This window comes from Phaethon lepturus, unplaced genomic scaffold, assembly GCF_000687285.1.
Source record: "Phaethon lepturus isolate BGI_N335 unplaced genomic scaffold, ASM68728v1 scaffold12081, whole genome shotgun sequence".
NCBI lineage: Eukaryota > Metazoa > Chordata > Aves > Phaethontiformes > Phaethontidae > Phaethon > Phaethon lepturus.
In genome coordinates, this window is record NW_010517013.1 from 1,357 (window position 1) to 66,068 (window position 64,712).

At 36.0% G+C, this 64,712-nt stretch overlaps 1 protein-coding gene across 1 annotated transcript; it reads right to left on the reverse strand.

Moving 5' to 3' along the window:
• Positions 1 to 26,117: 26,117 nt before the first annotated feature.
• LOC104627860 (UDP-GlcNAc:betaGal beta-1,3-N-acetylglucosaminyltransferase-like protein 1) lies at positions 26,118 to 60,585 on the reverse strand (the record flags this gene model as incomplete). Its single annotated transcript, XM_010296245.1, has 5 exons — positions 60,475 to 60,585; positions 60,251 to 60,350; positions 55,106 to 55,170; positions 45,027 to 45,092; positions 26,118 to 26,213 (listed from the first exon to the last, which is right to left on the reverse strand). Coding segments are annotated over exons 1-5 (360 nt in total), but the record flags the coding sequence as incomplete, so codon positions are not given.
• Positions 60,586 to 64,712: the final 4,127 nt, after the last annotated feature.

Below are 64,712 nucleotides of genomic sequence, written 5' to 3' on the forward strand. Positions count from 1 at the left end.
GTGCAAGAATATTGTGAACTCGGAAGCATTACGACTGCCAACTGAATTTGCCCCAGCTACATCTGAAAAAGCACTGGTTTCAACATACACCATTGTTAAAATGCTTTATTAAATGACTAGCTACCTAATACAATGTTTTAGCTGTGAAAAAGCCTTAAATTCTCCTTTTGCTAAAACTCCAAGACGACATTTGCCCTGATCACGAAGTTTCTGTGTATACATTGTACCGCTTCTCTTGCTTTATGAAAGAGATACTCATATCCCCCTGGAATGCCTTTAGAGAAATGTGATTGTGAAAGTGAAGCTGGAGAAAAACAGCTGGCATTGAAGAAAAATCTCTTATCTAAGCAGAGGCTCAACTAGGATCTTTGTAAAATAACAGTCTTTGTTCACCTACAAAATATCTACAATATTTTAAATGACATTAAAAAACATTATCAGTACTGTCTATACAAGACTGGGTATACAACAGCTATTCCCTTATGTTCTTCTGAATTGCCGGTAACTTTTTGTCTGGTACTTTACTTTATAAACAGCCTGTTAGAAAACTCACCATCACCAGCAGTGCTCCTCCCCAGCTAAATACCTCTTTTGGCTTTGCCAGACTATCTTTTTAAACAGGAAGTTGAAATAGATAGGTTTTCTTTTTTGCAACCCCCCCCTTTTTTTTAATCAGAATGCTATCTTCGTTTAAACTTTTTTTTATAAATATGACTTTGAAGTCTTCATCTGAAAATACTTCAAACATTGAGATCACCCTTCACCCAACTGCTCCACCCACACACACATCAGTAATACAATGCTAAAAGAAAAGCAGAACTTTCTGTAAGTCATATTGATAAGTCTATGAATAAAATAATAAATTTTCTTTGTCATTTCTGCTTAAAAATAATGTGCATAGACTCATATAAACTGCAATGATCAAGTGCAACTGTAAGAACAACTTTTTTATTCTATTTCTTGATGTACATCTAGGGCAAGCGTAAGTTCTTCTGAAAACCATGTTAGAGGGCAAGAGTGACTGGACTGGTGACATTAGAAAGGAAGACAACATATTAAGGCAATGAAGAGGTGCTAAGACAGTTTGACTACTCATCAAGACAGAGGGGAGTGAAATTTGCATAAATAAATAACTTCTGTCAGATTGTTTCCACTCTCCCCTTTGACTGAAAGTCCTGCACAGTGAGTTCAACTGCACTGATCCACAGCCAAAGGGGAAGAGGCGGCCCCAGATTCCCCATACCCACCATTTCTTCCCAGCCCTAAACATCCAGCCCCTCCCCTGCATTGGTTTTGGCACTCCTTCAGCTGTGTGATGAACTGATACAGCTTGCTAAACTGGCAAAAAAGGATACCACCAAATGAGAAAAAAAGGAAGTGAGGGGAAGCGAGAGCGGTTGATCTTTTTGGTGGCAGCAAGCCATGAAATCAGCTCTGCTGCATTATGTAGCTGCACCAAGAAGGTAAAGCTCCGCAGGGCTGGCTGAGCTGACGTAACTGCACGCCACTGTGGTTATGAAGAGGATCTGCTGCTCTCTCCCTCCTGGCCACACATTCCCCACTATTTCCCTTGCTACAGCCTGCTGTTTGTCTGAACCCTCAGCGAGTCAATGCAGCTTGCTAACCAAGCAAAAAACTATTTATTTTTCTCTTTATTTCCTACCTGACGAGCAAGCTAAATTGGCTCACTCAGGAGCGGACAAGCACCAAAAACGGCTCAAGAGAGGGTGCAGGGCTGCCCTGCTGGCAGTCTGGTTTTTTGGGTGACAAGCTCAGCAGCTCTTAAGGAACCTTAGGCTGCAACCCTGATACCAATCTAACAACTGCCTTGCTTCTGCCTCCTCCCTCCATTGTGCCCGCACAGGTGCTCCTCCACACCTCGATGAAGTAGTTCAGTGTACTAAACAAACAGGAAAACCTTTTTTTGTTTCTTTGTGAAGAGCTGAATTGGCTCATTAAGAAGTCAGTAAAACCCTTGCACTAGCAAGGAAACGAGTGGGATCATGAAGAAAGGAGAGAGGTAGGGCAGGACTAACTAGGCAAAGAACTATGCTTAAAAATACAGTGAAGTGCGTTTAAACACAGAGGCCAAGATTTTACTGAATTCAGTCTGAAATAGGTATTTACTGCAAGACAAACTTTACGTTAAAAAATAAAACCGTGATGTCTGCTTTGTTTACACTAACAAAGGACAGAAATGAACACACACAACTTTGCTTTACAACTGTGTAAAAATACAAGAGAGTTTCTATCACTTCCAGCATCACTATTAACTAGAAATCTACACATTTACCTTTCTTATTTTCACAAATTTTGTAGGTAGTTCAACAGCGTCTACAACAATCATAAAGGATCTAATACAAAACAACCTGGAGACAGGACAATCCTGTTTCCTCTGTAGTATACACAGAGGTAACATTAAATGTTTCCTGCTGTCTGTGAGCCATGACTTCTAAGAAGATGGCTTCCACAGTAAGGACAGTTCTCAGTAGTTCTCTACAAACACAGCACTACTTAATAACATGAAAAAATATTGTATATCAAAACTGCATTTGGTTCAGCTGTAAACAGCAAAGAATAAAACTTCAGCCCAGATCAGGCTGATCATATTTCACTTTTAATCCCACATATAAAAATCAACCAAGTGAGCAAAGTGGACGTCTTCATTCTAATCCCAATTTTGCTTTTGCTATAGATCTCATCATAGTGTTCATTTCTCCTGAAAACAAGGAGACAGGACTACTCTGCTTTGCAGAAACTAGAAATTTGGAAATGCTGCAGTCATGAATGCGGGTTGAAAGATGTCACAAAAAAAACTACAGGAATGTAGCCTGTTGTGCAGACTGGGGAAGGCAATGAAAGAACAGAACACTCCCCTCTTGGACACCACCAGCAGAGTGGTATGGGAGTCCTTAAAGGATGAAAGATCTAATCTGTTCCTAATTCAGACACATTTGCTTCAACGTGGAGGTCTTTCACAGAGGCTTGACTTATTTCCATGGAAAGCCTGAAACTCAGCAGAGTCTCTGGGCTGGCAACCAAACGGGATGCATATTCAACTGCGAAGACTCCTTTACTAGACTTCCCTGGAGTCAATCCATGGCAGATGTCTTTGAAGCTAACAAGGTTGGAATTCGGTTTGCCAATGCTCATCCCATGGCTAGCTTGGCTCTAGTTTCTTGCTTGAGCAAGTGATGAATCGGGAAGATAATGCGCATTCAAAGTTCAAGAACAACGACAGTAGGACTTCTCTCTTGGCCATTTTCCAGACAGTACAAGCATCAAGAATGTAAATCTTAACGTAGAATACGATGCTCAGATTAAAGGATAAAAACAGGCAGCCTTCAAAAAAGGCATCAAAATTGACAAGGGAAAACACTACGCAGATGGAAAATAAACCAGCAGGTTTTTCTGACTCAGAGGTGGGCGAGATATTCTTCAATAGCAATAGACAAACTCACATTTAAATGAAAGTCATCCAGCAGTTACAGCTCGCCTCTACAGACGTTGCAAAATGAAAGCTTTCCAGTCCCTTAGGACACACTCACCGTGAGAGCACACGCCAGGATTCTTCACCAAAGGACCTTTCTGTCAGATTGCTGACTTACCTACCAAAATACGCTAATTACTAAAACAGTCCTTTAAGGGACATCCATAAATACATCATATTGCCTTATGTAAGACACTGTATTCACGTGCAGTGACTCTAAATTCAGGCAAATAACCCAAACATTCAGCCAAAATACGGAGTGGCACATATAAACCTTTATATAGTCTTCATTGGTATTGTGCCTGTTGCATTCCCAAAAAAACATTAAATCATGTCATGGTATCATGACAGACTTTTGTTTGTCCTGATGTTCATGGAAACCAATGAGTCAGACTTGACAATACTGACCTTTAACGTAAGTCCTTGACACAGCCACCAAAAGAAGCGTATCAAGAACACAAAGAATGGTTAATGATTACAATTTAATCAAGTTTTCACTATTTTTAGAGATCAATCCTGTGATGGTTTAAGTCATGCACTTTTGTATTACAATTCCGAGCGTATGTTCCCATTTCCAAGAGTAAGTACATTCCATTTAAGCTAAGTGCACAGTGCAGGTCAAATCTGTGAATCCACACAGAACCTAAATTTACTAGTGGGTAGAGAACAATCCAAGTATCTATTGACTGGCTGTAACTCAAATAATTATTAGAAAAAAAAATACTTGAAAAAGTAGCAGCTGAATAGAAGAAAGATGAAAATAAACAATTCAAGGCTGTGAGATGAGAAGAATAATGGGTTTTAAATGAAAACAATGAATTTTTAAAAAGTTTATGCCAGACAGGGGTTTTGACAATGAGCTGAAAACCTTTTCTCGTTTTTTTCCCCCTCAATTACACAAATACTTTACTCAAGTACCACATACATTGTTTTCTTTTCTTGGAGCTTGAAGTAGTGAAATAACAGCTACTTTACAATGTAGGAAATAAATACAATTAAATTCAATCACTTCTGTGCAAAGCTAAGCAAGCCATACAATCGTTAGCTCCCCCCTCCATGAGTCACTTAACCATTTTTCAACTGCTAGCGTTTAATTTCTGTTGGACAGTAAAGAATAGATGCTCTTCAAACAAAATTCTTGTGCACACTTCATGATTCACTGTATACTGTAAGGTAACTGGTTTGATGTCAATACCAGAAAAAAATTCTTCATCTGTTTCGTAATTAGTACTGTGGCCAAAAGGTGGCCAACATTTACTACTGATAACCATGTTCATATACTGGTTTTTTTGTTCTTTTTTTCTGAGAAGCTAGTAGAATAAGGCTGACCATTCACTTTACCAGAAAAAAAACAACCCGCAAACTAATTCTCTCTGGTGTTAAAATTCACCACATCTTCAGATTTGTTTTAAGTTTACACAGCTGACAGAATTAAGACTAAACATTACTATATAAAAAATGCTGACACAAGTACTAAACCATAGAGCAGCTGATCTTATGTTTGTGCATAATAATGAACTCCCTGATGTAGTTTTCAACTTGGAAAACCCTATGTGTCTGCTATTTTAGATTCCTTTCAACAGTTAACAACTAAAGGACTTATTCATGAGGTAAATTTATCTTGGGAAATGCCTTGAAAGCACAGACTGTACTCTTCCTATGTACAGTAGCTTACTATTTTCTGAAGATTTATCACATACATTTCTCAGTAAGAGATTACATTTCGTTATTTCCAAAACTGATTATATTATACATATTATAAAACACTTTTAGTAAAAAGTAAAGGATTGTTTCATGATCTTTCTCTTCTGAACAGACTTACCTGGTTATATAAATTTTGTAATTAAGGGATTTAAGCTCAATCATTTTATCCTTGTTTTTTATTGTCTCATGTTTATTTATTGTTACAGCAGCAGCTGAAGGAAGCATTTGGAAAGATCTCACAAGGAAAAATTCCTCTTGGCTTTTCCCACTATAAGTGTCCAGCCAGCTTCTGTATAATCACACAATAGCTAGTGAATTATAGGGTGTGGTTTTTAATTTATTGCAAGATTTTTTTTTTTTTTTTGGGCAACACAGATCTCCAGTCTTAGAACCATATCCAAAGCCTAGATAGCCCTGGATTCTGGTTTCAGTTCATTCTTTACTTTGGCCATGATGTGAAATATAAATCAACCATACAATGGAATGTAGTTGATGTTTGCTAACATTTCTTTGACACTGCAATGCAGGGATCTGACATGAAAAAGCCAAAGAACAAGAAGATAAAGACGCATGGTGACTATTTATATAACTATTGAATTGTAAGCACTATTCTTCTCTTGCCTTGCTAAAGGGTATGATTCCATCTCCTGAAAGCATCACCCCTCACTCAACTGAAGAGATGAAGAACCAAAAAATGCTGTATTTTAACAAATTATTAATTTAATTTAAAAGTTAAAATTTAAGTTATGATCTGCATAAAAGAATTTAGCTCTAGATGACAAACAACTTGATCAAATACTTACAGGTAAGGATACAAATTTCCTGTAGATTTAAACCCTTCTCTGCCAAAATGTCCTATTCCAGGCTATTTTCTACAAGGATAAAAATGCAAGTAAGCTTTACTGCAAGTATTTGAAAGATGTTCCAAAGTTTCTTTACACATGCAATAAGAAACTTGGATCCCTCTGAACACAGGTAAGCCCATTTACTTTCTGACCCACAGAACTCAAGGAAATATTCAGAGATTTAAAGGAGTAACACACACACGGAAGGTTGGTTTTGAAGCCAAGTACGCAGGTATGGTAACATAGCTATTCTGTATGAGCATAACAGTTCTGACTGATACTATGAAACGTTTGGTTCTTAACTGCTTTGATATATGTGAAATCTATGCATTCTGCTGCATCACTATTTTACCAATCAGCAAGTGACAAGCTACACAAAACACAAATAGATCCACCATTTATACTGTACTTCCTTGAATTTCTTAAAAATTCCCGAGGTAGAAGGATAGCAACAACAAAAGAAGCATTTGAAAGGGTCGTACCACCATCCAACACGTGCGCTAAGGTGGTCTAGGCTTTGTAGCTGGGCTGGACTTGCATTTTTTAATTAAACAACTTTTGTGATGCTAACAGTCTGGGCTTCAAGTTCTTTGTCATGTTTCCATTCTGCTGCAGTTCAGTAATACCTGGTAGAGGTCTGAGTTTAGTTTTCTTTTAAGCAGCATTTAGCCTCTTCTGATATCATAGTTCACAAGACTATTATATGACAGATACTCTTAAGTACCAGGCATAAAATCATACCGTTCTCATAACAATCAAAGAGTGAAATGTTGTCATTTTTAGAAGCTGTAAACCATAAAAATGTAATACAGATTTTACACTCAAGATTTTTTTTTTTTTAGACTTTTTCCAATACTTCTACTTTTCTAAATAAAAAAACAGAACCCAATTATCATTTTTCATTTGCTGGCCATATCAAACTGCTTGAGAGCAATATAAATTATTTGTGCCACCTTTTCTAGCGCAGAGTGAGGTTTCCTTTGGGCATATATACATGGCTGAATTTATTTTTTGTGATGAGGTACAATTTCCTCTTGGTAAAAAGGGTTCTTACTACATCCTCCTGTTACTCCCTCCTTTTAATACCTTTTACAAGAAAATTAAATTTTACAAGAAAAATAAAATGTAAAGCCAAAAACAGAGGAAAGAATTTGCAGGGCATCACAGGGGGGAAGAAGAGATCAAGAACACTATAGGTATTTATAGATAGAGCAAGAGACAACTGCTCACGCACACATCTGCTTCAATAAAATGCCTAGAAATGACACATCTTAAACCAAATATCAGACGACCAGGCACAACATGCACAGTACAAACTGAAATTCAACCAGAATTCCCCACCAAGGCAGAAAAATACAAACGTTTTCTATTTTTGCCATTATTCCTTAAAGATAATAGACATGACAGAAAAGCCTAGCGACAAAAAGAGAGAAGCCCATTTGCCTGTGGTTACCTCAACTTCTATTAAAGATAATAGACACAACAGAAAAGCCTAGCGACAAAAAGAGACAAGCCCATTTGCCTGTGGTTACCTCAACTTCTTGCACACTGACTCTCAATTCTTCTGGAAATACACATTGTGTTGTTTTATAAACATCATTTTCATTTCCTTTTCAGGGAGTTGTCTATCAACAGTCGTTATTACAGTGCCCTGTGTCAACTCCACATAAAAGTTCCAGCCTTCTATCCAAACATCCCTCAGCTTCTTTCTCAAAAGCTTATAAGGAAACACAATATAAAGGCACTGGAGCATATGTCTATACACCTCCACCATCAAAACAGAAAAATCACTGACCCAGAAATATCCTGAACTGTGTAAGGTTCTCTAAAGACCACAAGCAATCAAGAGAATGTATCTTGGCTCTATACAAGTCATAATAATATTTTTCTTTTCCTTTTTCTTTTTTGTCTTAAACAAGTGTGATTGTATCCTCTCATGGCATGTGATCATGTCTGTGGGCGAGAAGGCTAGTAAAATCAGGTTGCCCCAGAGTCTGTGGAAATACTGACTTGAAACTAGAACTCTACCCTGCAAGAAAAAAGGATTGACTTGAATACATTACTTGATGAAAAACCTGCTAAAAACCTCTGTTAAGTGTGGCACCCAACAGGGTGAAGAGGAACAGGTCTTTTTCTCCATAAACATAGCATGGTCTGTTTTCACAGCAGGTGAGAAGGACCAGTAGAGTGGAATTCTGCCACAGCAGTAGGTGATGGGACTGCGTGGCTTTTCTAGCAAAATTAGTTTTTTGGGGTTTTTTTTTACGTTCTCTGCTATATGTTGAATTTGTTGGACTCTTACTTACGAAGCATATGCTTGTTTGTATCACAACCTCAAGAACTCTTTGGTTTTCTCCATCAACTTAGTACTAGATTTTTTGGTAAATAAGTCAAAAAGTGATGCTTTCATTATTTTATAACTTAACACCAGGGACATAAGGACTTTTAGCTGCTGTCATATCATGACTACCTTAAATTGTGGGATGTCTTCTCTAAATTCTCTCAAACAACTGACAGAATTGTTACATCTGTCAGCATTATGCATTTTCTTTGATTTTGATGTACAAAAAGAACTGCTTTATACCCAATCCTGTAGTGGATCCAAAAGATGCAAAAAAGCATGTCTCTCTTTAAATGCTTACCTTAAAAATTCTACTGCTTGTTTAAATTAAGAATAAATTAGCAAGCAATAAGACAACACTTCCTAAAATGTCTAATATACAAAATACAATCATATTGGTACAACTGCCTTGTCAGCAAAGAATATGTCAAATAAAACCTAAACCCATTGGCTTCTAAACTGCATAAAAATCTTAAGTGTCTTGAGTAAATATACTACCTACTAAAATGCAAAAAAACCCCCCAGTTCTTACATGATATTAGTCAAAGACTGATTCTGCAATAAGGACAGAGACAACACTAATGTGTTACTTAAAGGAAGAAAAGCCTAAAAATTAGGCAAAATACTCAATAACCTTATCATAATACGTTTGCATTCATAAAAGATGCCACCAAAACTCACAAAGCTTTGGCTCAAATTAAAAAAGAAAAAAATAATCCTTTTTTAAATGTAAATAATAAGTTAATAACAATGTTGCATATACAGAATTCCAAGCTGCCTTCATACCCAAACTGCCACAGTGACAGTAAGTCAATGAATCTTTCATACACCAGTCCCTTTGATCCAACCATGCAAGAATCTCATGCGCAAACACACTCCCTGAGTCTTCATGCTTCAGTTCACAATGGAGAGAACAGCAGTTTTATTGGCGGACTTGCTAAGCAAAAGCAGGAAGATAATCCAGACACAGTCACACAGTTTTTTATTTTGCTCCAACAATAATTTTTTATTAATTATTTTTCACCATTACTACCAATTTTTAAGTGCAAATATATCTCTTGCGATTTTTTACCAAATTCACACTAAGCCACAGCAAACCAGCTCCCAGGAGATTGGAAAAGATTGGGCAATTTCAGTTTCCAAGGTAGACAAACCAGTATTGTTAATTTTGCCTTCTCTTCTCGGTCTTTCACATACTAATCACCTTTCTCAAACTCCCTTCTCTCGTTTCAGAGTCTTTCCTCCCATATCTCTCAAGACAACTTTTAAACCTACAGTCCTCAGTAAGATTCCCAATCCTTTTCTTTCTACTGATTCTCTGAAAACAAAAAACCAAAACCAACCCAACCCACACGCACAGCATTTCTTATCCCATTCCTGGCACCTAGCACTCTCGCTGCCCAGTGGACACAGCAAACCATTCTATTAAACCGTGATATGCTCGGAGGGTTTCACAGCAAGCATCTGAGAATGCTCTGCGTGTCTGCGGAAAGCACTTGTGCGTTAGATTTGAAACAACATGCTGAGTTCGGCAAAAAGATTGCTGGACCTTGCAACTGCATAAAAAAAGCTGTCAGGGTGAGAGAGGGAAAGCCATTCATGTTTGATGAGAAAGGTAGAGGTATTTAGGTTTAAAACTATTCTCTTCTGATTGAAAACAATCAAAGGCTAAGGAAAATAAAGAGGTATTTTGTTGTCTAACCATATTCCAAATTATGCCTTTATTGATGGAGCGGAGAATTCTGGCAGGGAGGGTAGTTGATGCAGAGGAGAAGTGGATGAACCCAGAAGTTACAAAGAAATCATCTGCCAGAAGAGGAAAAACAACAGACAAAATGGACTGCAAATGTTACAGAGGCAGCAGCAGAGGCCTGCATGTCAAGAAAATGAAGGGGACTGAACAATAGCAGGATATCTCCGGGTATCCAAGGACTAAAAAGCCAATGACATCATACGTGCAGAAGCGGTGCATATTACTCAAGTTGTTTGTGTTGGTAGGTGTGAAGGTCAGCTACTTACGGGCACTTGACATCAAGTGACTGTCTCAAGGACAAAACAGGACCCTACTTTAAAATTGATGCTTTGTTTTTACTGACTTCTGAGGTATAGTCTGAAGCGCTTTAAGAGAGACTGGCAGCCAAAAGAATTATTTATTAATCTGAGGATAAATAGCTAAACAAATGCAAGTAGGAGTGGAGAAAAAGGGTTAAAACAGTTTGCCAAAAGCAAACAAACAAAATCTTTCATGAATTCAGGCTTAAAGGTTCTCACTTCTGCCTTAACAGAATACAGATGATTCACGCAGTTTGGCATCTGTTGCACTTGTACCTAGCGGATGCATTCTCTTCCTCATTAGGTATCTCCAAAACACATGAACGGGAGTACCCACATGCACTTCACTGGAGTATGAGCGCCCCGTATGTTACTGAATGTTCCTTACACATTTCTGACGGTGGAAATCAAGAATTAGAAACCTACAGGCACGGTAATATGAAAGCAGCATCTGCTTACCTATGCCTAAGAAAATACATTTTTACTTAGTACGGCTATTTAATTTGTGAAAGAATCTAAAAGCATCACTCTTTAATTCAAAGTAAGGCTTTTGTTACGTACATTGTTAGCAAACAATAAAAACTTCTTGCAGTTAGGAAGGCAGAAAAGCGTCAGTTCTGATTTATGATCAGAGAAGTCTCATGTTTACCGGATGATTCAGAAAATGTAGTTGTTACTCAGCTGCAGTATTTTGCAAATGCAAGATGAGCCAAACTTTTGGTTATTTTGTTTTGAAATGCAGAAGCTTTTGACAATACAAAACTGATTTTATGTATGCCACGGATTAAAAAAAAATTTATGTATTACTTTTGGCATCAAATTATTATATAATATCACACGGATTAAATATCTCAGTTGAAACAGCTGTGCAAAGTACTCAAATTGGCTTGCTTTCTTCCTCTTTCATAAACCTCTAGCCTGCTCGGAAATTTCTATTTTTTGCAGACCTCAGTTCGGTAGGCTTATTTGACAATCTGTCATCTTTCACAGGCACATACTCTCGCATTTTCTAGGAGCTGTGGACATAAAAATTTCCATAAAAATCTACACATATTCACTTAAAAGATCAGATTCAGAAGCTTCAAACCTGCTAAAGCAGGAAAGAGCAACAGCAAAGCACAAGTAGCAGTTCTTGAGGTAAATTACAAAAATAAGATATAAAAGTGAATTTCCCTGTTTTGTCTTCTAAAAGTAAAAAAAAAAATAGCATCAAGTTTTCAAGATAGTATGTCTATCAAGAGTACATTTGAAATTAATATGTGCTAGCCCTGTAACAGTGCCCAAAAACATTAAGAACAAACACTTTTCCTAAATGCAATATTGAAAAAACAAATGAACAGAAACAAATGTAAACTTCTGGTCAAAGGATACACAAGCTTAAAACAGCTGATGTGTACGTAAAAACACTGTAAGACAGCACATGATTTCAATACACAGGCTATATCTGGATGTATATATAATCCAGAGCTCTCATTATTTGTAAATTCCGGACAATTAAAAGTCCTGAAATGACAGTAAATATTTAACACCATTTAATGCCAGTAGAAATACACATTTGCCCAACGTAACATGTTAAGACAATTCCACAGCCTATTCATGATTATGGCTAAGGCCACAACAATCTTTCTTTTAGCAGAAGTGGAAGAATTTTTTCAAGTATTGTTAGAATGATTCCCCCATCCTCCCTCTCGCCGCAAAGCTCTACACCAAGATTAATGAGGTAGTTCATGCCTTTCAGAGCTACAGGAAGCTGAAATAATGACTAAATATTCTTCAGTTATGTTTTCAGACTTGTCTGTGCAACTCTCTTTAAAACTCAGATTCTGATAAAATTACATTGCTCTGTCTCTCAAAGAACTACCTCCCTGTAACACAGAATTATTAACAGTCTGATTTTCTCAGATGATAATTATTATAGTTTATTGGAGGACCAGTGGCATAATTCCTTGGTAATGTATCTCAAATTCAGACAGGCATAATGAAAATACATTTTAGAAGACAATTATAGAAACTGTTCCTGAATAAGGGTCTGGTTTTGCAGAAGGTAGATAAACTATTTTTCTTTGCCAGTTGCTCACACATAATTATGCATAGTCAGTGAAGCAGATGTTGAGTTTTCACATACCCAATGTACCAACAACATCTTTTTGCTTTAATAAGAGGTTTCACAGAAGTTATAAAAGCATATGTAGAAGCCAAAACCTGTTATTTTTATTACCACTATAAACCGACAGTAAAAATATTGACTAAGAAACATTTTTGGTTTGCTGATGTTGGTGACAGGTAACATTTCTACAACCACCAAAGTTACCAGGAAAAAGTTAACCAAATATATCAAACAAATACCAAATGGACATTCAAACAAGCTTCAGAATATGTGAAGCAGTAGCAGAAATACATAATGGTTTTAGAAAGAAATTTACTTCCTTGTAAAATTTAATATTTGTATTTATAGAGCTCTCTGGCAAAAAGTGAAAACTGAGAAGATATTACAGTTCAGGCTATTCATCAAAAGTTCTATAAATAACAATAAAAAGTCCCAGTGTCACATCAGTCTGCCTTCCCGGAAAATAAGGTATCTATATATCTTGTAATTTTACTTGTAACTTTGGAAAGCTTCTGACTTGACCAGCAAATATACATCAAGTCAATATTAAAAACACAAACAAGGCCCCCCTCCCAACTAAACAACATTAGCCACTCTGCCTCAAAACCCAAATTCTCTTTCACTTCCTACAAACTTTAAACCGAATCATATAAATCAATAACCAGCAATCCTAGCACGTTAACAGTCCTTTTGCTGAAGTTCTCACCATTGTATACAAATACTTTATTTTCAGAATCTTTATCTTAAGACTTCTGGGCTGGCACAAATGAAGCTACGTAACTATTAAGTATCTGCCTTAATTCAAGATTTTTAATAGTTGTAAGTGCACCATCTATATTGCAAATTATATGTATCAACACTGTCACTTAATTTATCAATTGTAACCGATTCTGATGTCAGGAGGAGCGGGGGGGGAAATGGTGTTTAGTTTACTATTCTGAGATTCCAAATCACAATTAAATAAGTCAAAGAAAGCTGACCCCAGCTAAATGGGGACACTTAAATATATGTGTTAAGTGCAAGTAAAAAAATTTCTATCGATTAAAAAAATTTGGTAGCCTGGTCCCTACTTTTAAGATCTCCAGTGGTTTGCTTCCCAGTCTGGGCAGAAAAACAAAACCCCATGCCCTCCACTTCCCCTTCTTAATATCCTATTACTATTGTTCATCAATATAATATCCTATATGGCACAGTTTAGAAATTAATCTAGAGAAAGGAGATGACATTGTAATCTCATAATGCATGCTATATTAAAACCAAAAAGTAACAGCTACCATTTTGAACACATTTGTAGCTAAATACTGCCGTAATTTCCATATTCACCAAACATTTACCCTTCTTAGAATCAGGTATTACATTACACAATTTGGCCTAACATTTGGCTAGCTATACATTAGCAATATGAAACAACGGACAGTTTTCAGCTGATCTGCAGGAAAATACCTCAGTGTAACACATTCTACATATGTGGTCTAGCATGGGTATCTTTATACAGTAGAGTTACAGGAAACTGTTATTACTAATACAAAATGGTCCTGCCTTTACAGGGCTAAGAGTGTTATTCCCCTAACTAGTGCTGATCAGCGAGGTTCTCCTTCGCTGGTATGCGACTCAGCTGCAGCCATGTGGCTGTACAGCACTTCCATCCACAGAGCAGATGCACTGGCCTGTTTCATACTAAAAATTTATATATATTAGCATTGCTTATGTTTTATTCCTAACAAATTACCACAAGCCCTGGCACAGAAACAGCATTTTGCCATTAAGACTCAAGCTACGTTATCATTTTCACTAAAGAGAAAGTTCAATTGTGTTCTATGTCTAGCTGCTTGCACCTGGTATCCTACTGTAAAAGGAGAATTTGCACTTCACCTATCCTTAATACAGAACTTGAAACTAAAGTATTAGAGAAAACATGCTTGCTACTGAGGCATGTAATTTCTTCCTTCCTCTTTATTCTAAAATTATTCACATTACCTACTTGATGAAAAAAAGTCCAAGTAACCTAAGATTAGAGTCACAGAGAGAACATGATAGATTCTTATTACAGGGACCCTTCTCTCACTAAACAGTGAAATGCATGCTGTCCTCAGTCAGACAGAAAATAATTTATTGTTTCTCAATAACAGAACATCTATTTACTACAGACACTGTTTCAGCCATTTAAGAAATATTTTTATGCTTTGCTTTTGTCATTTTATCAATGCTCTATTTGTGTTCAGTAGCATCGTCTATTGCACCAAACAGCAAGGTGACAGACCCAATCATTAGCACGTGACATTAACGTGCTCACATTCCATGGCCATGGCTTTATTATAAAAGCCATGAAAAAGAGTGAATTTAAAATAAGGCAGAACATCAGAAATTTTTTTCCATTTCCAACTCCAGATACCATTGTTCTGATCCTGGATAGCAATAAGGTCCACCAAGTTTCTTCTCCTTCCACTAAGGTATATTTTGTTCATTCTTCCCACAGTTGCCAAAAGAGCAAGGGATGCTTCCTCCATCACTACCTACACCTGTTAAACTTGAAGATCAAAATTATTTATTTGCAGAAGAAAAATTTATCAATTTTTCAACACCAATACATGGTTATTTATACAGCTCTACAAAGAGGAAAATGGGAATTCATTGGACATGGCACTTGCATCAGCATTACTTTTTGAGTCATTCTTTTTGAGACAAAATCGAGCTATAGTTAAAATTCTTTTAACTACTGGAAAATGCCTATTTATACTGGCACGCCAAGCAGTGCTGTCAAGAAAGGAGATGCCCCAGGTCACCTGCAACCATGAGGACTTTAAAGAAAACTGCTCTGAAGGCAAAAGGATAATTCATAATTTTTAATTTGCAGGAAATAGCTATCATTTAAGTTCTTGAATAAAAATATATTAACATTGGGGGGGATTGTGGTTTAAATATAGTTCAAGCTGGATGAATTAAAATGTGAAACAACACACTGGCAATTACTGCAGTAAATGAAAGGGTCAGCTGTTCTACACTTTCTAAAAGACAAGGCAAACATCTAGCAAAGAAACACAAAATCCATAAAAAGTTTTTAACCCACAATTTTGTATCAATAGACACAGATCTTACAAAACAGAACACTCAGTCTTCTAGTACCATTATTCTTTCAGCTGAGAGACAGAACCAAGGCCTCACAAAAGTGACTTTGTATAATTTAACTGGGCTATAGCTCACAAAAACTGCTATCGCTGACGCCCAGCGTGCTGACAGGAAATAGTCGCTGCCTTGAGCCTTGATCTACCCACGTGAAATGGAGCTTGCAGGCTGACCACAGACCGGCCTCTGTTCTCTTTGTAATTGTCAACATCTGCTCTGCAGATCTATGAATAATTTTATGACACACACACAAAAAAAAAACCCTTTCCTACTGACTCCAAAGGTTGTTGGGGTTTGTTTTTTTCTTTTTAAACACATGTAATCTGACACTGAGATTAAGAGCGAGCCTGTTTTGCTCATAGGTTAAGATTTACATTCTTCTGAAAGATGCCATTAAAATGGAATTCAGGGTAGGCAGGAAAAGCTAATGGTGCTGACTGTTACCTTCTGAAATCAGGTGGCCCAATAAATGTTGGCAGTTGAGATAATACATAATTTTCAAATTTTGTAGGTAAATGGAGCAACAGTCTACTGGTGTGGGCTCCGTGGTAGTTACGTCCATGAGAGGTAGCTGTGATTCCTGTAATTGCAAGACTCCCGCGCCAAGTACAATAAACCTCAACTCGAACACCTTACCCCTGAAGGTGTGAGGATGCAGGTATACCAATGGACACACTCACCATGACTTGAATATCAGTTAAAACAAGAAACACATTTGAGTACAGTTTAGCAGCACTGTCACTTGAAAACTCAACTTTCCTGCTCTTTCAAGTCAGCCATCATGGTTTCTAAGACTGTCAAGCATTTTAATCTAACAGTTTCTAATTTATTTTTATTTCACAATCACAGATTTATTTATTTATTTTTATAGAATAGTGCCAATATGAAAGATATGGATAAAATTCTACAATTTTAGATTGTCAGCATGCCTGGCTAAAAAGGAAGAGTAAAGAAAAACGGAGGTGCACAGATGCATTGCCATTGGCCTGTCTGCAGCACTCATTAGCAATGCTACTCTTCATGATCAGTAAAAGTGGAAGAGTGGAAACAGAAATAATTAAAGAACAAATCACAAGGGGAGCGAGTACTTGCCAGTATAATTCTCAAGACAGTTTTCCAGGACTGGAACATAATATGACAAGGCTTTCTTGACTGACTCCTGAGCACACCATACATAGACTGTTGGCTGTAAATGTGACAAAACTAGAAAAAAATAAATCCTTTCTCCTTCATGTTAAATACCCAGGAAATACAGAGAAGGAAAAGAACAATGATAAGCATAAAGCTAAACAAAGTCCTTTTAGTGTCTTGCTGAAGCATACACTATATTCAGGTCCACTGCAATGACTTCTTTATCTCTCTTTCTTGCTTCTATTATAATAAAGCAGAGAATTTCCCTGCAATGTCCCAGATATAAGTGCTGTGACAGTAAGATTGCTTCTTGCTACCTTGGATTCAGTATTACCTTTCTAGCCTGGTAGCACTCTACATGGAGTGTGTCAAAATATACAACCGTGCTTAGTTTAGTGCTGCTTAGCAGAGGTCTGTAGACTTGTAAAGCCTCGTTTCTCTCAGAAACATTAAAACCTGTTTAAATGCAATTGCCATCTTGACGACCAATTTACCTCCTTTTCCTGAGACTTTGACTCAATAGATAAAGCATTTCATGGATGGATACAGTACTATTTTCTCCTGAATATGAAGATGATCATTAATCTGCTACTTTATTGCACTCATGGGTGGTTACATTTAAATTTCCTTATTAGAAACTACTAAGCACTTTGCTCCTTCCAAAATGAATGGGCAATTAAGTATGTGGTGAACTTGTGGCTCTTTTGTGAAGCATCAGGGAAATACAAAATTATTTGGGGGAAGAGATAAAACAGAAAGTGAAAGCTGCTGAATGCTGTTGCAGCCATAACAACCAATTCCAAAAGTTTGTAGTGGAAAACAGTAAAAAGCTTTAGGACACACGAAAGAAAACATATAGTATGAGACCTGGCCATACAGTCCCAAAGTCCCCCAAAATTAAACAAACAAACAGATGGGTTTCAGAAAAATAAAAACCTGGCATGTATGCTCAAAATAAATTTCAATTAAGGTGCATAAAAAGGTCGGTATCACTATTATGTGATATTAAGCACAAACTTGAACCCTATTTTACTAGCTTTTAAGAAAGAACACGAACATGACTTTTGCTCTAGAGAATTCACAGTTCTGGTGCAAAGGTGCTTAAAAGAGACAGGGAATGACAGATGGAGAAGGGAATAAAGAATGTGAACATTAGAGGAGGCAAAAGTCAAAACAGAGGCCCACCAAGTAAATCTAGTACAGAAGGCTGTATGTGTTAAGTGGCTGTGGAAGGAACATTTGTACAAGATGCCACAGTCTGAGTTAAAAAACAAACTCCCAAAAAACAGCGAAGTAAAAAAGAAAAAAAAAAAGGATGTGCATCTTAAGAGTCACTGCGTAGGATTTGAACCCCCATCAATCATATTATTTTGTCTTGTATTATATTTATACAGTAGGAGATGACCTAGATATAGAGACTACAAGGAAGATGATAAAACATTAAGAATGCATTATATCAATTCAAAGCTCTTGTACTAGTCCCTAATCAGATAGATAAAACAATGTACTTTCTACGATCTTAGAAGCTTAGCAAGCTAAATTATAGACAGCACACTTATTTTGTCTTTAGTGGCAGAATAAACCCTCCGAAGCGATAAAGATTAAAACAGTATTTTAAGTAAAAATTGAACCATTCTTTACACAGCAAGAGCTTGTCTTAATTGGTCTTTACCACTTTTATAAAGGAGTCATAATCCTGAGATTAATATGTTCTTTACTATATTTCTTTCATTCTGAAGGGTACACATATGCAAAAAATTAGCCAAAATAAATATAGTCCTCCTGGTATACTAAGAAATTATATGCCTGAAAATAATAATTCCTTTTATTGTACAAACTTTCTGAACACCTATCTTTTACGTTGACAGGTATGCTTAATGTCCACTCCAATAAATTCAACACCATAAATGAATGGAAAATCTCAGCAAATACTTCAAATTTGTCTAATAAAAAACAGTCTGGTAACATTTGCTTTTTCTCTTTCAGTAGCTCTGAAAAAAATCACTATAATTTGGAGCAACTACTAAGCCATCGTACTTTGTTTACCAGAAGCATCAGAACTTTCAATTTCACTAAGGTATTATGTTTGTAAGACGAAGGGTATAAAACCGCTGGGTTTATATTTCTCCTCGGCTGCCTTTTCCTGCGCTGTAGGAGCAGTCATAGCAAGTGATGCAAAAGGTTAAATCCACCCACATCATAGAAACCAACTCATCCAGAGAGGTGGCAAAGGACCAACAGTTGCACTAGAAGCCAGATGCAAGACCATTTCCTTCCTTGTTATACACCCCATGCATTGCAACCGCTTAGATTTCCGTTTGGGTCAGGGCTCAACTATCCCACTGCTAACCACAAAGCACATGCCTACTCCACCTCCTTTACATGTGATCATTCTAGTTCTCAAAATGCGAGCTGCATACACAAGCACTACTGCTAGAGGAACCAGATATGCTAATCAGACTTAAGATCATGTAATTGGAATAAATGAATAGACAAATATCTATTCTTTATGAAAAAGGACACACTGTTCACAGCTAGAGTTGATCCAAGCTAGTGCTCTGAAAAGCTCACTCTTATTTGCATAACTTCAGCTCAAGAACTTCTAATCACAGTCCATTTGGCCAAGGCTGCACAAACAGAATAAAAATCACAGTTTGTCACACTTGCAATAAAAATTGAATGATTCATTAAATCTGGACCCTTATAGTCAAAAGCTGTTAGACTGGATCAGAATCTGTTTTCTTTACAATACAGCAAGGAAAAAAAGCCTCAAACGTAACAGTATAACATATATTGTTAATTCCTATGAAAGGATATGGTGGATGTAAATATTTTAAAATTCAGCTTCCTTAACTAGTCAAAAAATCAGACAAGCCAGAAATACTGTAGAGACAAATGTCAAACACGGCACAGTAAGGTCAATATAAAAAAATATTAAGAAACAAAAATCTTGACCGGGATAGATAAAACCGGCCTTTAGACCTACTATCCGATACAGGAAACGATGCTTTCATACTCACACACACAGAGCCACTCCAATTACTACGGAAATTACTGAGCTCTCCTGAAAATCTGGTCCAGTACTTTTATCACTAAAAGCTGAGACCAAAAAAAGGAAGTTAGTTTCCAATAATACATAGAATGCACTTAACCTGTGCTCATAAACAGGTTTTAAATGGTGAAAAACTGTTCAGTCCCCAGTTGGAAGACAAAAAAAAAGCTTTTTCCTATATATAACGCTATAGCAGGGAGCTGCGTTGCAGTAAAAATATGTTTGAAATTGATAATTTTTAATGTCTGAAATCGCTAATTTGTATTACACTAAAAGCCACAGTAAAAATATTTCCCCTTTTTGTGAAATCAGCACTTTGATTTTCAAATTCAAAGAAAGAAAATTACAGGAAGTTAAGGGTGTATCTGCTCTGTGCAGATGGAGGACCAACTGAAAAATAAACATCACTACATTAGTTGGAAACTTGTATTTGGAGTAGGTTTCTTGTTTTGAAAGAAAAAAAGTTACGGCTACTTCAATATCTCACCTATCATTTAAAAACAAAAATTGCTTTTTGTCCATCATCTGTTAGACAAAAGTAAAGTTTCCTTAAGTTATAAAAGGCAATGAGATATAATCCCAAAGTGGAGCTTAAAGGTTGTTTATCTGTAAGTTGGCATATCAACAGGATAAATATGGAAGATCAAACAAGAATAAACAGAACATTCGGAAACTGTAAGTTATTAGTTGGTTCCATCCATGTCCCTAACTGCAGTCCTACATTAATAATCAACTCCTGATTTTATTTTAACTTCTTGCCCTATTTTTCAAAGTAATTTTCAGAAGTATTGAAGAGACATGTCAATAATAGTTTGGAAAACAAATTATGCATTTCTGAAAATTTAATCCTTGACAGTTTTGCTTTACACTTAGCAACACCTGTCCACCTCTTAACATCAAATGTCTTAAGAAACATGTTTTTTAGGATGCAAACATGTTGCATTCCATATTGGTACGATTAATTACTTAAAATACAAGAAAAGATCATCAGCTGGAACAAATCATAGCTCAAATCAGAGATGAACTCTTTTCTGCCTGCTTAGTCTCCATGTCCATCAAAATCATATCATGCTTTTTCTGCCATACAAGTATCCAACATGCTGTAAGACTGTATTCATCAAGAACTTTTGGGAATGAAGCCAAACTTATTCTACTCCCAAGTTGCTTTTATACTATATTACAATGTTTCTGTTCCATTTAAACATTACTGTGTATTATGAACCACACTGACACCTTGTTTAAGTATGCAAATTATCAATCAAAATATAAAAAGGAAAAAATCCAAGTTATTTAACACTTTTTCCTCTATGGTATACCTTTGAACTCATGCAAAATTGCTAACACACAAAGCAAAATCTGTATACATTTCTGAACTACTACAAACCTGTTTCTAAGTTCAAAAATATTTGCCCCTGAGATGCCTTTACATAAAGCCTCACTAGGAAGTTCTAATTGTGCTTGGAGTTCACAGATGTGGGTAAGGCACTTCTCATTAAACTTTCTAGAACTCCATGAACCCTTTGACATGCATTTTCAAAGGTAATTATAAACATTGACTAGCTTGTGAAACTTCGTTTCATTCTCCTCTAGAGGAGAAAAAGGATCAACCACAAAAGGAAGCAGCCAATTGGTTTTTTTCTTATACGGTATATGCCTAAGCCCATGCAAACTAGTAGAATCAACTGTAATTAAGCAGTTTGTGACTTCGATTCTTTTGCTCAGTAGAAAAACATCAGGACTGCACTATTAATGATGCAATTTTAGATAACATGGGTGAGGGAAGATGAAACAGTGACAAAAAAAAGCCCAGGAAAGTGTCATCTAAAATTGTGTCTTTATTGAAAGACAACAAATATTAGTGACCCATTAATAGCGGCAAAGATGGGGAGGGGGGGATATCCATCACAGTTTTTGTGTTTTATTAATTCTTAGGTAAGAAAATATTACTCTCTATCCAGTTTTTGCCTTTACTAATATAATCAGACAACAGGCATTACATATATCTGCTTTCAGACTGCCACCTGAATTATTATTTCATTTCTGACACACTGACAACCAACCCTAGCACTTATGAAGTCAGAATTTTCTGGACTGCAAGTAGACAAAACAGACACTCTAAGCCAGAGCTATTCAGTCTGTGGCCCACCTGGAAAACTCATCCTATCCGCAATCTACTCTTACCAGCTTTTTACCAGTAAGAAGTGGCCTATTGAGACACATGATGAGAATGCAATATTGGGTGTATTGGATTCATGGAAAAGGTCCAGCTGTGTTATCTTTTGCCTTCAGAACAAGCTACATGCTTGACTCAACCAATGCTGGATCCATTTGCAAACTAAGTATCTGTAGTAAATGCTGATTTGTAGCATGAACTTTTAGCAAATCTTAAACTCTAGTATAGGAAGACTTAGTAAGCAGAGCAGCACAGCTTTTAAAGCCTATTAGCTGAATTAAACAGGCACCTGTAACAGCACAGAAAAGCATATGTTATGAAACTCTAACATGTTAATTATTGCTCTTCTATCAGGTGGCCCAGACAGATTACTGGTAAGAACTACGAATCACCTGTGAAAACTTCCAGATTTATCCAACAAAAGGAGCTCTGAGGTAATCTGCAAAGTACAGTATGTACCAGGAAGCCAATATAGACACATTACGGTGGACAACAGACATACAGAATCACAATTTTTTTTGTCCAGACCATTATTTTTCTAAATTAGGACAGTCCAGTCTTATCAACCATAGAGCCCACTCCTTTTCGCAAGAGTCTCCTCACATACCACTCCAAGCTCACCATCTGCTTTCTAAGTGAACAACCTTATGAAAGCAGAGAAGTCTCTTGTCTTTGGGGAGGAAAAAATGGTAGGTCAGGTAGGTCAGATGGAATTATGCTTCAGGCTTAATATAATACTTCACAGGCCGTGAGACTAAACTAGCCTAAAGATTTAACAGACATGGATATGAACTCAGCTGTGTTACTTACAGTCAGCAACAATCCTTAAAAACTACTTGTATAAATATTTGTGTAATTAATCCAACCATAAAACCATTCAGACATTTTTACTTATACAGCACAGTAGAATTTCCAGTGTACAGAAGGGCTACATGATCAAACTTCAATCATGTTTCAAGCATAATTCAGACTCAGATATCCTGTAGGATTAGTTTTAATCTACATTTTTTCACTTACTCAACATCAAAACAGCCTGTTCTCTTAATTTGTTTGCTCAGTTTCTTCTTGTACCTGTCACTGTGCTCTGCACTTACTGATTAATTTTTTTAATTTTTTTTTACCTATTGGCCAGAAAGATAGCAAGTCTACCAGAACATACATGTATTTTAAGGCTTATATTAATATACCTATAAAAGCGTGTTTTAATCACTCATCCTTTATACAGAAGACAACCTTAAACAAGCAAATATTAATCTTTTAATAAGTAGTTTTCTCATTATTATGCTCTCTTTGTATTCTCATACTCCCCCCACACTCTCTGGGGTATATATTCTGAAATTTCACGCATACCATAAAGTATCTTTGGAATGTTACAGTATAATTGTTTAGAGACACATTTAATGGATGAGTAAGCATCAAGAGGCCAGGGCTAAGGGAAAAGAAAATTTAAAATGCTAGAAGCATTTTGTACCGAATGATCTTCTCAGCATGGGGACAAGGGATGGACATTTGATCCAAAAATCTGGTATTGACTCAAGTGATACAAAACCAGTTGCCAGCACTGAGGTATATGAAGCCATCCAACCACCTAACAAAACATCTGCTACCACCCACCTCTTTCAAACTGGACCTTAGTCACTGTCTAGTAAAGCAATCAAATGCTATAGGGTATTATTTGATTAATAACATGATATTATGATAGGCGATTACATGATCTTGACAATCGGGTATTTGTTTTTTTAAATTGGTTCCTTGGTTTCCTAATGTACAGCACAAATAATTTGCACGTGCATGATACAGAAATGCAACAGAAGTAACTGGAAAAAAAGCTGGGCCCTGAGTACAGAGACAGCTAAAAAAAGCTGAACATTCTTTCACTACAGGAAACTGCTGGAGACAATATGCTGTAAATTAAAGCCAATTTTCCTGAATTCCCTGAAGGATTGCTCCTCCCAGAGATTCTACAAATCCATTAGCAAAGGCCCATCACTATAGTTTTCTTGGGGCTTATTTACTGAAGAGATTTTTAAAAAGCACATCCAAAATAAAACATACAGTGTATCAGGGGCAGGGGAGTGGGACAAATCAGGCCGAACTTTACATAATTGATTCATATCCTGACTATTAGAGAACGGCTGAGATGGTTTTTACTCCCAATTCCTCCTCCTCCCCATACTTTTTTAAGTTAAGGAAAAGCAAAATAATTACCTCCCTACCTGAATTTCTGATCAGGAGAATGGATTCTAAGGCAGGAGAGGTGCCATATGCTGACCTGCACTGCTCTGGAAATCAAGCAGTTCTTTTAGCACCAGAGTTAGAAAAGCCAAGCTTCCTACAGACTTGTGCCACAGCTGAAGCTTGTCTAACGATTGGGCACCTAAAATCTGTGGTGCTCAACAACATATGAATTGCAGCTGGTGCAGTACAAGCTATCCTACCTTCGTATTTCCACAGAATCTTCAGAAACCAAGTGTCTTTGAGGAACTTCTATTTCTGCATTAAATTTAGTAACGAACAGGTAACAAGTTAAAAAAATTTATTAGGAACACATAAATAGTGTGATTCTATAAATCTCATCTTGTTAATAAAGTCATGGGCATGTAGCACAAGTTCTGCTATGCAGCCTTCTAGTTCCAAACCCAACATATTTTCCAAAATTCCTCATCTATTTGCATAATGTGTGAATCTAAATCATATGTAAAAATAATGGATTGCACATGCTGCTTGATTAAGGCTTTATGAGATATTTGTAGGCACCTAGGATTGCAAGGGACTTCCCAGGTCACTGTATTTGCATCCTACTACCAGAATCACTCTATTAAATAATCTCTTCCAGAAGACATACATCCCCATTTAAAATGAGTTTTCTTTTTGCATACCCCCCCCTTAAATAATCTCAGAATTAGGATAACTTCTTTTAATTTCCAGCTTAATTCATTAAAGATCCCATCCGGTGGCCACTTAGATGAAACACTTCAGATTGTGTAGGACAAGTTTTCACATCCTCTAATTTTTCTCTCTCTTCAACAAAACAGTGATCCAGATGTTACTGTCAGATAAATTCACTGTTTTAAATTTACAGTATTTTTTGTAATGCCATACTGAAAGGCAAATCCAAATATTCCATGGGTAACTTTTTCTGTAACTACTTTAACTTGGTGAATTACAGGGAAGCATAATACCACTGCTGATTTTAAAACAAGTTCTACAGATTACTTCTTGTGTTACAGTGACCATACCAGAGCCTGTAAGTGTGTCTTTGGGGGTTAGGGTAATGGGGAACACAACACAGTTTACAATGAAGTCTAACAAACAAGGGTATGTTAATCTTCTCAGCCACTTAAATCCAGGAGAATCAAAAGCAAATGTCTTCCTACCATCACATCACAAAACCGAACCCCAAATACTTGCATCTTAATGCCTGCTGGGACTTTTTCTGCTAACCATCCATTAGATTCCTTATAGTACTCAGTACACACATTCCTCCACAAGCTGGATTGATTTCTTCCACAGTTGAACTTGATTTTGCCAAAGTCTCTTTTAGTTTAGCATTGGCTGCCTGCCTAACAAAACAACCTTTCTTTATGCCAAAACTGTCATCTTCAGTTGCACAAGACACATCTTACTCACAAACATGTATAATGAGCCCAATATTTAATGCCTGACAAACTGCTATTTTAAAATGATCTTTAACAAAATTTAAACAGATACAGAAGCGGTCAGTACCGAACCTTGATGGGGGAGGGAAATCATTCTCAAGAAAGGGTTTTTTTCCCCCTTTTTAAAATTTAAATACACCTTTTAAGAAGGCAACCCTAAACTAATTATTAGAACAGGAAAGCATATGCATTTAACCACAGACAGCAGTGAGAAATGTAAGGCTTACTCTGAACGTGAAGTTGAAAGCTTCATTCTCACTTGGTGTGAAGTCATCATTACATAATGATCACATGCACCATAAACTTGACTCTTATTGACATGACTAGCTTTTACATACAAGAATCTGCTAACCTTAGTAAGTCATCAAGCATTCCTAAGGACTTAAAAAATTCATCTAAATAAACCTCTTGCTCTATTTTTCTGCAAGAAACAAGAATACCTGTGTAAGAAGTTGTTCTTCAGTCAGATTATTGATCCAACGTGTATAGCGTTCAGTAGATTCCAGTGGCTCTCTTCTGACTTGGCAACCAATAATCTAAAGCAAAATGAGATAAATCACGTAAACTGCTGCACATGTACAGATCAAACCTTGTTTGCACATGGCAACAAGACCATAAAACAAGTATCCAAAACATAGGAACACCAAGAATTAAGATTATCTGTACAGTCCTTATGAGACCCCTTGTATGTTCATAATATAATATAGTCTAATATAATATAGTCTAAAATAATATATCACAGTCACTCTGCTCAAATGATAAATAGTTACAGATTTTCAAAGGTCTCTAGTAAACTAACATTGAGAAGTGTCTTTCCAATAGCTTGAGTTTGGGAATATTTGAACCATTTTACTTGAAATTTTCAAAGGGAAGTCATCCTAAGGCAGACATCTAGAATGCAAAATTTCGGCCAAAATAGCTGAAGTTTGGCAAGTGAAAATTAGAACTTGGATAACACCAGACAATTGTACGAACAGTGCCATCACCTATAATACCACATGTTACTTATAATTCATATAAAATAAGGAAAAAAAAAAAGCTGTACTTTGATTTGTCTCATTCATGGTAGTACAATGTAGACACCCTGTTTTGATTTGTTCACTGAAGTACTATATACCCATTTGAGCAACGGTTTTCTTCTCTAATACTGTTCTGTAGCTATACAGGTTAAATATGGATTTTAATATTCTGAACACCTACTGGCATAATAAATAGCTTCCAATATGCACGAAAAACAGAATATCAGAGGGATTTCATCTTTTCTGTGACTGCACAGACACACATTAATGCAATTTTATACAAACACTAAACTTTACTCTACAAATCTCTGGTTAGACAAGGAAGAAGCCACGGAGAACCATAAGAGTGTGGCTATACAGAACTCTGCTCTTTGCCATTCCTGATGGTCTGCAGTCCACCCTAAACCTTCAGGGTACTACAGGACTTAATAATATTTGCAAAGTAAGTTGATACTGTTTTATACCAACTACTGCATTCCTATCCTACTGTATCTGTCTGTTTCTCTTCCAGAGCCTGATAGGTAATTCCTGTTGAGGATGTGTTCATTCATTCAGAATTAACACCAAAGTGTAGGTATTACCATTTCTGAACAATAATTTCATATAATCAAGTTCTGTTAAAGAACAGTGTGGAAAACACTTGGTATATCTTCCACCCTAAGGATTCGTAAGGAATGGAAGTGTATACACTGAGCAAGTTTAAATCTTTCAGGTATCTCTATTTACAGAGCTTCAAACCCTACACAGATGTAAGCAGTCAGGCTAGAATTCTGCACGTGCAGTTATGAATACTTTTGATGTGGGAACAAAAACACCGTGAAGAGATCTTGCTGGAAGACTGTTGTCAATGAAACACCACAATTTAGAGAATGATTAAATACAATCAAAACAACAAGCATGAAAAAAAAGAAATCACGATTTGCTTATCCCATAAGAACAAACCAGAATGCCTTTCAACTATGAAATTTTTCCTCAGTGACAAATACTTCTTACTATGGACGACTTCAATCCTTACCCTAACTTTCTCCTGAATTACAGCTAAGTAATACTAAGACATTTGCAGGAGGTTAACCCAAAATTCTTTTGAATTCAGTATCAACTGGAGTAGTTCACAGACACAAAAACTTCGCAGAAGTTGCATCAGATGTACAAGTATTCTGTTCTGTGAGGACCACTTCTATTTAAGAATAGAATTATTTACAGAACTCTTGCTAGCATTCATTAACCAAGAGAGACTTGCATATCATGGTATTTTATAACTTACAAAGACACTTCACAAAACTATGCATGAAAGTCAGAATGGAAAAATTACAAAGCACTTTTTTCTCAAAAGGTATTCTGTAATAATACAATATGGAAACTAAGTTTCTTTGCCCAAATAAGTCACAGCCTAAGCTGAACAGATAGAGAATCACAAACAGCTTTGACAAGGTAAGAGATAAAAAGGAGAATCTCAAATTTGTTTTTCTGGAAACCTGGTTTTCAATTAGGGCCAAGTAGCAAGTGCAGTTATCTCTTTCTATGCAATCTGAAATTTAAATGAGAAGCAGAAGACAGAGTTTCATGTTTTTATATTAATTTCTGACCCGTCTGACCATTTTCATAAATGCTGTTGACAGTTTAAGCAATCTAAAAAAAAGCTGAATCCAGGTGCTCAGCTGAAGGACTTAATTCCCAAAAGTCCAAAGAACAATTGGTTCGAATCCCAACTCCTTATGCTTCCAGAGAAAACTGAATGGGTTTGATCAATTATCTGAACATACACTCAAGGAGAGGTGAAGGCAGATAGAATAACTGTTACTAAACTGGATCCTGACAGCTCTTTTCTGTATCATACATCACTTTTTGTCATTTCTAAAGTTTGACTTAGATTCTTACCCAAAATTTCCTTCTCCTTCCATATACACATATGGATAATTCCATTGCATGCTCCAATTTACTTCTCTGAATTTTGGCTTGTAACAATGATCCTGTACTGACTGCATGTAGGCCTTAAAATACTCTGAGCCTTTTGGAATTGAAAACACTATAATTAGGAAAAAAACCCTCATCAAACAAGTAAGTTCTTTAGGAATTACTGTTACTGCAGTGATGTAAATCCAGAACAGAAAAAACAAGGGGTTGCATTGAATTTCACCATAATTTGGGGCAGAATCCTTGAAAGCGTAACTTTCCAAACTCCTTCATCAACTGACATGCCTAACAGCAAGACAGAGTGAGAGGATAACGATCTAGAGCTTTATATAAAAACACACTAATCAAATAAAAACTAGGTTTTAAAAAAAATGTATTTTTTTTTTGTACACAGCAGTTTTGTTTTCTACAGCAAAGCTCAACCTAATGTTTAGAACAATAGTAAAAACGGTATAACATATTATTCTAGAAAAATACAAATAGAAATACAATGGAAATGAATAGGATTAGCCTCTGACTTTTAAGAGTTGGACGTTAGAGTAACTTAATGTTTCAAGAATCAAATTACATTTTTTACCTATTTCAACGAAAACTTACATGAATAATCATCAAGGCAACCCTTCTATTGTCGTGACTGAAAGACCCTTTAACAGCACACTAAACACCTACAGGTTCACAGCATCAAGTCTAAATGTGATTTTTGCTAGAACTGACAGCAGAGGGTTTGCACAACAAGCCATCTCCAGAGCATTTCACTTCCATGACTAAACGGGACATGGTTGATGACTCTTGGTCCTCAAATTTTCAAAATAAGAGTCCTAAAACCTCCATCCTGCAATCACTAACAAAGTTAGAAGCAAGTGATATGATGACCTATTCTAGTATCACTGAACACTAAAAATGAGGAACAGTAAAATCAATGCTTAGAATTAATGTAAGAAAGAAAAGCTGCTTGCTGGAAAACTTGAAGACAATTCAAAAAGTAATTCAGAAAAACAAAATGTTCTCAGACTCCACATCTTACTGATGTCCTCATTTCTCTTAAAAACATTTAATATAAAATACCTTCTCCCGCATACCTTTTGGCTTTTCTTATTCTTTTCTAGTTGGAGCTCTAGAAGACAAGCATTATTGATGAATGAAATGGCTCCAATGAAGTTAATATAAAGATGAGGTTAAGATTTCACTCTAATTTCATCCTCCTCACACACTGAATAGGATCATTAGCTAGATAATAAATTATCATAATACATACTTAGCAATCCTATGCTTGTTTCATGTATGGAATTAAAGGAAGAGAGAGAGGAAGAGAGGGATTAATATACTTAAAACTTTACTAAAATGTCCTCCACAGTTGCGGCTTTAATTTTGCTTTTTCTTAAAATTATTACCTAAATGTGCTAGCTACACACACAACAGAAGTATTTATTTCCAGAAGGCTTTCTAATTATTCCTAAAATCTATTTGTTCACAAGCAAATTGAATTGCTGTCTTCACTCCCCCTCATCCAAAAACCAAACCCACAACAACCACCTGACAATTACATTCTTTAAAAGCAAAGGAACAAAAAAAAAAGCTACAGTTTGCATTCTTAGTGGCCTTCTGCAAGATGTCCGTGGATGTAGCAAACCCAGCAGCAGGGCACATAAACGCAAGGATCTCCCTCCTGCAGAAGATAGTGTTGTAAAACATCATTTAACCACATTCTTTAATTATAATGATACCATAGCAAAATACACTTAACAATATAAATGCACATTATTGAGAACAGCTGCATTTTGATCTTGCGACACAGCAGGAAAATAACTACAAATGCATAACGAAGTTAGCATTTTGTAAGAAGTGAAATGCTCACACTTCCCTCTACACTACTGTAACAGCGAAATGTTTGCACAGCATGCAGACTTCCTGCTTTCTTTTCATTTTCAGAATCAATACCATTCAAGACTGCTTTTAGCATCATCTTAAGAAACATGTTTTACAGACAGAACTTAAAATTGTTGCTATGCAATCAAATTTATTTCTAGATCCTCAGCCAAAAAATGTCCACACCTTTCGGCTCTTTAGCTGTGCCATTCCTCTCCCGATGGGGCTCTGACTCATGACTGGGATTCTTGACTTATATGGTTGCAAGATAAACATCACCAACATGGAGTGACTCAACCTGAGCCTTTGATACAGCTTCTGCAGAGCACAGCTCATTTAACCAGCTTCTTTGACCCAATCAAAATCGGGATTATTTAGAGTACAAATGGCTTCTTCCTCTAGTTCCCGTGTAAGGTGTGGCATCAGAAGCAACGGCACACCGTTTCCCATTTCCTCCACGTCCCACAGAGCTTTTATATTCACTTCACTATCTCCTTATAGCTTTTAAACTGAAGTGAAAGGTTTTTCACTGTTGCTTCTTCCATTTGTTTTAAAATACTTTGATAAAAATCTTTCTGGCCTATTTCACATCCATTCAGACTTCCAGAAAGTACAAGAAACTCTCCATATTAGAAATATTCTTTTCAATATTTTGAGTCTCTGTTTCTATGCAAAAATGGAGTTCATCCAAGTTTCAACTCTTTGATCTAGTTAGGCAAGCTTATTTTTATTATTACAAATGCTAACTGTATACTGGCTTATACCTGTATCTAGATTAAATTATGTAATATATACAACAAATGCAATATACTTCATATTGCAACTGGAAACTCTCTGCAATGCAGTATTAATATTACTTCTATAAGAAGCAGTAACACGAACCATAAACAAAAAATTTTTCTGGCTCATAGCAAAGGACTATGGCAGTTTATAGACGAGCAAAACTCTAATCAGGAGAGAAAACCATGACAATCCTTTCTGCTACAACATCTGATGAGGGAATTCGCTTTCCAGACAATTACTTTTTTGTGTGTTAAATGTAACTTATAGCTTATTTGGCTATTTACTTAATTGCAATCAGCATTAGCCTCTCTGGAAAGAAATACAAAATAATTTATGGCAGCAAGTGACAGCAATAGGTAAGACTATTAAGAGCATAAAACAGTGGTCTGGTTTTATCCTAACTACCAACAAATACCTATGCCGAAAAACCACACAAGTAACTTTTAAAAATATAAATGGCTTAAAATGAGCTTTGTGGGAAGAAGCAGCCAAATATAAACATGAGAGCGTACGGCCCGACGGTCCCGCCTGGCCTCCAGCTACCACTGCACAGAAGGACCAGGCCTCCAGTATCTGCCAGTCCTGTCTGGATGGCTCAGGCAGCCTAAGGTGTCAAAATAGCATTGTGTGTCTATGTTTAGGCACCTGAATCTCTCTTCTCTAATAACTCTACCACTTCGCATGATTAGGAGTGGAGTTAATGAATCGTATCTAAATAAGATTATCAGAATCAAAGTCATGGCTATGCACTTTATGCCACTACATTTAAAATATTTTCAGGAGTTAGAGCACTATAAAGCTAATATGATATAACTATGATACAATTAAAACAGTACAAATAACATTATAAGACTAGAATAATGGGGTTCTTCATGAAACAGATGCTTAAACTGGTCACAGTACACTGGGTTAGCTACAATGTATGAAATACAAATCTAACGAGCAAATTCAATGACTTGTTGATCAACACAAAGTTCAGAGTTATGATCACGTCCAGAGGAAACTAGGCAGGATTATTAGAATCATAGAATTGTTTAGATCAATGTGATGATCCTTAAGATCATCAAGTCCAACTGTTAATTACATACATTACAGAATTGTACCATGAGCACATACAGTCACTGTTCTGTGAGTTACAAAATCGTTCCGCTGAAATACAAGAGTATTTCCGTCATATGTTTGATATGTATAAAATTCAGCATTCTATACCCAGCAGCAACACCAGCCATCCGCTTACATGCCAGAACTTGTTCCAACTTTTCGCTAGTGTTTTTTTTAAATACAGTATTTAGGTAGAGGCATTTCTTATTTTCATCATTTTAGTTTTATGTGTTTTCCCTCGCACATATAAATGGAAAAGGACGCGGGTGAGAGAAAGCAAAGATTAAATGAGTTGACAGTAATTAAAACCAACACACTTTCTGCAGATGTGGCGTTTTTGGTTTTTTTAATCACTACAATTTCCTCTAGCACGAAGAATCTTTCTTATTCAGGAGACAGCCTATGGGTCAGAAGCTTCCTGTTGTACTAAAGGGGAAATGAGGATGAAAAATTAATTGGTCTCTGATTTTATCCCAATTTTTTCCATCCTACTTTTATAAAAAAGGGAATTTGACAGACAGGCAAAAGCATAAACTCTCTGCAAGGTAGTAGGCGCTAGGTGTGTATACATACACATGATTTCTTCATATACTATGACTTCTTTTAAGGAACTTTGTTTTATGAATTTTTTTAATTAACCAACCAATAATGATGTTGAAGCAGGTATTGGAAAAATACGTGTTTTTAGCAAGGGAAAATCCACAGCTTTCCTGTACAAAATAAATCGCTTTCTTCAACTTATGGTATTAAGTGATATGCATCTTTCAAAGGTTATATGAAGTGCAATACTTTCTACATATTGAGAAAGAGTGTGCAGTGTTGAGTTTCATGTTAGAAATATGACTGCATGATGTAAACCTCCTAACAAGAGAATGTAACTAACTGCTTAGTGAAGCTTTAATTAGAAGTATCATGACATCTGATCCTAGATAATGTTCTATGAGGAGAAAGACTATTCAAATAATAAGCAATACAGGAAGGATTATCTCTAGTGCACGACACCTTTTCCCCCCCAATAGGCCTGTTTATGAGTGCAACCAGAGGGAAACCTCCTAACTAAAAAAGCTAATAGGAGACATTTACCTTATCCTGAATGTTTAAGAACAGCTTTTGTCAATCATGCCTACATAATTGATGTACAAAGGAAAGGTAGATGGCACCTGGCCTGTCTCCAAACCCTACTTCTATTATTTTTGTTGCAGTAATTTACACCTCTCCACACTCAATTGATGTGACATTGCAAAATATCCTGAAATTCAGAAGAAAACTTGATAGGAGAGTGAATATTTTTCTCTGTCTTCTCTCGGTATTGCTTTCTTTGGTTTTCATTCATGTAATATTTTAAATACTATTTGGTTGTAAAAACATCTTAAATAAAAGTTTTCATTTTCTTCCTGGATACACACAGCCCCCTTTATACATACATACATTTATATATGTATTTGTCTAAAAGATCAGCAAAGCTTTAGGTATTGGTGCAGTACCTCTAACGCTGCTACAAGCATGGATCAGCAGCGTCACTAGTATGATTTACTTTCGAAGTGGCAAGTAGCTATCTATCACAAAAAAGCAATTGATTCAGACAGTGCAGGACTTCTTTTCAAGTTCAGTTATGAAACGGTGCTCATAGCATGAATTTTAATTGCACAGCTGTGACTCAGCATTATCTCATCAGAACACCCATTTCTCTCAGGAAACATGATTAACACAATCTTCCACAAGTCTTTATTTGTAATTTACTCAGAACAGCTAGAACTTTATTAGATTAATTCACATGATTGTAAACCTAAGATTTAACTATTAAAATATCTAAGTATTGGATAAAAATTTTCAGCCAATGGTAATAAGCATAATTTCATTGTTTAAATGTGAACAGGTGATTAGACCTATATTATTAATTTGTACATCACCCAATTATGGAAAAGTTGTATTTGGAATAATAGTAAAATAATACTTGGAATTATATGTTAAAAATCTATTTCAATTGCCAAATACTGGAGCAGGGAAGCAAGACCAGCTTAAAGGAATTTATCAACTCTGTTTCCAGTTCTGCTTCTTGCTATTCTTACTTAGAGCAAGTAATTAAAGTTCTATACAGATAAATCCATATTTTGTAAAAATAGCTGCAAGAATTCACAGTGTCTTTAAAACTCAAGAAAATTCTTGTTTGGTAATGTGACAAAAATTACAGGGTGGTCAGTAAAAAAAAAAAAGTGTTATCTTAAAGATGAAGAGAGATTGACAAAATCTAGCTGTCTACTAAGTACACTTTACATTGAGTTCCCAGACAAGTACATGGTCATCCCAATAACTAAAACATCTGCTTTAATCAATAAGAAACTTATATAGCGCAGCAACAGCTAAACAGACTAGATACAAAATGCTGATTGTTGGCGTAAGTATTTTGACCTTACTAGAAACAAGGCTTAAAATTTCTGCTGCTAAAAATACTAAAAGACTTCATTTAGATTGTATTGTGTTCTTCTACAGGCCCATGGCCTTTTATTTTTTGATGCAGTGGAACAATGAAATGATTGAAGATACTAGTGGCTTTAAGAAGGATCTTGTGACCATCATTTGGTGTAATCAAAATGGAAAAATACATGGAAGAAATATTTTTATGTGGTTAAAATCTTTCCAGAAGTACACACCCAGGGAAGATGGTGTTAAAATGTATTTTCGCTCCTCCTCATTTCCAATAGAGGAAACAGTGTTCTTCAACACACATGACACCTGTGAGGTAATTTGCATTAGGTGTAAAGATACAAAACGCACTCTAGTGTATTTAAAGCATGTTTTTAAAATGATAAAATATGTTGATAGTGCTAACTCCCCAGAGAATCCTTCAAGTCAGATGAATATCCATTTTGGCAGATGTTCTTGTCTTGTAGAAATCCCTTTTTTAAAAACACCTGTTAAACATTCTACTTGGTACTGGTTCAAGTCCAAAGTCCACAATAAGATGTCAGATGTTTATTTTCAGCCTATAAATAAAACAGTAATTAAAACCCAAGGAAGTCTGAACTTTCTATAGTGAATTTATATGAAAAACAAGAAGTCAAAGTGGTGTAATCAGAATGAGCACAGCTGAGGATCATACCACACATTAAAAAGGATGTTGTCATGCATATGAAATCATGAAGGAGAAAAATGACTTTTTTTTTTAAACTTCAAGTAACTGAAGAGATACTACAGCAAATTAAATAAGTTTCAGAAGTCCCTTTTGAAGGTAAATGAGTAAGCCCCAGTATTTTGATAACGGGCTTTGGTAGGAAAAAGCACCAGGCCTCAGAAGCCCTCATTCAAAATCTGCCATCCTGGGATAAACAAGATCTAAGGGCTCAACCTCTATATTAAGGGTAGTGCTCATGCAATCTGAATTTGATGAAAATTAAGTAAACTCTTTGGATCCTGTCAAGATGCTTACACAACCAGTCCTTTGCATAAAGCTTAAGAACAGTCAAAAAGAGCAATATGTTTGCACAATTTCTATTGTAAAACTGATTTCTCTTGTGTCTGTAGGTCCACAAAGTATGTTTGGATTAAATATTTATCACCACAGCAAAGTATCTAAACACGAGAAGTAAGGGATCTTCATTTTTCAAATGGTTTATGCTTCAGACATAGTTTTAAAAATGAAACATGCTGAAAGTCTACATTAGAATCAGACGTTCCTGAATATCAAACTCTAGTAATCATAGTCATTTTTAATGGGGTTACTGGCATGCGGAGACCATATTAAACACAAATTTAATTACAAAGTGGTGTTAAGTTGGGATGTTTCTCATTTGGGATATTTGATTAAATGTAGAACAGACTTAAACTGACATTGTGACTTTGAAAATGCACTGCGGTTTTTCAGAAATACCAAATTAAAAAGAATCTTTAAGGAAGCTGCCTAATAAAAAGCAAAGACACAGCTGAATTCCAGCAGATCGGGTGATATACATGGAAAGGCCCGATTAATGAAAACCACCATAAGAATAATACTCTCGTTGTCAAAGACAGAATTTTCATATTCTTCAGTGCAGAAAAAGAAAAATTAATCACATTTTCTCCTCTTAAACATACTCCACTGTCATCACTTCAGAACAAAACCTTCACACAACTACTGCTCTAGTCTTCTACCCTCCATACCAGAAGAAAATTATTGAAATAAGTAACTTTTTAAAACCTCTAATGACAATTTCCTAATATTAATAAGTCATAAATACACATAATTTTGTAATTATCAATACTGGATATCCTTGATTTAGAATTACAATTTCCATAGACTGAAGAAAAACGTTAAAAGACTTGGAGTTTGTTTATGGTGCGCAGTATATGGGAACAGAGTATAAATTATTAAAGTTCTAATGACCAGAATAGTTAGATTAGTTCATAACAACATTTCTCTGGACACTTTTTTCTCCTGCATCAAAAAGAAACTGATTTTAGACAAACAACAATTATAGGTAATCACCTCTGCAATATAATTTAATTTCCTCTCAGTCTACACCAAAGATAGACCAGGGCCTCCTCAGATCTACTTAGCCCATTTAGTGGAGCAAATTTCTATTAACAGGGTTAAGCAAATAAATTTATCTATTCATCTATCCTTCAATATATGTCAGTATCCAATTCATTTACCTTTAATACCTGTTATATGAATTAATGCTTCTATTAAAGCTAAACTCTACAGGCACAGCCTGCTAGGGCGTGCCTGGGCAACACACACTGATTTGTCTCAAACGTGCTGAGTAAGGGAGACAGAAGGAGAGCTGAGGCAAATTAACTAAGGAGAAACAAAGATTACTTAAGTTCTACATAACAAAGATTTTAATCAAGTTTATGTCCCAAATAAAAGCATTTATCAAAGAAAAATCTGCTAAGCTATATGCAACAACTGGAAGATGAAACAATAGAAGGGAGATTGGTAAAACCTGGACTTCAGTAGAAGACACAGAATGAGAGAAGATCACCAACCATTAACTTGTTGCACACAGGAAGGACAGAATATAAATGGAGGGACTTTTCTATCACAGGGACCAGAGAGGTAATATTTCAACATCATATAGGTATGTTTAATGACAGTTTAGCAAAACTTCACATATGCTTATTATCTTTTCATACCTGCAAAATTACATACAAGATATTACTTACCTATTTTTGCAGTCCAGACCAAAACACTGTCTAATTTAAGTAGAGAAAAGGTAATAAAATCCCTCAGGAATAAAGGCTTAGACTACAGAACAATGTTTTTGACCACTTCCTTAAAACAGTAGACGAGGAATGGCAAAGACACTCTGGAGGCAAATTTGCATCTTCTCACTCCTAAATGAAGTCCTTGTCCATTGCACCACACTACTTCAATTAAACAAGACTTGATCTAAAGCTCCTGAGAGTAAGTCTTCTATGGGCAGATGTAACCTGTCTGCCCATCTTCCAGGCTGACCAGAAGCTGTAAAGCTGCTGTGAGAGCAGGTACAAGCCCTGCTAATACTGTTGTAACACAGGAAATATTAGCTAAGGTTCAGCACTGCTCTAATCACAACAGCTATACCGTTTTCAGCCGAAGTAAACTTCTGTCTCCTAACCCCCACACAGAGATATACTCTTAATGTAGCACATATTTTTTCACTGTGTAACATCATACTGTGATCCAAATATGCTGAATAGTTCATGAACACATTTAGACTTCAGGTCATTTATTAATGAGTTTACTAAAGACTAGTAAGTCCACTACAACAGCAAAACATCTAATAAACTGTTCCTTTGCATGGTTTCCAATTTAAAAAAAAAAAAGTACCAGGTGCAATTATATGAAAATCCATACAAGCTTTAGAGCTTCTGAATTCCAATTAGCACTACGTAACGAAAGACTATTCTAAGAACAAGACATAGGTATAGGAGACACGCATTATCTCAATTTTGCCAGCTCTAGCCATACAATCAAGGCTACCTTGTTCATTAGATAGAATAAATCCATGTTTAAGTGCAATGTAATTACCAGACTGCATAATAACATTTTTGACTCCCAAGAGAAAGTACACAGAGGAAGCAGAGCATGTAGTCTGAAAGGTAATCTGCTATTTTCAGGACTACTCTAAAATTAGACTAATAAGAAGACACAGCAAACAAAAGGCTTTAGGATCTTTCAGGGATGATCAAACTCCATTGGTATGTGGAATGTAAAATCACTACACACTGAAGACTGCCAGTATTCCCGAACTGCTACTGTTGACTGACAATGTATAAAGCGGCCTCCCTCTTTATTTTTCTTCCCATTTTTACTTTTTATCCCATGCTCCCCTTCATCATGAAGCAGCCTGGCCTGGCACAAGACAGATAAAACAATCTTCAGCGTTTATTCCAGACTTGTGATAATATGCAGGAACAAACAAACAAAAAAAATCACATTAATCTGATATATGATGGCACAGCTGCTCAGTAAAAGGCTACACTGAAAAGTTTCTGTTGTACAAACCAGTGCTCTAGTGAGTGATGCTGCACTGGAATTCTGTCATAAGAGCTTCTACATGTGCAGTTGCACACCTGAGATGAGATGGAAACAGTTCTCTGGATGTTTTTTCCACTAGTTGAGTGCACAATGTCTTAACAACTCGACAAAACAAATCACTTAACACACTATTTACCTACTCTTTTGGTATACAAAACAATCAGTGCACACTGACTTAAAGACCCGCTCTGATATGCGAGACAGTCCAGACCATTTCAAATTACCTTCCTCCCTCCAAGGACAAGAGCTATATCTAAAATATGGAACCCACTAACAGATGATACAAGAATGTCTATTAATCTTTTTGCACTCAGAATAAAACAAAGCTCAGTATTTGTTAAGCCATTCTTACAATACTGCTATCATGGATTAACTCATATAAAACCCCTGTCTCTTGCCAATACAAAAATAGTGGAAACATTGTCGTTCTTTACGTCATTTGAAAAAGAATCATGTCTCGTTATCACAAAAGCCATATAAACACTCAGAATGCTGATCTTAAAAGCTCTTTTCCACATTAATATCTACTTCATGTACAACTAAAACTATTAATTTTAATTATACCTGTAAGAGAGGATCTACTAATTTTATTGTATACTCTTTCTGTTGCTATTATGAAAATATTGACTTGTAATTTCAGCTATTGATTTAAATTAATAAGGTGGAAGCTAAAAGGACTGACATAATCAAGAATCAATGGAATGTGATCATTTTAGTCACAAAAAAGAGAAAGTGAAATGGTTCAAACTAGTGCTCGGTAAGCAATAGGTAAGGAAAATAAGGGGGGGGGGAACAGGCTTTCTAAGATGTAATGGAAATGTGTAACAGGTCTAGGCAAGTAGAATGGCACAGGGTACAGTAACAATGGAAAAAACCTTATCTATTAGACTACAACTTTCAAAATCAAGAAATGTATATGTACAAACCAAAAGAAAAGAAAAAAAAAAAGACTTCATTTCTAAGTTTAGTTTGTGAGCTTCAGGGGGCACAGGGGAGGGACATACAGTGTTTTGGCCTAGGAGTTGTGCTTTAAAGAAAGGATCAAGCTCAGCTATCTTGTTCATTTGTTCATGTCTCAAATTCATTTGCTGATTGCACAATATTTGTTTACAGCTTTCCCAGAGGCAGATGAACAGGTCTGTGAACTAGTAGTGCCATGCATTGTTCAAGTTCACTCAATCCAATCACCTACCTTAGAGTCACCTTAACCATCAAAGATAGGCAGAATTTAGTCAGTTGGTTAACACATTCAGATAATGCAATAGGTTAAAGTGGCCTTAGGCATTGCACCTCTTGATCTAAATCCACACTACAGAATATGCCAAAAATTTGCTTTAGAGATGCAAAACAGTGAGAATTTCTCATTGAGAAATGCAGATGTTTATACTCAATGTTCTCTCACATGCCTAAGTATCCTACATGTTTGAGAAAGAGGCTAGTAATTTTACAACAAAAAGAAAGGTGTTCATTCTGACACTGGTACAGATTCTCCTCTCACTCAGCCAATGAAAACAAAAGGAAATAACATTCTTTACTTTGTCCACCTTTTGATTCCAGCTGCTAGGAAGACATAGGAGACAGTGAGGAAGAGTGTAACTATTTTCTAAGCATAAGAGATATAAAAATTGGAAGCCGCATGCTGTTCACGTGCGCAGTCATATTGTGGGGGCACACATACACTCCAGTTAAACAATCGTGAGAGGAAGAATAAAGTAATGCCATGTCCAGCAGACAAAATGGTGTCCAAAACCCTAAGACAGATGCAAAGTCAGTGGGTTTTGAGTATGAACAGCAGTACATGTCATTTTAGCACCCTTCTTTTCTCCTTCCAAATGCTGGAATCCTTAGGAAAAAGAAAAAATGGAAGAGAATTCCAAGTGCTGCATCATTCTTGCAAGCCTCCACAATGGCACAGTGGCACAGCAAAGTGTGGCCAGGTACCTATGCATGTCAAGAATGAAGCACTCTTCAGAGAAGCTCTCTAATGCTACTCAAGCTCTCCAAGAGCATACTCAAACCACATGCAGTGATTTCACCTTGGCATACCCACAGCAGGTCCTGATGCAAGTACCCTGCAACAGGACAACCTGGGAGCAGATACTGCTAACATCTCATCTGTCCTCGAAACAAAAAGCTTTGGGACTTCTTAAAGGGTACTACTCTGCTCAAATAAAAAAAAAACACACCAACAACAAAAAAAGAATAAATGTGGGACATAGGTGTGAAAAACTGCATTGTGTGTGTGGTTTGGGAAATGATGCTGAAACTGCACATTTCCTGGGCTACTCCAAGCTTAGAAGCCTTGTTCAATAGAACACTAGCATGTACACAAAGTTGGATCTCCTCCAGAAGAACACAAGTATAACTAAAATAAGATATGAAGGCCTGACTTTTTTCAGAATTAAGGGAAAGGTGATCTTAAATCTCCCCACTCATTAGCTGCCAACAAAGCATACATGATTTGTGGTTGGTAAATAAGCAACACCTGGCTTACTCTGCAGAAATGGGAGAGATGCTGCTTCTAGGGATAAACAAAAACTAAAGCGAGAAATTTTACTAACAGTCATTCACTCTCTAGTAACAAAGTCATTCCTCATCTGATTAGAGAACAAACAATTTGAAGGCACACTTGTATGCAGCATAACATAAGTGCACATGTGTACTGGACAATCAGTGCCAAAAGATTGGTAGCTATTATATTATCAATAGACAGCACAATGTCCCTGCGTTTTCAAACTGCTAAAAGGAGGTATTCCTATTGAGCTAACAAAGCCTAAGAATTTGCAGTATAAATACGCAAAGCCTTAAAAACTCCTGCCTTCTAAGAGTGTCCAATTTATAAAATCCCTGTCAACAGGACTTGGCTATAACATCAAATATTCACCAGAGGACAAAAATGGCAGTGATTCTAGAGAGCTGTATTTAATTAAATCATAACGTATTAGTAATTTGTCTTTTCAGATCCAAAATCCTCCACTCTAAATGTGTGGATTTAGAACAGTTCCATCCTACAAGATTTTTTGAAAAAAGTCTTCAAGATAAGAATAGCTTTAGAGAGTAGAGATGAATTTACTCTTGCTCTTTAGAGCATGATTAAGTAGACTATGACACAGGAAATAAAGCTAAGGGCTGCTGCAGTGTTACCCCAGTCATATTCCAGAACCTGAACCTGGGGGCAAGACTCTTGCTTTTACAGAAATAGAGCCACTAGTTTCTCTGAAGAAAACTGGTTGGAGAGTCATTCCAAATGCATCTGATATCTTTCATTCCACTATTCAGCAACCAGGTTTCAAGTCAGGGTAAGGCAATCTGCATTCAAGAATAACATGAAAGAGGAAGAACCTCAAGAATTAGTTAGGATTTGGGAGAAGACTTCTCTTGGTGGAGAAAATTGGAGACTTTTCTTACCTGTTAAATCTATATTAGTAATGACAGTAGACTGAAGCCTCCAATATTAGAGCCCACCAGGAATTCTGGCTCTCAGTAACAACTGGCAAAGCTAGGATTAGGAACAAAATTTCTGAAAGTACACTGAGACTACAAAAAGTACACTAAGACTACATCAAGTCAAAAATTCAGGTCAGAAGAAGTTGCAAAACAGTGGAAAGTCCAAGTCTGCAAATTAGAATTTCAGGAACAAACCAAAAAAGCTCACTGCTTCACAGGCATTTCTCAAGCTTCTGCTTTTCTTTTTTTCCCTCCACCTACTCTGGCTTATCATACTGACTGAAGCTAGGCTCAGAACTTCAAATACAGAACAGAACTTTATTCAATCATCTCCAAGGCCAGAAAACTGAATGGCATGATTATTCTAGGACAGTAGAGAGATCATTCTTTTAAGAGCAGCAGTCCACCCTGACATTGGTCAGTAGATTTGTGGCCAGAAGGTCAACTTTTCTTTTCTCACAGTAACTCAAGTTGTGTCAGAACTATTGGGGATCTCTGGACCAAACTGATCTATTTGCTCATCAGGAACAGATGTTCCCATTTCTCCTTTCAGGTTTTTGAATTAGAGTTCTGTAAAATACAACATTAACCCAGAAGGTATATTTCTCATAGGCATTACAAACATTTTCTATGCCTGTAGAATGGAAAACGTGTTCCATTAAATTCAAGCACAGATTCATTTTTGCCTTCATAGGCTTCAAGAAGAAAGAAGGAAAATCCTTACACCCAAAAGGTGACTACACAACGCAAGAAATAACAGAAAATAAAAATCAGTAGAAGTTTAACGAAAAGAAAAAAAAAACAACCAAGGTCATTGCCTGAAAAGCTGCAAGGAAACCCTCTGATTCAGTAGAAAGTTGAGAGAAAGTGATGGCATGAGACAGGCTCTACCCAGATGTACTGTCTATGCCATACGTGCAGCACACACATATCTACCATTTTTCTTATGGTTTAACATCTCAGGCATTCTATCCATTCATTTCTGAGAATTTTTACATTTTCCTAAATTTTAGATACTAACCTGTCAGATAACTGAACAGTGGAAAGCCTTATTTCTCATGCTAAATCAGACTGACTTCGGCAAGTTTTATTTAGTAAAGCACAAAGCTCAAGTTAAGCTTTGCAAATAGGTCAGTAGTACCACACTAAAACAGAACCGTAAGTTTAGATTAGTTTAGAGCATGGGAAGAACAAGCTTGTGTTGCTTGGAATATATCATGAAGACACACCCTTCACTCTACTCAGGCACCCATTATTACTTATTTGATTGCCATTTAATAGTTCATACTGAATGTCGTTAGGCACTAAAGTATAACAGAATAGAAACAAAACAGTTGAAGTGTTTTCTAAATAGACTACAAGCTGCTTAGTTGAAGTTGGTTTAATTTTTTTAAAAGTCTTAACAGACAAAGTAGTCATATAGGCAAGAAATATGATAGGTCTTCACACTAGTTTCCATAAAACAAGCTTACTGGATGAACTTGTCTCTCCAGTTTTTTGACATTTTACTACAGGATTACATTAACTGATTCGTATCAGAACAAAAACAACTTTCAATGTATCATTTTATTATGTTCATAATATGAACTAGGTTAACTGCTACTCAGGTACTACTAAAACTATAATTTGATAAATTACACTGTAAGGATTATCAGATTTCATAAGAGACCTCATACAGGTGGTGTGATGAGCAGGTACACGTCCCACCGCTAAACAGCAGGTTGTTTGGCAGACATTCCTCAGCTGAAACAACTGCAATAATCTCTACTTTGAAGCAAGTGTGTTTCAGAGGAAAAGTTCAAAAGGTGGTTAATTCCCAGAGAGTGATAATCCTAAAAACATCTATTTTGTTCTGTGACCTGCAGGAAATACCTTCTTGACAGATCAAGTCAATTGACCTTTCCTTTCCAGAAACCTCTTGCACATAGAAATAAGTCTCACAAGAGAAAATGTCAGAGGTGTGAAAACAGTGAGGCAGTTTTGCTGGACATTGCTGACAGGAATACAAACTCAGTTTTCAATTTTATAAAGGAGTAGCTATGTCAATAACATTGACAAATAAAGTCATTTCTATTACAAAATATTCCTATTTATTATCTTCAGGTAAGGAGAACATAGACACAAACTCTCTCTAAAGAATACTGGCCCTAATCACAGAAATTTATTTAAAATTAAAATCATATAGATCACAAAAGAACTATCTCACAGACTATTTTTGAGAATTTGTTTCATAAGAATAAAGAATGGCATTGTTTTCTTTTGCAGGCAGATAAAGGGAGAAACATCAGTTTAACTGTAGGCCAGTTAATTAAAAATAACCACCCATACATTCCTTGCAGTTCAGAGTTTCTTAAATATTAAAGACAGATAAACCATAGCTATAGCAAATCCTTTGCAGCTTTTCACATTACTTAGTAAGGCTACATAAAAAAGGCATTCTCCTTTAGATTACATATATTAGCAAGACCTGTATACTTGCTTGAAAAAGAGTATCACTGTCATAATGAGATTTGGTTTACTGAACAGAGAAAACAAACAGAAGAAGAGAAGTTCAATCAAAGCTACTATTCAGTGCAAGGATTAAAATAAAGGAAAAGAATACACAGGTTATTGCTTTGCCTCCACCAGCCCGACTGTGAAATTTTCATATCCTTTTAAAGATATATCTGGCACTCTGTAAAAGAAAAACACACAAACACACACAAGAAAAAAGTACTCACACTGTTTGGGTGTTGAATGGCAGCTTCGTGCTGCAGTCTAACCCTCTGTGGCATCATCACATCATCCTGGAATAAACAGCACACTGTTACCGAACATAAAAAGGGTCACAGTGCAGTACTCCAACACACATTAGAATATGCTGTTAAATTAACATAATTTTACTGGCTTGCAGTCAGAAATACAAATGGAACAAATACTAAGCGCCTTTCCACTTTTAGTGGATTAAACTCAATCCTGTTCAAATTAGAAGTCATCAAAACTACTACATGACAACCCTGTTGTGTTCTTAATATGGATCTTACGGGCATCATGGGCACATTTTAAAGAAATTCACCACCTCGTTAACAAGAAACTTTAAGAGCAGCACTGGTAATATGTGTGGACTAACCTTGATTAAAAGCATGAGATTTGATACATTCTAGCAATATGAGGAAATGTTCTTTATAGAGCATTTAAGAGAGCATTAAATGTTGTTTTATAGCCTGGCTGTACCTTGTTTCAATCATATGAAAAAGCCTTCAGTCTCCAGATCTATCAATGGGTCATATTTAATGTGCACAAAAACTAGTATTTGAGAACTGATAAAATTCCCAGGGGGTGGGGAAGACCCACACTCATAAAAATGCATCAGCATTGATACTGGCTTCGAAACACACTACTTAGATTTAAATTTCATGTTAATACTTCTTTCACCTGTAGTGATAAAGGTCTATTTTGTTTACATATAAAAAGACAGGTTGCCTTGTAAAGAGTCAGGAACCTTGCTACCTTTCCTTGAACAGATAGGAGATATTCCTTTCAAAATTACATTATTTTCTGTTCAAAATTATAGCCTTTCTAGACTATGGTTTTAAAGTCTATTAAAATGCTCAACTGCAGCACAAATTTTCTTCCTTAAATTTAGTCTCCTGAGGTTTCTACCTATATCCTTTTCCATTTTGGAGCCACATTTATTCCTTTTTAAAAGGGTCAGTACAGTCTTTCTTATATGTTGCTTAAAGCTAGCACAACTTATTTCTCCTCAGAGTATTTCCAAATGGCCCTACCTTATCAGGCAAACATAATTCAAAGAAGCCCTGAATTCCTGTTCTATATCCATTCTTTTAACAGTTCTTCACATTCAAATCATTCTAAGGAGATTCCTAGCAGAGCCAAAAAAAACAAGTATTGAATTTCCAACAACTTTCACTTTAAAACTTTCAGTCAGATCAATGGCAACAAAAATACATTACTGCTTGAGTATCTAGAGCTTAGAGGGTAGAAGGACCTTGATATAAAGGTGACACTATAGTTTTTTCAAAAACAACGCAAGGATGAAAAAAGTTTTAGAAGTAGATTCAACTATTTAATACAATTCAAAGTTAAAAGATAAAACAAAGAAATAATAAAAGTGAGCCTCATCACATCCAAGTTTATAAAAGATGGAAGGAATAAATTGTCAAAAGCATTTCTCTGTATTTTGTATTTAGGTTATATTTAGTAATAAGCATAAGACATGTTGCTGATTTTCAAAGCCGATAGAGTAAAAAAAAACCCTTCTGATTTCTCAACCTCTATACATGAGTTCCTTCAAAACTACAATGGCATTGTTTACCATCAAATCACCTTAATCAATAAGGCACCAGAATTCAGGTACTGTTTCAAGCAAATGTTCCAAAAAATTTTTACCATCTTTCCCATAAGAAGAACCATAATCATAATTCTTTACGCCAAATACAGAGCTGATTTTTTTTAAATTAACACCTGGTTTTCATATAAACAACAGGAGATTTATTTTAACTGAGCTTTGTTTATTCCTTTAAGAATTACTTAGGTTTCTTAGATGTCTTGTTAAATCCCTAAAAAACAAGAATGCAAAAGAAATGCAAGGAATTTCAATGCTTAGGACAATGTTGCTATTATCTCACAATATACAACATATGCTTTTGGGGTAAAAGATTCCACCGTTTGTGACCCTGCACAACAGAGGTAAATTTAACAGAACTCATACATACACAAAGATGAAAAATAATCTACTTGATTTTAAAAGGTTAAATCAGCGTAGAAAGTATTCAAACCAAATGCAAATATCCTATTCTCCAAACAGGTCAATGTTATGTTTTTATAAGCAGACAACTTGACAGGAAAGGTCTAGTTCCCCCTAACAAAACACTATGTCATTTTGATGCTGTTGGCAAAACTAACAAGTCTACAGATCTGGGTCTTAGCCTATCATCAAGATCATCAGTATTCTGTAAAATCCAGCTTAAGAGGGGGCACTATAACCACAAAAGCTTCAAAATGTTGTCTGGGGGTTTTTTAATACATTTTTGTTCTCTACTGCTGGAAAACTCAACGAGCTCTTCCCCTAAATGACCTTTAAAAGTTTTTAAAAAATAATTCTGCCTTTGTTTTTTGGGGGGTTAGGGGGGGTTTGTTTGTTCGTTTTTGGTTTCTTTTTTTTAAATTAACAGATTGACACATCTGATGCACTGCTGTATAGTTCTGTGATACTTTCCAGGTTCATGGAAGGAAGGACGGAAGAAAGAAAAAGAACATCGTAGTTTAAAACATAATCCCAAATAAAATAATAAAGCAAATAGGCAATGAGTAAGAACAGCACAAAATACAAATCATATCCCAGACAAAACTGAGTCACATCAGTCATTTAGCTTTTTAGACTCAGGCTGGACAACTTTAAAAGAAAGCTAACTTCAAAATCCAGCTTCAACACTTTACAGATTCTTTACTAATGATGATTGGGCAAAGTAGAAAACAGAAGACATAATTTTAAGTAATGTGGTAGTATTCTAGACTGGTGTTTAAAAAACAATTTAATTTCTAGTTAGTAAAACCAAAAAGATTACACCACAAAGTAAGAGCACTTTGAAAATTTTTCAACTTCATAGGCCATTGATAAGAGTGAGAGGCCCATCCATGCACTGTACTGGTAAGAGTTTACGGAGCTTAAGCAACAATAGTATGACACAACTAAGATGTTGAAATATTTTACCCAGTTGTACATTATCACAAATTTTCTATCAAAACTGTTGCATTTATGATATGGAATTCAGCAACTGTGTTGCCAGACTTTGGTTTTTATAGTCACACTTTGGTTATCCTTTTTGGTTTAAAACTGAGAACAAAGCCTCGGTCATTAGACAAACGTTTTCCAAATTATTTTTCACTCATGTCATGTCAGACAAAAAAAAGTGCATATCTGAATATAGCTGCTATATCAAAAAGGAAAATATATTTGTTTCTGTCTCCTAAGTACAAGTAGGGAAGATAACAAGGCTAGCAGCAGATTACATTGAATATATAATATTTTTTTAATGAACGATTAACAGAAGTTTCCACTGAAATTCAATTTTCCCCTCTTAATATGGAAGTCTCTAATGCTTGCCTTCTAGCATGTATAAGGCAGACAGGATGAAGAGAGATTTCCCCCACTGAAAGAACTGGCAAAGGAACAGAGTTAAAATCAATGTTAGATAAATGCATGCCTTCACTAAGCATATACTTCCAATAGGATAGCTAAATAAAAAAGAATCTGTAAGTAAATCTATTTTCATAGATAGTGAGACCTCACTCACCGAACTTTGTAGAAAAACTTAAAAAAATCCCAGGTAATAGCTGGGTTTGATGTCACCTGAATATGTACATACAAACAATGCAAACAAGGTCAAATAAAAAGGTAAATACCAAGAAATAAAGCAACATAAATAGAAACTTACTTTAGACACTCAAAATAACCCAGAATTTATATGAATTTACTTGGTTACAAACATGCTTCCTGTTCTTCTCCAGTGTCCATTCTGAATAGGAAAACAATTTGCTGAAAGATGGGAGAATGAGAAGGACTTTATTTCACAAGCAAAGCCAGCAGGGATTTCTAAACAAGCCCAGATGTGTTTCTGCCAGTGGGGGGCCGTGATCTCCATCACCTTGCAGTCCGACAGGCATTCTGCCTGCTCGTGTTCCTACCAACTGTATCCCTTCTGCAGAAAGCTGGCTTGCTCCTGTCAAGTTCCACACCACTTATGGATGCTGCCAAGTCAGAAAAGCTAGTTATACAACCATCAGCTGGGTTGTTTTCCTCCCAACCAGAGACACCATTCTTTATAAAAACACAGATAATTTATACTGAGCTAATTGTTTTGGTTTACTTTATTCATATGTTTGGTTGAAGAAAAGGAAAACTAAGTCAATAGACTGAGCTTCAGACTATTACTCAAAGCTGTGTTGTTTCAGTATGCGTTTCTTAAATCAGTTTGGGTAAATTGAAATGACAAGCATCCACTGGCCTCTTCAACCAGGCCGTCTGGACCACACTGAACTCCACAGTGATAACTTCATGATTTTCCCTTAAAAGTGGGGGTTTTTGCACTTCAGAAAGTAAATCAAAACATACAACTCAATGTACAATACACATTTACTTTTTAAAACCAAGGACAAGTTCACATAGAACAACACACTAATTATAGCTCAGTATTGAAGTACTTTCTTAAGCTCACATTACAGACTCAGCATCACATGCTTTTCCAAATTCCTTTGTATTTGGCTGCTCAAAAAAAAAGAAAAAAAAAGAAGAAAAAAAGAGAGCTGACACACTCCATCCTCACAATAATAGCGCCTTCTTCCCCTTGCAGCTATTACACATAAAATACAACCTGTAGCAACACCAGGAGGAATGTTTGACTCACTGAGAAACAATATGGCATCTCCAAAGTCTTTAAATCCATCAAATGGTCATTCATTTATCCTGCACCTGCCCAGACAACAGTGAAAAATCTTTCTTTGCTATTGTTCAGTTCAACTCCTTGAAGCAGGGAAGTAAAAGGCCTGGGACCTCCAAAAACTGGCCTGTCAACAGCACCACCAAAGCAAACATGCTGAGCCCAGGCAATTTTCCAGAAGGCAGGTTTTTAAAGAAGCTCCACACCATCAAACACATTACACAAGTCACACGAACAGAACACGCCCTAATGATCTGTCAGTACTTGCAAGATCACACAAAAAAGTAACTACTTTTCTGTTTCTATTTCTGAATTAAATTGAGAAAGAAGGGGACAATAAAGAAAACACTTCAAAGTTTAAGCAGCTGACTTTATTGAGCACCTTTCTTTTCTCGAGCATGGCAACAAAAAGGTCTACACAGGAGGATATACTTGGCATTCTTATGCACCTGAAAGACTAGTACCTCCCATCAATACAAAATTAATTACCATCTTTTTATGAAATCTTTTAATTCAGCATCACTATTAATTATCAGGAAATTTTTGCTTTAGAAGCAGCTCCCACCTTGGTGCATTTGTTCAGCAAATGCAGACATATGCCTTTCCATATCTACCTTTTCTGTAGTCACTGGAGACCACCTTGGACCTTTCTTAGTTAGACCACTGAAAAAAGCAGTGTGTTTGCAGGCAAGGGAAGCAAGCAACTCACATGGTGTTCAGTAGCAAAGTTAGTAAACTCAGACAAGAGTAAAATCCTCACTGTGAATTCCAAACACCCACTTTAACTAATAAACAGGTGAAGGTATATGCAGGCATATGGTTATGGCAACCAAATTCTGCACGTTTGCTTCTTCATTTATGAAACAGAAAATTAACATTTCCTATTCCGGAGAGAGGCATTTAATCTGTTTTTAATACATGCACTTCTTTACAGAACAATAAAAGGAATGATGCCTTCACACACTCATAGTTTGATTTTTTGGTGCTCATTATTGATTCAGAAACATGCACAACTCTTATGGACAGAAGGGGCTTCTGGTAACGGGGTTCATCACTACACCCACTTACCTGCTATTTGAGTAACAGCTTATTTCAGTTTTTAGATCAGAGGATTAACTTTGCAAGGAATAGTACATTAAAACAACACCAAAAAGCAAATACATGAAGTCTGATTACTGCTTCATTTCCTAAGCTATACAGATGTTAATTTGAAAGAAAGGAAGAATATTTCAAAAGTTTATTAGTGCCTGTAAAGTAATGTATAATGGCAACTAACAAGAAATCCATCTTTGCAAAAACAACTAGTTATGGAGACTGTAAAAACGAGCAGCTATGTTTATCACTGAAAGCTAGCTTAAAGGCGGGAGTCCCTGAAACATCTACCAAGTCTGGCTAGCTAAGGTCCAACCACCTTGTTCCAAGACCTTTATGAATACCCCCTCAATGAAGTGTTTTTTAACTTGAAACTCAAGAAAAGCATGCAATTTCACAGTAATTAAGAATTAACATTCTCAACTTCAATCACACAAGTAAATCTCACAAACAGAAAGGCACAGGTCACCAGCTGCCAATTCGAATATGGGAACGTCAGTTCTGGTGGTCCACCCTCACTTTTGGTGAATAAAACTTAACTGTTTCCCTAAATAATTTTCAACTGTTAGCAAGCAGTGACACTGTGGCAACATGGTTTAGAGTCACATCTTTAAACTGGCTAAGAATCTCAGAAATAGTGATATATTGCCAACAGAGTCTTTCAAGAGACTAAAACAAGTGTGTCAAGGACTCAGATATGACCGGATTTGAAATACTGCAAGTCAAAAGGGGACACATATTAGGATGATCGTGTAGATGAAACTACACGATTATTAGGAACATGAAAGCATGTTTCTTTTTAAAGAAATACGGTTTTATACAAGTATAGGCATGCTTAAGTGAATGTCAGTGAAAACAGTAGTTCCAAGAAGAAAAAGGAAGTTTTAGTGTAAGGGTCCTGCTGTGCTGCAACTGCGTAAATAACAAAGATGGTAATCCCCCAGAGAACTGAAAAACTAAAGTTACAATCAAATGCAATTGGTAGATAAAGTCGTAACTGCAGACAATTTGAAGAGTAAAGGTAACAGTGAAATTGTTTGCATAATTAGTTAATTCTATTGTCATTATGACCAAGATTTTCTGAGACTATAAATGTTAAATAGGAACAACTTGTTAAGTATCTTCAATTTTTCTACTTGTTTTCCTAGTGGGAAAAATGCCTCGGTAGCTTAGAGATGAAGTCTGTAACAACAGCCACAACAAAAGAACTCCATAATAGCTATTAGTCAAACAGCTGCCACTTCATACTAGAATAGGCTGATCAAATTCTGACAGTTCTGAGCTCTGTAACCTTTTTTTCCACATTTCTTCCCAATTTGTTGTCCTCACAAATCTGTGTTGAGAGACATAACACAAGCAGCCTGACTCCAGCTGGGATGGCAAGCAAAACAGTCTCTCTGGAGCCAATACTTCCAAAGATGATCCCAAATATGCTCGTACATTCATTTCACTCAAAGAAGTTAAATGAATGTACAAGGAGCCACGATGTATTTGTCCACCTATATGAAATGTACACAAAGTACTGACCCAGCCCCATTTCTCTCCACATCCACCTATAGCAAACCTGAAATTACAGCTGCACTTCTGAAGGTCAATTCCCTGGCATTACTGCAGCACATTCCAAAAGGCTGATATCAACATTCCTTCCTAGAGAGCTCGATACTGGATTGGTGACTGAAATGAAGAAGGTAGATGGCGTGTAGAAGCGGAGTTATTAAACAGCTGGCAACATCTGTGTTTCAGCTATTGTCACACAACATTTACTAACTACGGACAAAATATTGAGCAATTTTTGAATTGTAGCAGTTTCCACATTCATTTTATTTCCTCTGATCTCTTTTCAGCAAATAATGGTAGTCACAAGGACAGACAGTAGAAAATATATTTAAGTAACACCAATCATTTAATATTTCTTTTTTTATCAAGGTTGGGCTTCTGACAGTTCAGAATGCCTTCTATTTTGAAGCATGTAGCTCAATAGCAGGATGTAGAACAGAAAAAACTTCTTCCAAGCTTTTCCATACTCTAAGTCATAAAATTCTTAATCAAATCACTTCGTGTAGGTCTTAATTCTATTAAATATAAACTTATACGAATTATAATCTTGCAAAAATCCAAAATCATCACCTGTTGCATTTCTTAATATCTGTAATTTGTTGCCCTGATGTTCTCTTATCCTTCACAGGTCGACGGCAAATAGAAACAACACAGCAGCATGAAGATGCATACTGTATAAGTACCACAAGGTAATTAACACATTAAGAATTCTGAAGAGATCTCTATAAAAATATTAATTTCATTTAAAGAATTAAATTTTCTAGTTTACTGCTAGTGATTTACAAACAACTAGATCTGTCTGGATTGAAAAGAAAGAATTATCCAAAATTTACCTCAGTAAATTATTCTATACAGATTTGAGACAGAAAATATGAAGCTCCACAGGCCAAGAAAACGAATAGTCAGTTAATTTCTCACTTATGCATACCTGGACTCCGCTAACTTCAGTCAACATAAGTACATATGCAACTCATCCTACTTACTCCCTAGGATGCCCCATACAGTATGGTATCTGTCCAAGCCTGGAATACCTGAACTTTGCAAGTCATAAGTAAGATCTAATTTTTTTGTTGTTTCATTTTAGATATATAAACAGCCTCTCTGACTCACAATATAGGACAGTTAAATCCACGGAATTATTCCTATAAATGAAAATAGCACTTGGGTTTGTGTCTACCTGAAGTAATGCAAACAGAACTGGAACTCGAGTTCATTCATCTCAACAAAACTGGCATCACTGCAGCTACTTCATGACATAATTTATGATGTCCACACACTCTTTTAAAATCTGGCAAGCCAGGTGATCAAAAAAGAGGAGCGGATTTTGTGCTCATACTTCCTCAGAATAATCTGTTTACGATTTATGATAACAGACACTGATGGTCAGTGCTGGAAATGAAATACTTCTTTTTTGATGTATGAGATACTGACCATTCCAAACACCATTAATATGTATATGTGATTATGAGTTCTGTGTATTCAATAGATGTTCAAAATTTTGTTTCTGAGATACCTATATATACACCTATATATATATCTCTCTCAGATATTGCATTTCAAAACTTCACCCTCCATAAACTTATATACAAAGATTTACATGAAATATGCTCCGTAAAACAAACAAACAAACTCCAAAACCAACAAACTGTTAAAGGGAAACTAGGATAAATAAACTCATTGTAAAAGGCACACTGTGTTGCTAAGTACAGTAACAACAATAAAAGCAAGAATAAAGGCCAGGAAGGCCAACTGCAAAACTTAATTTGTTAAATGGTAAGACAAGACATGCTGCATTGCCTTGGGTCAGAAGAAATACACCAGCAACAGTACATTGATAATTCACAAAATTTTAACATATAAATGAAAAAATCCTTCCACCTAGTTGATACAACAAATGGAGTTTGCAAACTAAAAGATTACCCAAATTAAAACCTGTGTGCTTATATGGCTGTGGAGTTTACATCCCTGCTTTGAGGACACTTTCTAATAAGCACAGACAATCATAACATTAAGTTGGATCCTACCTGAAAACCTACACTTTCAGCAGCCAGCTCCTCCTAGCACTACACTAAACCATAGTTCAGTTCCAATTTAGAGGAAAGGATCAATCTTCAGGTGAAATTACATGAGATCAGTGAGCCTTAAAGGTCTCGCTCTTCTCGCCTGATCCTAGCCACATGGCACCATTCCTCAGATGAGCTATGCACATTTGTGAAATCCTTCACTGCATATTAAGCTGCATAAAGTCAGATACTTATCTGTGGGTTAGTGAGCTGAATGGGTTCACAGAAGGTATCCAACAAAGGAAAGAAAAAAAAAATTCAAGATGGAAGGTGAAACCGCACCTATTTTGCATGAAAAAAGCCAGTAGATTAGCTCTTAGTTTCTCATCAATATAATTTTCTGAAGAATGTGGGAAAGAAAAATCCTGAAAACACCTAAATACCAACCTGACCCAACCCACACAATAGCTCACAATAGCTTGTGAAATCCGATAGGATCAAAGAATGGTGTAAGGCTGTAGGCTTTCTACAGGTTGGAAGACAACTTTACAGCTATAAATAGTAACCAGCACATTTAACACCCAAACACCTTTAAACAGCTTATCTTTAAGGCAAACCAACAATTACATTAAACACCAAAGCATTTTATTGACAAAAATAAGTTAGACAAAATGCATTAACTTAGTTAGACAACATGCATTAACTTACTGAATCCAGAAAGCAAAGATAAGTTCCTGAGCTCTGAATTACTGCTTGATTTTTCGCAAATCCAACTGTTGGGAAAACAAAGATAAAATTATGTGGTAGTTTTTACCTTTCCACTTTTTAAAGTCTTACTACAATCAGGAACACATGAAAGGAAATACAAGAACCAGTATCAGGTCAAGTATGCAATTTTTCCATATCTAAAACCAGGTAACTTGTAAATATTTAAATAATATGCCTATTTCAATCTTCAACTCTGAGTGGTTATCAGTTGTACATGTTAGAATTCTACCACCATGTAGAATTAGACTACTTTTGCTAGCCCTCCACAAAGACATAATATGTAATACGTATCTCGAAGAGGCCAGCTACCTAGGTTTCACATCCAGTACCTCAGATCATAGAATCTCAGAACGGTTTGGGTTGGAAAAGACCTTTAAAGGTCATTTAGTCCAACCCCCCTGCAATGAGGGGGTTGTATATACATATTCACCTCTTAAGACATAAGAAATAACAAATCATAAAAAGGCAATGAAAGAACAAGTTTGCTAGGCAACTTGTTCTTCCCAGCAGAGGGCAAGGTCCCCAGAAGGACTCCAAAAAAAAAAAATGTAACATCTGTTCCATTATGCTTTGCATGCAAATACAAAAACTTCATGCACCATTTATGTAATTGCACATGTAATGCAGAGGGGAGACAAAGCAGAAAAATATAGGTACAAGGAGCACAAACCTGGCTTATTTATACCAGAACATGTTATACCTTCTATGGAAGGCCACACTGAAATAAAAATTCAGTGAAGTGACAATGTTGGCATCTAGGGTCTTTTAGTTTCTGATTCCCTGACACTTCTTGACTCTTTTACCAAGCCATTTCAGGAAGATGAAGCAGAAGAAAACTTTTTTGACAGCTTAATTTCTGAAGCAGATGATAGCACTGGAGGGACAAACAAATGGCAGAGCCAGAAAAAAGGCAGGGAGCAGGCATACATACTCAAGGGTAAGGATGGGACTGCAGCAACCAGCAGGATGATGAACTCATATTACCACTGAAATACATCTGCAAGGTAGGAGTGTTTATTTGAGATGATTTTTCTATGTAGACAAGGTCTCTGGTCCTTGAATTCTCCTGGGCAGCACGGTAAGAAAAGACCATGCTATACCCAGTGTTACTGTGAAAAATGCTATATGAATTCCGCTTGGTCATATATTTATTTAAGCTTTGCTTGAAGTATTTATGGAACCAAGTCAGGGAATCTAGCAAAAGATTGCCCTGACATGCAAACCAAATGAGGTGAAGATATGCAGTACTGTGGGGGTTTTATTCTTTAATGGGAAAACTGGAAACCTAAAGCCAAAAAATCCCACCATGAAGTGGAGCAGGATAATTTTAAATCATACTATCCCTAAAGTTCCTGATTTTGCATTTGAAAAAGGCAGACTTCTTTAATTCTCTACTCTTTTTATGTGATACAGAAATTAAACAGATGTGATATGTGACACAGAAATTAAACCTTAAACAAAGGTTTAAGTTTGCTCAGGAAAAAAATTTGGCTGGGCTCAAAGGTTCACTTAGTTTTAACGCACATACTCCTTGGCTATTTTTCCAAGTTGTCCAAGTACAGAAAAAGACTTATGACTGCACTTCTTACTACCTCAAAGGAACATTATGTCACCTACCAACAGAACACTACTAATAAAGGCTTTTCCTTATAACTATTATTTTTTTCTTATGTATTTTGAGTATTTTAATCCTCAACTTCTCTTCATCATGGATTTCTTGGACTTACTATCTTACAGTATATTTACATATTACTTTTTAGACACATATGAATATCTAATCTCACATATACAGTTACTCTCCTTCTCCTTCCTATTGGCAGTAAAAAAAGCAGCTGGCAAAGCCAGTAGCTACCACAACAGCAGAGCTGAATCCTGGCATGAGCAGTTTTAGTGGGAAACAACTGATGCAAGTTAGCAGGTCTGGACACGCCAAACAAGCAAAACGCGAATACTGTGGAGGTCCCTACTAAAGCAAGAGGTAAAAGAACACGATAGAAGTAAATTTGCCCAACATCAATCAAATCAATACTCTCAATACATCAATACCAGCTGTAAAGCAGCCTGTACTTACATTTCAATGCCATCATTAGTATACCCCAATATTTCAAACAACCTTCAGTAGAAAATAATGAAGTACTAGGAACCAATAATGTAGGAAAAAAGTGAAGGAAACTCAAAGGCAACTACACGATGACAACTATATTCCTCTATGAACTTTCTGAAATATTTCAGATGTTGTTTTCAAATAAAACACTTTAAATAATATCATGATATACTTAATATTTGTTATGAGAAATAGCTGGAAAATATTTCTTTGTAAGATTAAGACAGACACCATCCGGAAGCTTTTCATATACCAGCTATTCTTCTAGACAGGTATTTTAAAAATTAGTAAGAGCTATAACTCCCTGTAGAAGAAACTAGATATTAAAAATTGTTTCACCACAACAATCCTATGTTTAGCATGAGTAAAAAATTTTCTTTAATATTACTCTACTGAACAAAATCAAATGTTTGTGCCAGGTCTCTGAGTTTTGTAAGGCCTGCTTACTTGGTGAAAAGAGCCTGTTACCATGGTTACAGCCGTAAAAACTTAAGCCTCAGTGAGATATTAACATTCCTCACTCTTGGAAAGAAAAAGGTTTCCTTTTTTCAGGCAAGTGACCCTTTCTTTTTTTCTAGGTTCCCCCCCCGCCCCCTTTCTTTTACATGCTAGAAAAGAATAAGAAATAAATCCTAATCTTGTGTAAATAGTTGAAGATGCAAAGCCTGACTAGTACATTGTTTCTCTACTAAAGCATCTTCTTTTAGAGGAAAGACTCCTTACAGTTATAACTAGTCCTTAACATAATAAAAGTAAGTCACTAAAAGCAAACAAATACTATGGTTTTCAAGTAACCTGCTCCTAAAATGTAACAACCATGAAGAAAAGATGTCCTCATTTTAATGGTGACCTGAGAGTGACTTCCACATGAATAAGTGTGGGTTTGTTTTTTAAAATAACTATGCATTTCATACTATTATTTAAAACAATGATCACAGCTGCATCCCCCACCCCCAATTTATTAAAGATTTTTTCAGGTTCCAGCTATCCCAACACTGACAAATGCAAGTTAAAACAAAAATTAATCTGACATATCTCTAGTGGCACAAAATACTACTTTTAGTTCACTTAAACTTAGTTTTAGTTTCGTTTTCCTGAAGTGCAAAGGTGAACTGACTTCAGAATTTTAACATATATTAGCAAAACATTGCACCTGTGTATTCTTGCAAACTAAGAACTAGTTTACACATGTGACTACTACAACACTCGTTTAGGAACAAGACTTTATACACAGAAAATGTTTTATAAAAATGGAAAATACATGATATAACAAGATGGTATTGACAAAAACATTACTAACCAACTTTCCTAGGTACCATAATTATCAACCTCTGGTATTATTCTTTGACTTTTTTCCTGAGAAATCACAACCTACTTAGCTTCTAGACCATCAACTACTAAGAGAAGTAAGACTTGAAAAAAAAAGACTGATCACTCAATAGTTCAGGAGGGGGAATAAGGAAGACAGATAAATTTCCAGGAATACAAGCAATTCTTAACATTGCTCAACTCCAGCTTTATCAGTTGCCCAAAAATGAAAAATTCCCTCTACAAACCTTGCCTGCCTTTTGTCATCATCAGCTCAATAATGCTAGTATTACAAGTTGCACTGTCAAAACAACAACAGTTCATGCTAGAGATATTAAAATGTTAAAAATATTTATAACAACAGTTGTGCTACTTCAGTATTGCTCGGGCTGACACTTGTTTTAAAAAAAATAGCTTTAAAGCAGTTTATAGTCAAAAGAAATGGTAGTAAATAAAGCCAGGGGCCTATACCAAGTTGCAGATGAATTCATTGCACAAATTCCTATTTATTTGCATGTTTCAACAAGGGGATGAAAATTAAGCCTTCTGAAACAGAACTGGGCTTTTTCATAATAAGACCACTTTGAGGAGACTGCAATAAGCCTAGGCTTCTCTCCAGTTACAAACAGGGTATTTTGTTAAAAAAGGGAAGCTGACCAGACTTTGTGTTACAGTGTTTCCAAGGTCTGCCTTTTAAGTGAGATAACTTGAAAGACGCAAATTTGGAACTAGTTTTGTATCAGTTCCTATCTGTCTACTCATTGTCACAAAATCCAGAATGATAGAACCATTAGTTATACAGCTCCCATCCAAAATATGACCATGCTGTTCTGCTTGCTTTGTCCTGTTGTTGCTCTGCTTCAGAACACAGACACAATCTTCCAACTTCAATGCCATTCAACAGCAGCTTGTTCAAAGAGCAATGCACTTTTATTTCCATTTTACATTTTAGCAAGCTTGTCTGCTCAAAAACACTAAACATAAAGCAACCAAAACAAGCACAAGAAAACAAACAAATCTCTCTGACAGTTTATCTCCTCCAGTGGGTAAATGTAATTCATATTAGCATGTCAATCGATAGGGAATCACACCACACACCTATGTGGTAGCTCACTAAACATATTGTTTTGCCCCTTCTGTAAATACTTAGGAATTTAGTGAGAGTTTTTAGCTCACATCCAAAGTTTTCCGAAACCCGTGTTTCGATCTGATCATCAAAGGGCTATCAAAAATGTATTTTGTTCTACTTCAGGGTCTATTCTACAATACTGAAAGACATGCATTTACTTTTTACATCATTATGTAAGAAATTTTGTATTTCTTTTTCCTAAAACCCATCTCCTGAAAAGAAATCTGGTATCAGAAAGCCACAGTAAAATTGTAAGCATTAACAACGTTGTGTACACTACAATTAAACAACATTCTTTTGCAGAGTAGAGCCCAAGTGTTAAGCCAAGTTCTTCTTTCCTGAACATATAAACAAATTCTACAGAGCGAAAACCAACAGGGCCAAATTCTAAACTGGAATGAGTTTTTGAATGGAGAGCTCTGGAAAAAATGTGGGTTTTTTCCATTGCAATGCAAGTGGCTACAAAGACACCCTTCAAACCAAAAAACAGAAGATGCCTGCGGTAACAACCTAACTCTCAAAAAGTCACTATTAAGCTACATACCACCTCGAGGTTGAGATGAATCATTAGTACCAATGATTACTGGAACACCAGCATCTTCCAACTTGAGCCTCCATTTTTCAATTATTTCAGCTGAATCATCCTAGAAAAATGATGATACAGACATAGCTATTTTAACTTGTACAGTGAACCAGAGTCCAAAACAAAAACTCTTATCAGAAACAGTATTTACTTGGACAGTATTTTAAACAAGGTCTGAAACATACCTTACTGGCATCATTAAAAACTGACAGCTCCATTGTTTCTCTAAAATCTTGTTCCCAAACTGACTTCAAGCATTCATCTAACCAACGTGCACTATTGTGAACAGGCACAATGACAGACTACAAAAAAAAAACAAACAAAAATCCAAATGTATGTCAGTAAGCACTAGCTTTGTTTAATTACTGTATAAGAATATTCACTAGAAAGGGGAAGTGACAGATCCTTCTGAAACTAACTTTCACAAAAAAATGTATCTTAAAAATATAAAAAGAGGCAAAGATCCTTTATTTTCATTACAAATACATGATTTTCTTTCTTCTCTATCAAACTTTTTTCTCATTTTTTGAGTTTTACAAGATGGTTTTTGGTAAAGGAAACAAGAGGGACTACCGAACCAGAAATGCTAACAAAACATCTATAACACCACACTAATCTGTTTCTAGTATTCTTGCATGTCTTACAACACTCTTTACTTCTGTCTTCCATTAACGTACTTACTCATCAATCTTTTCTTTAAGTTTAGTACCTAATTGGAGATGCTCGTATATGCAGCCTGTACCCTTGGGCTCTAGCCAAGTTTTTTAAAAATTATTCTATCTAAAACTGCCACTAAGCACAATAGAAGATAACATATGACATCGTTCCATTGCAGGTTTTCCTATTATGGCCTCTCTTTTTTCAGCCACATATACAGAAAGCATAAAAACTTACCTGAAATGTTTTAAAATTGTTTAGAAACCGGAGACGAGGCATTTCTCCATACAGTTACTCACCACTCTTCTAAGTATCCCCCAAAAGCCAACAAACCCCCCGAATTCTTTCAGTGTCTCAAAAAAGAATTTAATTTTAACATTCCATCACAGAATGCAAGTCCCAAGAAATTAGCACAGTAATACACTGGCTGTGTTTATAAAGAGACAGTCCAAACCCATACTCGTTTAGATTGCTTATAGATGGGAAATGCAAGGCAAAGACCCTAAGTAACTTGTAAAAAGTCTCAGGGGACATTTTAAGAAGTTCCTAGAAACAGAACTTAAACTCCTTATCATGTGGTGTAACCATAGATGTGCAATTTGAAGGAACAAAGGAGAGTTTCTATTGCGAGCATGTGAGAATCTTAAGAAACAAAATACTAGAAGAGTACTGAAATGGAGTTATTCAAGATTTGGTGATATGTGAGTACATGTAAATTGTGCAAATACATGCAAATGCATGCATTTAGTAGGCAGATAAATTTTGTGGACATTGAGTAGTGTGTTTTTGGGGTTTTTTAGAATTTTTTTTTACAGAGTATGATGTATGTACATGCAGGTATTACAAAGTATGATGTATGGTATGATGATTAACAAACAAAAAACATTTCACAGCAAAATAAAAAAACAACTATACTTGTTTAAAAAGAATGAGCATCCTGATTTTTGGCAGTTTAACAGGTGAAAGGGGTATTTGAAAGAAGTAAAAGGAAAGCTACCTAAAATTTTAAGCAAAGCAGGCCTTTGACTTCTGTTTTGCAGAGACAAATAAGTAAAATAACAAGAAATAAAAAAATTAAAATGTGAAACTGATTACCAAAAAAATTACAATTGCAACTGACAAAAAAAATATTTCAGAACTGTGTCTCAGATAGTACTCTGAGACTTAAAAAAATAAGCAAAAATCTGAGATTCTAAATCAATATATTCAATTTACTCAGGATTTTAATATCCCTTATGTCTAGATGGCAATTAAAATATGACCCTATACATTCATACTAATCAAACATACTCATTCAGAAAGAAAAGGTTTCTCCGATTCTTCCAGTTACAATATAAACTAAACTACAGTTTTGCATATCCAGAAAAATCAATGATTTTCCAATTTGTTTTATAATTAACTCAGTAAAAATTTGACTATGCTGTCACAAACTAGCTTGATAATGGCTTGAAAACTGTAGAACTGGAACTTCTTTTTCATAATGAACTCCTGGTTTAAGTCAGGACAGCAGTGCAAAATATCAAGAGGATGTTAGGGCCTCTCCGCTTAGTTTGAAATGAAAACAGAAAAAGCAGTACTTTAACAGCAGCACACATAAAACAATCCATAAATACCTGATGGCACTAAGGCACTCTCAACTCAATAACTCATAATATATTAGCATGCTCTTAAATGTATTACTGTGAGCAAGTTCTGCTTCCACAGAACTAGAGCAATGGTGAGCTAGATGCCTGCCAAAATAAGGCACAGAGCTGAATTGTTGATGACTCTTCTGTGTAAAACCTGAAAAATCAACAAATCCATACAAATAACTGTACACAGCAATACAACTAAACTATCACAGTACTGGTAACACTATATACTAGAGGTTCCTTATGTTCTACCTTTCTTACCCAGTTTACTGGTTTTCTGTGTTTACCTTTTTTTTTTAAGCCGAAGACAAATTAAGACCACCACAGAGCTAAACTTTCATTTCTCCCTGGTTCATTTCTACATTTGCAGCCCAGCTTAAAAGCTGCAGCTGGTACTCGTCCTGAACTAGGCATTCATAAATTGGCCTTTATCATTGTGTGACTGTATCAGAATAGTTCACACTCCTTGGTTCATTTAAAGAGGGAAAAACATGAACCAGGGCACTATTTCACTTACAGGTGCAGAGTCATAGTAAGAAAACTGGCTGGTAGTAACCTCAGGAGACCCTATTTGTCCTGTCCGAACGCAAGATCAACTACAGCTATATGCTTGCTGACAAACCATAGTCTCCAGGGACAGAAACACCAACCTTGCGAAGGCAATCTCTAAGCAGGTGTAAAGGAGGCCTGGAATGGTTTTCCTAATGTCTGAAGTCCTGCTGCAGTTTATACCAACTACTACTTCCCGATCCCAGCACAGATTATGATTCTAGTTCTCTTTGCAGCAGCCTTCCCTATACGTGAAGACTGTTACCGTAATAGTGAACTACAGAAATATGCATAATGTTCTTTCAATGTCATTTTGAGTCAACACAGGGACATAAATTGGAAATAACTAATGTATTTTGGTCATTACAAGATCAACTGAGTCAGAATTATCATTTTGTTAGCTGAGACTGATTTATAGCAAAATCCAACACTTTCATGGCCTATGAGCCAAGTAACAGATAAAACACAGAACTATGAATCAGATCTGGATTTGAGCATTGTGGCACTGCCTGGACTTCACACATTCTAGAATAAGACCTGAAGCGGTTTTAGGTTTTTTCAGTAACATAGTTTTGCCATCACTAAGCTAAGTTAATGATTCTTGCCTTCACTGCAAAATTAATTTTGATGTATGGCAAAAATGGCAGAATGTGAAATGGTTAAGAGGTAGTTCAGTCCCCTTTCTTCTACAAATGTATTAACCAAAAAACTTCCTTTCCTTCCTCAGCTAGACTACTGAAAAACAATACATCAATCACAAGATTGAAAAGAAGTGGAGAAAAGTGAGGGGTTTTTAAAAAAATTACAGAAACTGTGCAACTAGACGTTTTGCATCAAAAAAATCTCATTTCTGGCATTACCACCATCACCCTCTACCAAGAACAAATGAGATTAACACCTCCAAAGTGAAAACTTAACTTCAGTTTCCACAGATTTCAGTTCAAGTACACTCCTACTTGCCTCCATACCTGAATGTGGAAAACAGATTTTTTTAAATAATGTTAACGCTGTTGAAGATGTTACAGAAGTCAGAAACTGTTATTTTTAAATTAAGGTTTCATGTGAGTCACTATTGCAACCCATTTAGAAACTCACGGCTGCTGGCAGAAACATATTAGTTTTGTCAAGTCTTATGTATGAGATACTTTAAATAAACCCATAAAGATTTTCAGGCCACAAACTTTGGCCTGCCTTTAGGATCTGAGGCTCTGTGAAGTTGTTCATCACTTTTATTTGCCCGTTGATCTATACAGTTTTGCTTTACTACATCTAAATCGTTGCCAAACCACACCAGTTGTACGTGTGCACTTTGTAAAAGAAAAACTAGTTTTTCTAGTTTTAGGGTTTTTTTTAAAAAACTTTTAGTTTCTAGGGTTTAAAAAAAACCAAAAAAACCACAATTGTTACAGGGAGTAACAAAAGAACCAAATATTGTAAGAAAAATGTAAAGCTATCTTTCCTAACTCCAGGTAACCCAGCAGGCCCGGCCCGGCCCGGCATTCTGCAAGGCCGCCCAGCACAAAACCAAGGCCAAAGTCGCCTCCCGCAACCTCCGCCGAGCAGCCGCAGCACCTGAGCAACCCCCA